Source organism: Phascolarctos cinereus, unplaced genomic scaffold, assembly GCF_003287225.1.
Source record: "Phascolarctos cinereus isolate Bilbo 61053 unplaced genomic scaffold, phaCin_HiC Scaffold_5;HRSCAF=322, whole genome shotgun sequence".
Lineage (NCBI taxonomy): Eukaryota > Metazoa > Chordata > Mammalia > Diprotodontia > Phascolarctidae > Phascolarctos > Phascolarctos cinereus.
In genome coordinates, this window is record NW_027555958.1 from 12,934,657 (window position 1) to 13,005,405 (window position 70,749).

General features: G+C 48.9%; 1 protein-coding gene and 1 long non-coding RNA gene across 3 annotated transcripts; one reads left to right on the forward strand and one right to left on the reverse strand.

Moving 5' to 3' along the window:
• Positions 1–4,312: 4,312 nt before the first annotated feature.
• On the forward strand, positions 4,313–7,856 carry LOC144457887 (uncharacterized). Its single transcript, XR_013487481.1, has 3 exons — positions 4,313–4,500; positions 5,905–5,980; positions 7,253–7,856. It is a non-coding gene; the product is annotated as an uncharacterized LOC144457887 (long non-coding RNA).
• An 11,304-nt stretch (positions 7,857–19,160) lies between these two features.
• ECEL1 (endothelin converting enzyme like 1) lies at positions 19,161–33,950 on the reverse strand. Of its 2 annotated transcripts, none has more exons than XM_021005759.1 (17): positions 33,162–33,950; positions 31,011–31,079; positions 30,724–30,834; positions 29,841–29,933; positions 28,048–28,172; positions 26,573–26,795; positions 25,610–25,708; positions 25,185–25,259; positions 24,574–24,671; positions 23,226–23,284; positions 22,856–22,907; positions 22,298–22,365; positions 21,872–21,996; positions 21,380–21,445; positions 21,036–21,131; positions 20,306–20,382; positions 19,161–19,548 (listed from the first exon to the last, which is right to left on the reverse strand). In XM_021005759.1, the coding sequence occupies exons 1-17, from the start codon at positions 33,948–33,950 to the stop codon at positions 19,449–19,451; spliced, it is 2,325 nt and encodes a 774-aa protein (XP_020861418.1). In that variant the 3' UTR covers positions 19,161–19,448. The 2 variants fall into 2 exon arrangements, with proteins under 2 accessions (XP_020861418.1, XP_020861417.1); XM_021005758.1 differs by having other exon boundaries at positions 24,568–24,671.
• Between the last annotated feature and the right edge of the window lie 36,799 nt (positions 33,951–70,749).

Here is a 70,749-nt window from a genome sequence, read left to right on the forward strand (position 1 = left end):
ATGGAAGTGATCAACTAGGACTCAGCAGGCCTCCCATGGATAAAGGGAATGAGGAGAAGCTCCGGGCAGTCTCAGCCCAAAGATTCTCCTGTGGGGAGAACATGTGGGGAAAAGGGACCAGTCTGAATCAGATCCAGACCCTCCTCAGGGCACCTACCTGCTAACTCACAGCTCTACAGCATTGGACAGCTTGCAAAGAACAAGCCCATGAAGTGCATGCATGGTCAACCCCATTTTACAGATGAGGGAAATGAGGCCCAGAGAAACCGAGGGACTTGCCCAAAGTCACAGTTTCAATAAGTAGAACTAACAAGGATCTGATCCTAGGTCCTCTTATCCTCCCCCAATCCAGGCTCCCAATCTTTCCACTGCCCCATCTAATCTGCTGAGACTCTTGTTGGTGCAGAAGCAGGAAATGTTCCATGATTTTGCCTGAGTAACCTCGTAACCTGCTGGGCAGGACTGGGCAGGTGACTAGACAGCAGCTTAGAGGTCTCAATTTCTATTCTTGGCTCTTTCTCTTTTAGAAGCTACCCCTCCCCCATCCCCTACTCCCTCAGTTAGGGGAGCATGGACTTAAAGCCCCCTACCTGAGCTCAGTTTAATTTCTTTTCTCATTTGCCCAAAATTCGGTTTTAACAATCCCCTCCAGGCCTGAGGGCTCAGTGCCATCAACCTTCTCTGGGCTGATGGCTTGGCTAATCAGGTTAGCAGGCTTCCCCTGGTGTGTGGAGCTGGGGAAGATGGGAAAGATGTGCGCCTCCTCCATGTACCCCCTGCTCCCCGCCCCTACCTCTTTTGCTGAGAGAGCATTTGGAGAGCGACCAATTCCTAAAATATGAGAGCTATAGAACCTTACTCACACCCTTCACTGTACAGATGAAGACATGGAGTCACAGGGATAGTGACTTATTCATGGTCACACAGCCAGTAAGTGACAGAGTTGAGATTCAAACCACACACACACACACACACACACACACACACACACACACACACACCATCTCCAGATATAGTGCCCATTTCTGAGTATATGCTGATCAGGTTCAATCTTACAGTCTTTTCGTAAGTCCCTTTCTCAGGCTTGCACTCTAACCAAAGTTACCTTAGGAAAATCAGAATTTAGTCCATGTTGGGGTAAAAGGGCATTGACCCCCATGAAAGTGCTTGGGCTAATAAAGCGTCAGCCCAGACTTCTCACTCAAAACCAGACCCACCTCTCCAACTACCTGCTGGATATCTTTCCTTAGATAACTCCCCCACATCTCAAGCTCCACATGTAACTTGTCATTTCCTTCCTCCAAGCCTGCTCCTCTTTCCAACTTCCTTCTCTCTATCAATGGTGCCACTATCGTCTCAGGCCAAAAGCTCTCAGAGTTGAGTGATGTTCTTCCCCATGTTTCTTCTGTGATTGCAGCAATAAATTACCAAGTCCAATCGATTCTACCTCTGCAAGATGACTTGCATCTGTCTATTCCCTAGTTTACATTCCCAATACCACCATTCTATTTCAGACATTCATTTCCTTTCCCTGAAATTAGCCTCCCATCAAATCTCTTTGCCTCCAGCCTCACCCTTCTCCAATCCTCCACTGCCAGATGAATTTGCCTAATGCACAGATCTGCCCACATTAATCCTAGCTTCTGTGGCTCCCTATCACCTGCTATGGAGTCAAATTTCTTAACGTGGCGTTCTATGCTTTACTCAATCAAGCTCAAACCTATCATCTCAGTCTTGTCTATATTCTAATTATACTTTTTAAAGCTTTTTTGCATAAATGAATGTAGTAGGCTTTTTCTGTATCTGTTGATTTAATCATGTGGTTTGGGATATTTTGTTTTTAATATCATTAATGATGTTAATTGTTTTCCTAGCTGGAACGATCCTTGCACGTCTCTGGCTAAATCCAATTTAGTAATTTTAAAAAATATATCTCTGTAGTCTTTTTTGCTAGGATTAATTCTAAAATTTTGCACTGAAGTTCATTAGTGACATTGTTCTATGATTCTCTTTTTTTGCCTTATCCTTTCCTAGTTTAGGCATTAGGACCACATTTGTCTCAGAAAAGGAGCTTGGTACAGTTTTCTCTCTAAGCATTCAGGAACAATTTGTGTAGCATAATATTAATTCATTTTAGAACGTCTCACAGAACTGACCATGTGGACCATGGCTTTTGTTTCTTTTTTATCCCTCCTCCTTTTTTTGGTTTTGTTTTGTTTTGTTTTATTTTATCCTGCATTGGTATAGGCAATTCCCAGTGAGGAAATCCTTCGATAATGCGGATAGGGGCAAGTCTTCAGATACTTAGAATCTTCCAAAGTGGCTTGGGGCACTTAGTGATTAAGTGACTTGTCCAGGATCATTCAGCCAGTAAGAGTCACAGGCAAGTTGGGAGCCCAGGTCTTAGTGACTGTTTGAACAGTTCTTTGTCCTATCTGCTCTTCTGCATCTCTTGTTCTGATCATTTGGTTTAAAAAAAGTATTCATGCTGTTAACTATGAAAAGTAACTAGCTCTCTTCTGGCTTGTTTAATTGTATTTTCTATGTTGGGTTGCTTACGATCTCTCTTCCATGTTTTGCTAATTTGAGTATCTCATATTTTCATGTGCTGTACTTGGAATCAAGAAAGGGTTTAGTCTTACCTCAGCATCGTCACTTTGTACTTTGCCCAAGTCTTTGCTTTCTCATTGGTAAAATATGTTAAATGCTTTGTTATCTTTAAAGCCACATAAGAATAGGAGTTATTATAATGATAATGTCTTTATTTAGTAATAAGAACAACTCATCATCCATCTGAACTCGACCAACACTAGGATGACAAAGAAGTGAGCAAACTTCTTGGCTTATGGATTTGTTTACTCGAAGGGAGAGTTTTATGACAGCAATTCACGACCCAGTCCTCGCCTGGGAAAATTACCCTTAAGGAGGCAGGACTTAAGGATTGTCTGCTTGCCAGGATTTGTTGGTTGATGCAGATTATTCAAGGGAATGGTAGAAGCTCCTGCCCATCATGACAGGTTGCTAAAATGTAGTCCTCCCTGAATGCCCAAGAAGACAATCCAGACTTATGAGCCAGAAGCTCACGGTCTTCCATCCCCGACCACATAACAAATCTCCTTACTACCAAAAAACAGACCCCAAAGCATCTTTGAGAATTCAACACATAAATTATAGTAGAACCAGAGCCTTCTCAAGGGCAGAACTCTTTCCTACAATTCACTGGATATAACATTGAGCCATAAAAATTCAAGAATAATGGTTTAATAGATGTGGCACCATATCAAAAACTCATAATCTCAAAACTACTCGAAGTCAACAAGCATTTATTAAGTGCTTACTGTGTGCCAAGCTCTGTGCTAAGCCACATCCCCTGGGAGCCTTTAAAATGCAAGATACAATCTCTAAGAAGTCAGCTGTATTGGGAGACAGCTCTGAGCTCTACCTACTTGAGCAGCGGGGCGGGGGGGGGGATTTCTCTCTCCTTCCTCCCCTGACTCTGGGAATACAAATACAGGCTGGAAGCCAGATCCCTGCCCTCAAAGAGCTTCTATTCTAATGAGAGAAGACAACATATGAAAATAAGCTGAAAGGAAGGTAGGGGAAGGTACCCAGGAGGCATGGGAGAGAAAGTTTGGAGAGCCAGGTGTGCAGCCTGTTGCAGAATAAAGTCATGATTGGCCTGGACATCCTCATTCAAATAGTGGCTCTTGGAGGAACCAAGCAGTGGGAGAGGGTATTTCCAATGTGAGAAGTAGTCCTGGGATGGAGGAAGCTTCCAGGGTGAGGAGGTTTCTATAGCATGTTAGAGAATGTCCAACAGAGAGTCTAACAGAGAGCAGCTCAGAGAGGAAGGAAGACATGGCTGGCCTGGACCTTCTCCTTAAGATGGAATGAGAAGCTTTCACAACATAATCCTAGAGAGGAAACAGGATGAAGTATCATCATCCCTGTCATCCTGTCAGCTCCTGGAGTTGTTCCAGAGATGCTTTCAATGGACCTACTGAGGATGAACTTACAACCCCATACTTTTATTCAATTACAAAAAACAGTCACTTTATCCTCCTGAGCAAGAGTCAGCATGATAGCAATTTGTCCTGGGGCCATTTGTTTCAATCTGAACGTTATCAAAAAATAGGAGATAATAATAATAATAATTGCAGTGTGTGTGTGTGTGTGTGTGTGTGTGTGTGTGTGTGTGTGGTGGGGACATTGATCAAGGGACCTCTGCTCAGCTGAGCTCAGCTCACTTGATGAAATTACAGGTTGTAACAGAGGTAGGTAACAGAGACAGGCACCCAGGTCTTAAATGAAGTATAAGGAAGCCTTAACACTGTATTTCTCTTTTAGTAGGAATGAAGATGTTCTTCAATCAGCTTCCTAAGGGAATTACAGCATCTAGCCGTTACCGAGCTAAAGGATCAGCCATGTCTTTAGGAGCCTTTAAAAAGCGAGACACTCTCTCTAAGGAGTCAGCTGTGCTGGGAGACAGCTCTGAGCAATGTGAGTTTGAGCAGTGGAGAAGGGGGGAAGGGATTTCTCTCCCTTCCTCTTCTCCTCTCCTCTCCCCCTATCCTATCCAACCATGGCATCTTGTGGTCGAATAACTTGCTTAGAGAGAGATATCGTACCCAACACAGAACAGGCCCAGACAGTCTAGCAGTAGAGTCAAGAAAGTTGGCTCTGGCTGTTGGGAGTTGAGGTGTGGAGAAGAAAGAAAAGGAGAAGGGAATAAGCTGTTAAATAGTGCCTACTACATGTCAGACACTATGCTAAGCACTTTACAAATATCTTCTTTGATCTTCACAACAACCCTACTGCATGGGTGCTATTATTATCCCCATATTATTGTTGAGAAAACTGAGGCAGGTAGAGGTTAAGTGACTTGCCCAGGGTCAGACAGTATATGTCTGAGGCTAGATTTGAACTCAGGTCTTCTTGATCCTAAGGCCACCATTCTATCCACTTAGCTAAGTTAACAAGGAGGAGTCCCAGACAGTCTAATTTAGTGACCTACCTAGCAAAGACACTGCACTCAGTGAAGAGAAGGGAGCATGAGGACACTCTGGGAAGAGAAGGGACATCAGGACCTTACAGCTTGGTTTGTGCATTGCATTGGCTGTATGTCTTCCCCAAGTGGGCGACTCTCAACTGTTGGTCTACTCTTCTCACTGTTATCGTGTGCATTTATGTAAGATTGTGCCACAGGTTTGTGGGAGGGACGTTTTGTTACTTCTCTCTATGGCCTGCTCTCTCAGTTGGCTATTCTCAAGAGTTGGCTACCTCAAGCTCAAGGTAGTCTTTGGATAATCACTAAAACCATAGGTCATGAGCCCCCATCAGTCGATTTTTTCCTTCAACAGTAAGTCGGGTGATACTGTCAGCTCAAAACAATGGCGTTTATTGAAATGACACAGTATGGATGGTGAAATGGTCTTAGGTGGTGTTCACGGCCTGGCAGAAATGGGAACACAGAATAAAATGAGAGAAGAGCTTTCTTTGGTCACTACCATGGCAAAAGAGACACCCTCTGCCCAACTAGAGGAGCACCTTTTGAATCAGACCTCCAGAGGTCGTAGGGGAGTTAATCCACTCCACTCTGGAACTTCATCCAGGTATTGAGCTGTCCTGATAGATGAGTGAATGAAAATTCAATTAACCAGCCAGGTCTAGACCACTGATTCACCTCAATCAATCAACAAGCACTTATGAAGAACCTACTATGTGTCAGGCACTGTACTAAGCCCTGTGAATAAAAATACAATGAATGAAATAATCCTTACTCATACGGAATTCACATTCTAATGGGAAAGACAACAAGGACATATTTAAGTATAAGAAAGGTGAGTGTAAGATACATTCACATGTGTAGACAGATACTTTCTGACGTCTGGCCTCCCTCTGCAGAGAGAACAAAAGCCAAGGGCAGCGTCCATACTTGACTGCAAGATAGCTTGAGGATTGGGGGAAGTGATGGTGAAGGGTGAGTAGACCTTGGGAACATCACAAGGCTGGGCACTCTTTTCTCTGGGCTGTAAGAAGCATATTGAGTTAGAATGTTATCTACCTGTCCCTTCAAATATTGTTTAGGGTTTCAGAAAGAAGGACACTTTCCTGGTCTCTCTTAAGGAGCAAAGCCTGTATCTTCACCAGCTTAGCTCCTTCTCATCAAACACTGATGACACAAAAGACCATTATTTCTAGTGAATAGCTAGAAAAACCTTTTATCCAAGCAAAACACCAAATAGAAATTAGAGAAGCTCTAAAAATGAGAATATATCAGAAAATACACAGGAATGAATGAGCTCTTCATTTGAGAGCAAGACAATATAATTATATCAAGAATAAATACAAATAGATAGAAGCAGTTAAATGTTTGAAAGGGAGGCCACTGCCAATTGATGGTATTAGGAAAGATTTCAGGTAGAACAGAGTTCTGCTACCTTTTTTGTGCCATGGACCTCTTTGGTGGGCTGGTGAAGCCGAGGACCCTTTTCTGAGAATGCTGTTTCTAAAAAACTGAAGGAAATGTTACGTTTCTCTTAGAGGTTAAGAAAAATGAAGGTGTCGCTTATTTCTCACATACATTCCTGAATTCCCTGAAATCTAAGAGCCCCTGATGTAGGAGATGGTGCTTCAAATGACTTTTGAAGGAAGAGATGCATCCTGTGAGGTGGGGGTGAGAAAGGAGAGGTTTCCAGCATAGGGAATAATTAGTACCAGTGGGGGATTGTTCTATTGTGTGGAAGCAACTGAGAATTCACCTATCCACCTGGCCACATTGCCATTCCCCCTGTCACTGCACAAGCCCCTCCATCTCCCCACCCACCCCACTAGCTTCCTAATCAAACGAATACTTAATAATTGTTTCTGGAAAAGCCAGGACAGTTGACTGCCTTATGGCTCCACTCACTGGCTCTGCTTCCCAAGACCCCAAACTCTTGCTCTTGCTACCCATTTGTATTGTCTCTGCCTCTCCAAATTTAAGCTCCTTGAGGGCAGGGACCACCTCAATTTTGTACTTGTATCCCCCATGTCTGGCGCCATGTAGGTGCTTAACAAATGTTTTTTTGTTCATCCAGGCAAAGTACAATGGATCTATTTATTGTGACAAGATAGGAGTAGCCTCTTACCACCTTATGACTTTGGGCAAGTCACTTCAGTTGTCTCATCCTCAGTTTCCTCATTCCTAACATAACCTCTGACATCCTTCCCACCTCTAAATCTGTGATACAATTGTTGTCCCTCCCTCAAGCTTCCAAGGACTAATGAGAAAGCTCCAGGAAGAAGGGGGTCATCTAGCATGGCATGAGTTTGCATCAAGAGGAGATGAGATCTGGGGTTGCACAGATTTTGAGACACTGAGCGACGGGCAGATCAGACACCGGAGAGTTTGAAGGAGACAAGATTGCACTGCCTGCAGATGGACACCAGAGGACAGCACTTTGAACAAACGACAAGCCAGTGGTAATGGACTTTTCCTTCCTTCCTTCCTTCATTGAGCAGGATAGTGGTTGAAGGCAACTTCTCCACTCCAGTCTACTGCAGCCACTATAGTAGAACCACCCCTCCCTCCCACAGGGCATTTTCTCTTAATTCCTGGAAGCTTTTGGGAGAGTACGCACTATGAACCTCTGATCCTATGAAACCTCTTATGGAACTGAAGACTTGAAATAGTTCAATAATTTAATAGTTCCAAGATCCATGAGTTCATTAGTGTCTCTCCACTAATACAACCTGCATCCCTTCTATAACTTGGCAGATGGTCTCAGATTGTATCTTCCCTCCTGAAACTCCAAGTTCCCTAAAGTCAGGTGCTGTCCCACTAATAATTGGATCCCCAAGCACTTAGCACAATGCTGGACATATATTAAGTATTTAATAAATACTCTTTTTACTCATTTATTCATTCCCAGGCTCATTAAAGTCTTTCTAGCTTGGTAAGACCTGAAAAGCTTGGACCCCGCTGGTCTGACCTGTCAGAAACTAAAATCACCTTCACAATATTATGGGACATCAGGAGAAGAGGTCAGTGGAATACCACTGGGACAGAACCCAACAAATTAAGGGCATGGTATCAGCCATTGACTCCAGGGCAGGTGGCAATCTAAGGTTGGGCAAGAGATGCTAAAGTAGAGAGCAGTATTGCCTATCACTGGAGCAAAGTAATACACTGGGACACAAGGATGATGGTAGGGTGGGCTCAAGGAAAGTGATTTCCAATAACTCAGAGTCTGGCAAGAGGGTAACCCCGTACTCTATTTGCAGAACAGGGTGAATACGAATGAAAGGTGGAGGTGAAAAGTGATGGGGATGGGGAGGTGATCAAATTATCCATACCTTTTGAGCCTGTGATCCTGCTACCAAGAGATCATTCAACAAGCCTTTTTTAAGTACCTACTGTGTGCTGAATTCTGTGTTCCATACTGGAGATACAAAGGCAAAAATGAAAGAGTCCCTTCTCAAGAAGATTGCATTCCATAGGGACATATGCCTCAACGATGTCAAAGACAGAGACAAATATCTAGGAGGAATCCATATATTCATAGCATCCCTCTTTGTGGTAGCAAAGCCTAGAAGCAAAGTGGGTGCCAGTGATTGGTGAATAGGGAAATGAAATGTAGCCATATGAATGTAGGGCTCTGGGGCCCTGTGCTTTAACATCTCTCAGAAGAGAAAAGTCCCTGTACCAATGTAGGTCCATCACGCCCTCTGCAACTTAGTCTGAGAGAGCGGTGTGGGGTCCTAAGAGTGTAAGGACTTGCCATAGTCAGTAAGTGTCAGAGGTGGGACTTGAACCCAGATCTTCTGGGTTCCATAGCTGGCTCACTGTCCAATGTCCCCACACAGCCTTTCATATGAGTGATGTAGTGGAAGATTATTGTTCTTTCAGTAATGATAACCCTGAAGAATTCAGGAGAACATGGGAAGATTTAGATGAACTGATGTAAAGTGAAATGAGCAGAATGAAAGGAATCATACATATAATGACTGTGAAAAATTTAACTGAAAAGATCATTCGAAGGAAGTCAAACTCTGAGCAACTGGAAAACTAATAATGGCCCAAGAGGACAGATACAGAGCAGATACCAATGAGTGTGTCTTCTTCCTCATGGCAGTGAGGTGGGAAACTACTGGGCAAAATGTTGGACATACTACTCGATGTGGTCACTCTTTCAGGTGTCTTTGCTTAACTAGTTTTCTTTGTTACAAAGGAGGGTTCAATTTGGAGGAGAGGAGTACAAAAGGAGTAGTCCCAGAAATTGCTGTGATGTAAAAAACAAGGCATCGGTAAAATTTTAAAAAAGGGCCTTGGGGCAAAAACAGGTACTTGCAAAGGATCATAGATTTAAAACCAGAGAGGATCTTAGAGGCCATTGAGTTCAACCAGTCATTTTACAGATGAGGAAACTGAGGCCCATAGAAGCCAGAGGCCTGCCTCAGAAGAGGCTTTAGCTAAGCCTCCTCCCCCGCCAATGCTGGGAGGTGATGAAAATAGTTTCAAGTTCTGGTACTGCCCACCAAAGGCTCCATTTCATTCAGAGGATGTCCAACGGCCTCAGAATTTCTCTGTAGTTCACTTCAACAGGGACTCAGAGACAGATATTAGACTGTTCCGGACAGGTAGACCAATGGGGCCGCTGAGGCTCTCAGGCCTATGTGATGCAGCCAGATCCTTATGGTCTCTGACCTCTCCGTGCAAGGACAATGTGTGCCTATGCTGATAAGCGCCCATCTTCTGCACGCACATCTGGAAGGATATCGGGATCCAACCTACCTCTGGTTGTGAAAACTGTGCCTCAGAGGTTCAAAGTATCTTGTGGAGAGAAGGATGGGGCTCAAGTGGTTGCCATGGTGATAGAATGCTTTTTCTTTCCCCCTTCGGAATGGAATAGATGTTTCCAAGATTAATTGGTTCTGCCTTTTCATTCCCTGGAATTCCCAGTGTGACAACAGAGTCACGGTGATATGAAAAGATAGAAACCTAAAGGACCAGAAGAAGGGAGACTGGGTCATGGTTGTGTGCTCAATTAACACCTGTTCTTCTAACAAAGACGACCAGTCAAAAGTGGAATGGTCCCTGCCCCAAGAGGAGAAAAGGTTAAGAAAAATGTGTCCTCCTCCTTGTTACACTAGCATGGGGACTCAAAGCCTAGCACTTGCCACGGGGCTGGGTATTCAGAACAATGACAAGAATTCAGATGAAAAGATTGAGGTGAAGAGCAGGTTTGATACAAGCTCCCTGAGGGCATTGGTTCCTTGCCTTTCCCCTTTCTTTGTGGTTGTACAGGCTGAAAGACAGTGACCCACGGAGAGCCCACAACTCCTATGGGGCTTCTTGGCTGAGCAGCACCCTCCCTCAGTGCATTTGGAGCCACAAAGATGTTCTAACCCTAAGTCAGACTGAAGCTTGGGACAGAAACCATGTCCCTGGTGAGCAGGAAAGAGGAGGTTCAATGACCAACTTAAGGCCCATGATGTGCTATTTAACAGGCTGGATGTCTTGTGTTTGAAAAGAGCTCGGCTTCTCTGAGGCAAAAGCAAACCACAGTGAAGGCTCTGAAACCCAACAGACGAGGGATTTACATGGCTAAAACTTGGTGTAGAAGGGGGCTGCCTCCCTGCAAGAGCTCAGGCTTAAGGCTCTGGGCTCCAAGATAAAAGAGAGGTGGCAGACCCCACTCTTCCTCTCATGGAGCAAAAGTAGCACTATGGCTGAAGACCGCAGCTGAAGCCCCAAGCTGAAAATAGAAAGAAGCCTCATCACATGAAAGACCTCAAATCATCAGACCAATGACAACAGACCCAGAGAGGGCAGTATGATGACATCACTGGGAGATGTTGGCAGCCAGGCATACTGACACCTCATGCCTTCTAAGTGCAGTGGGCCATGGGTGATGGCCTGTTAAGTGAATTATTGTTGATGGATATTGGATACTGCATCAATGGGTAAAGACAGCTTTTCTTGCCCCAAAACACTTTCCACCTTCCTCCTTCCCTCTTATTTACCTTCATTTATCTATCTATCTATCTATCTATCTATCTATCTATCTATCTATCTATTCTTTACCTTTATTTATTTGCTGTCTAAGTAGAGCTATGCACATGACATGATGTTGCCCCCTTGCCAGCCTGAGGTTCCCTCCCCACCCCCACCCCCACCCCTAACCAGTATCATAGATTTAGAGCTAAAAGAGACTCAGATATCATCTAGTTCAACTCCTTTATGTGGTCTGGTCATACATGTTCCCTATGTATAGAGCCCTCCCAGGAGTATCCAATTTTCCTACTGGTGATGTGTATATTTCATGACAGTGTGCCCCAGGTTTATTGGCAAAATGTTCTATTGCTACTTTTCTCAGTGTGGTGTTTTGTTAAATGTTTTTACTTTGAATTAATTATGTCCTCTGCCTAACTAGTAAAATAATCACATTGGTGATTATTTCCCCACAGAGAATGTAGACATGCCAATTGGTTCCTTGTTAAGAGAGCAAAGAAGATTTCCTGAAGGAGTATTTCTATGACTAAGGCTAACCCCAACTGCTTGGCTCAGATTCTCAGAGGAAGACCTAAGGGCTGTAGGGGGTGTTCAGGAAGGACCAGCACCTCTGGTGTGAAGGTTTGCTGAGCCCTCTTCAGGGCTGCTCATCTGCCTTTGGTGTCCACCTCTCACCTGTGGCTCCAAGAAGTCATAACATTCACGGTGGCCACACCCCAGTAAAACTGTCTCAGCAGACAGGCTAAACCAGGTTGAGGGTACCTGACAATGCCTCAAACCTGCAGATGAGTTGGGGGGGTATCTACTCCAAGCATGTGAAGGCTTCTCACAAAAGAATGAGTGGATAAGAGCAGTTTGCCCTCATAGCCATTAAGGCAGTGGAAGCGAGTGCTATGGAGCACTTGGAGTTTGGTCAGACATCAAAGTTGCCAAGGTCATCCGCTGCATCCCAAGTGATCACCAGTCATCTTGACTTTTCTCTTGCCACTGGACTTCCATGACTCTTCGAGCCATTCTGCCTCACTTAAATTCAATTTATGCTCAACATCACCCATAGCATTTTGCCATTTTTACCTACCTCAAAGTCCTGTAACCACAGTCAAGTGATGAAGTAGCAGGTATGAATACACTGGGGACTGTAACCACAACCCTGCACATGGATGACCCAGGGCATACGGTCGTCTTCTCACTGGCCTAAAGCAGCAATGGGATTCGACAGCCCCCCGGTTGTCTAAGCAGCTTTTTTAAGTACCACGCTGCTCACCTCCTGTCATGAGGAAGGGGCTGGAAAAGGGGCCCTAAAAATTGTCTGCTTCACCCAATCCTGGCCTGCTTACCATGGCTGGCAGGGATCCCACCTCTTGGTTGAAACACAAAAAAATGTACAAAAATTTTTCAAAGATGATCCTACTCACCATTGGCGCATGGGATGCACACAAGCTCATGGACAACATGAAACCCAGCAGACCCGAAAGACGAACCATTCTTAATGTGAGAGAACTTGGCAGGAACCGCATTCAAATAATAGCTCTGAGTGAAACTAGGCTGGCAAATGAAGGCCAGCTTACTGAAGTCAGAACTGAACAGGTGTTTTTCAGGAGTGGCCGCAGTGACGGGGAAGGCTGTGAAGCTGGCATAAATTTTGCAATCAAAATTTATCTAGTCAACAAGCTTGTATTGCCTCCCCAAAGGAGTGGAAGACAGGCTCATGACAATGTGATTGCCACTTGCAGGAAAACACTATGCCACCATCTTCATTTGCATATGCTCCCACCACGATGAGCCCTGATGAGGTCAAAGAAAAATTTTATGACGACCTGGAGACCCTCATCATTAATGTGCTGAAAGAGGACAAGCTTGTTATTCTGGGTGATTTTAATGCCAGAGTAGGCAGAGACCATCAGACATGGCAGCAATAGTCAGAAACAGCAACAGTCATTTGCTACTGAAGACTTGTGCATCTCATCAACTTATCGTCACCAACACAGTCTTTCATTTACCTAAATGCAGCAAAATGTCATAGATGCACCCTCACAGCACATATTGGCATTTAACAGTCTAAGCCATTGTAAGAAGAGCCAGGTAGGATGTGAGAATGAAGAAGATGATGTGTGGCACAAAATACTAGACCAATCATAGACTTATCTTCTCCAAGCTAAACATTCTCATTCAACAAAAGCAGTGGCCCCAAGACAAGACCAGAAGACCTCATGTCAACAGATTAGAGGGCTTCTCCAAGCTGACCTCAAGGGAAAGCTGGGTCAGCACACAGTTGGCAACAGTGGAATAGAAAAGGAGGACAGCTTCCAGAGATTTGGTGTGCAGCACCAATTTGCTCATCTGAACAAGAACACTTGCAAACATCAAGATTGGTTTGACAAGAGTGATGGGAAAATTCAGAAACTGCTAGATGAAAAAGGAGAACTCCACAGGGTTTACCAGTAGGACAGTTCATCTGTCTCTAAGAAAGCTACATTTAACTCTATCAAAAATGAGGTGCAAATTAAGCTCAGAGGCATTCAGGATCCTTGGCTTAGTAAGAAGGCAGATGAGATTCCATTTTATGCTGGTGGCAACAATCCAAAGTGCTTTTACAATGCCCTAAAGATGCCTTGCATCTTGACTACTCAGTGCTGATGGAGCCACACTGATCAGTGGTAAGGGTGTGATCCTGGAGAGACAGCCTGAACATTTCCGCAGCGTTCTCAACTGAAGCCGCTGACTGCTTACCTCAGGTTGAAGTCAGTCCCTCTCTAGACAAACTTCCAGCTGAAGAAGAAGCTTTGAATGCCATTAGTCTCCTCTGTGTGGCAAAGTGCCTGGTACTAATCCCATCCAAGCTGAGATCTACAAGGCAGAGGGCCTACTGCTCATATCAAAGCTGGCTGAAATCATCCGGGTTATATGGCAAGGGGGTGTTATCCCCCAGGAGATCAAGGATGCCTTCACTGTCCATCTTTATAAAGGAAAGAGACAGGTAGTCCATGACAATCACAAGGGGATCTTTCTCTTAGTTGGTTTCTGGCAAGATTTTTGCCAGAGTCCTCCTTAATAAGTGGATCCTTCACCTGGAAGATGGATGTCTACCCAAGATCCAGTGCTGAGGAATGGCAGACATCAATGTTTGCTAACTGACAATTCCAGGAGAAATGCCAGGAGCAAAACAGCAGTCTGCACACAACATTTGCCCATCTGACCAAGGGCTTTAATACTGTCAGTTGTAAGGAATTGTGGAAGTTCATGGTGAAATTTGGTTGCCCAAAAAAGTTCATCAGGGTCTTATGCCAGTTTCATGATGGCATGCTTGCACAGGTTTTGGATAAAAGACAATGCTCTCACTCTTTTCCAGTCATCAATGGAATGAAACAGGGCTTGTATGCTTGCTCCCATGCTTTTTAGCATTATGTTTTCTGTGATGTTGTCAGGTGCCTTCAATGAGGATGAAAGCAGCATCAAGGTCAGCTACCACACTGATGGTAAACTAACTTGAAAAGGCTACAAGCCAAGACTAAAATGGAGGGACAGTTGGTGTGTGATTTTCTTTTGTTCTCAGATGATTGTGCACTCAACTCAGCCTCTGAAGCTGAGATGTAACAAAGTATGTATCAGTTCTCTGCCACTTGTGCTAATTTTGGCCCAACAATCAACACCAACAGAACAGGTTCTCCACCAGCCAGCATGGCACCATCCATATGTGGAACCATTGACTACAGCAAACGGAGGAATTTTGAATGCTGCAGATAAGGTCACTTACCTTGGCAGTATGCTTTCCAGGGATGTCCACATAGATGATGAGGCGACACACACATTGCCAGAGCTAGCTCAGAATTTGGGAAGCTCCAAAGGAAAGTGTGGGAGAGAAGAGGGATTAGACTGATTACTAAACTGAAGGTCTACAGAGCCGTTGTCCTGACCTCATCGTCGTATGCCTGTGAAACCTGGACAGTGTACCAGTGCCATACCAGGAGACTCAATCATTTCCATTTGAATTGTCTTGGAAAGATTCTGAAGATCACCTGGCAAGATAAGGTACTAGGCACTGAAGTCCTTTCTCAAGCTGAACTGCCAAGCATTCAAACTCTACTGCAGAGAGCACAGCTCTAATGGGCTGGCCACCTTGTTTGAATACCAAATGTATGTTTACCTAAAAGACTATCTTATGGAAAACTCACATAAGGCAAGCATACAAGGACACTCAAGGTCTGAAGAACTTTGGTATCCATTGTGGGACATGGGAGACATTGACACAGGACCGCTTAGCACGGCATGCCTGAATCAAAGAAGACACTGTGCTCTATGAGCAAAGCAGAATTGCAGTTGCTCAAAACAAAACCAAAAACAAACAAAATGTGAGATGTGCAAATCTAGAGCCATTTCCACTTCCAATGTTCAAATGGACTATTTGCACCCAACCTGTGGTAGAGCCTTTTGAGTTCGTATTGGTCTGATCAGCCACGGCTCAATACACTATGCCTCGACCCCGACGTGGCAAGGCTATTATCTAGTACTAGATAACCAGCTGTGAGCCAGTCAAACTGCCCTTTCTGCTGCCATTTTCTGTCCATAAGAGCGTGGCCTCCCGTTGCTACGCATCCTCTTAGGCTCTTCCCCATGTCTGGAATGCACTCCCTCATCACCTGAGCTAGAAATCTCTGGTTTCCTTCAGGTGCAGGTCTGACCTGTCCCTCCCCTACACAATTAACTCCTATGACTCCCTATTCCTTTCAGGAAAAAATGGAAACCTGTGAAATATAAATAAAAATATATTTAACTATATTATATACTAATATATGATATATTTCACATAGTTTCATATATGAAATATGTTTTTAAATATAAAATAGAAATTCTTGTTTGATTTGACAAGTCTTTCATAGCCAGGACCCCACCTATCTTTCCAGCCTCATTGGACATGACTTCCCCCCCTGTGATAGAGGCAGACTGGTCCCTCTTTTGCATACGTAACACTTCGCTCTCCCATCTCTGTGCTTTTGCATTGTCTGTCCCCCAACCCTGGGATGCACCCCCTCCTCACCACCACCTCAAGCACCCCTTCCCCACGAGCCCTTCCTGATCCTCTCTGTGGCTGGTGCCCTCCTTCTGTCCCAACCAATCTTGTATTTTGCTACTATGTAAATATCTGTATTTCCTCACTGGATGTATGACATCCTTACTGTCTTCCCCATTCAAATGTAAACTCTCCGTGGGTAGGGAATGTTTCATTGTATTAGTGTTCCCAGCTCTTAGCACCCACAGTAGCCAGTGCAGAATGCTTGTGGACTGACTGAAAATTGCTCAGCTGTCACTTCTGCTTCAGATGGGTCCAACACCCCCAGTGCACCTGAACCAGATTCAAATGTAAACATTTAACCAAATAAACAAAAAGACAATAAAACATGGATAACATTTTGCTTTAAAACTAAGTCCATCTACAGCCCATGGAGCCACCCAGTGCAGTTGCCCCATTTCTGTTTGAGTTTGACATCACCGTTCTATAGGAAGCTATTCCTCCTCCCATCCCACTGCCATATTTACCTTGCGGTTGTTCAATATCCATGTTATACATGGTTACATATGTATCTGTTAGACTCACACAGGTTGCCTCTGCCAACAGAACAGAAGGTTCTTGGGGTGAGAACCATCTCCTCTTTCTGTTTATCCTTGGCACTTAGCACAATGCTTGCCACACAGTAGGTGCTTAATAAATGTTCATTGCCTGATTGACTTGCTCATAGTCTCATAGGTAGCAAGTGTATTAAAGGGAATTTCAACCCAGATTTTCTCGATTCCAAGTCCAACTCGTGAAGAGATGACAGAGTTACTGCCCTCTAGGAAATTATAACTTAATGGGCATGGGTAGGGGTGGGGGGTCGGGGTTCCAAACCAATGCACTGCAATATTATTTATAGAATCAGAGACAGGGACGGAAAGAACCTTAGAAACTGTCTAGTTACACCCGTACAAAAAAAAACCTGAAGAACCTTGCCTCAGCCGCTTCATAGCTGTGGACACAGGAAAAGTAACTTAAATCTCTCTGGGCCTCAGTTTCCCCATCTGTAAAATGAGAAAGTTGGAGTTGATGTCCTCTAAACTCCCTTCTGGGACAGCTAGGTGACACCATAGTGCATAGAGAGCTGGGCCTGAAGTCAGGAAAGCTCATCTTCCTGAGTTCAAATCTGGCCTCAGACACTTACTAGCTGTGGGACCCTGGGCAAGTCCCTTAACCCTGTTTGCCTCAGTTTCTCCATCTATCAAATGAGCCAGAGAAGGAAATGGTGAACCACTCCAAGACAATCCCAAATGGAGTCACGGAGAGTTGGACATGACTGAAAAGTGACTTAACTTAAAATTTCCCTTCCAAATCTGAATCTATGTGCTGATTCTTTTAGCTTTCTCAGAGTTGCACAGCTAGTAATGTCAGAGGCAAATGCAGAATTTGAACACAGATCTCCCTGACTCCCAGTCCAGCATTCTATTCTATATATCTATATCTATATCTCATGATCCCTCCCTCTTTATGAAGAGGGAGACCTTTTGGTCAAGTCCTCTGTCTTCAGGCAGGTAAAATGTGGTGTTCTTTATGTGATAGGTGAGGCCATTGAGGGTCAAAGAGGTGGTTGTGGGTCAAATCCCTGAGTCATCACGGCTGTGAATTAGCGCTGATAGTGGCCAGCCACCAACGTCTTGGAACAGAGCTCCAAAATGCATCAGCCTAAGAAGAAACAAGCAGACTGTGCAGCATGAGTTATGTCCCCCAACGTGCTGTCCTGAGCCAACCTTGGATGGGAGCCAGCTGGATCCCAAGCTTCCATTACCTAGAGCTTGGATGCCAGCCACCTTTGTCCAAAAGCTGTACTAACAGGAAGAGGAGCCTTGGGAAATCCCTGAGCCCCTTACTCAGGCTGCATCTGGTACAGAACATGGCTCATGGACCCCACTCATGATCAGGAGTGTAAGCTCCCAAGGAAAGCTGAGTGGTGCCCCTGCTAGAAGGACAGGGTATATCTAGCTGCCAGCAGCTGCCTAGAAACATTTGCCCTTTAAAGTAAATCCTTCACCCCATTTTAAACTGCTATATCCCAAAACTTAGCCATCAGTGAGGTTATAAGGCATGGCCAAGGTCACACAGCTAGTAAGTGTTGGGACTAGAAACCTGGTCTTCTACTCCTGGCCTGGAAGACCAGGATTCAAATCCTGCCTCTGACAATTCCTAGTTGTGGACACTGGGAAAATCACTCTCTCCAGACCTCAGTTTCCTCATCTGTAAAATGAAAGGGTTGGAACTGAGGTCTTTTCTAGCCCCAAATCTATGCTCCAACTTTTTAAAATAGTAACATTAAGGGCAGCTAGGTGGTGCAGTGGATAGAGCACTGGCCCTGAAGTCAGGAGGACCTGAGTTCAAATCCAGCCTCAGACCAAACACTTGACACTTAGTAGCTGTGTGACGCTAGGCAAGTCACTTAACCCCAATTGCCTAAAAAATTTAAAAATAGTAATATTAGCTTGAGAGAGGTTTGGGGAGGTGTAGAAGGTTCCTCTATCCATGCAGATCAAGACTCATGGAGAGTTGCTTGGGGGTGCTGAGAAGTTCCAAAATTGGTATGTGTCAGGGGTGGAACCCACCCTGACTGAGGCCAGCTTTTATCCACTACCAGCCCCAAAGAGTGCTGGAGGTTAGTGATGTCTGTTCACCTGGGAGTCCATCCCCAGCCCTGTACTTCCTATGGGCAGGGTGGCTTCCCCTAATCCTCCCCTCACCCACCCCCTACACACACACACACACACAAATATATACACAAACATACACACACACACACATCTTGTTGAGGTAGAAGGAGCTGAGTAATGGAAGCTGACAGTCACATAGCTTTATTGACCAGATTTAGCAGCAAGAATATGGCGACAAGCTGAACCCTGCTGGTATCCCAGATCCCCTCCCCACCCTCTCTCTGCCCACCCCAGTGCCAGGACCCAGGGTCCTCCATCTTCTTGGTCCTTGCTAAGACCCTGCCCCCAAGAAATGGATTCCCCCAGCCCCTTTCTGGTTTGGGGAGATCAGGCAATGAAACTCACACCTAATTCTCCCCACCCCTCCCCCCAACCCAGTTTGAACATCTCACATGAAGCACATGCCTTTTCCTGGCTCCAGGCTCCCTAACTCATGGACACCCCATCCCCACCTCAGGAGTCCTTCAGACCAGCAACCAGAATGATATGGAAACTACCTTGTGGTCCCCAAACTTACTTCCTTCTCCTGAGTGAGAAGCTTAGGGAGAGGAAGGACCCTCTCTTCCTCCTATAGCCCAGACACAGCCCCTGAGGCCCCTGAGAACCAGAGTCCTTCTTTGCCCCTCGGGGAAAGGACAGTTGGCCCATCAGCAGTGGGTCAGTAAAATTGCTAAGGTCAGGGGAAGTGGGTGGCAGGCAGGGAAGGGGATTAGGCACCTGGGCCTCACCACACAGAGCACTTGTGAGCTGGGTTCATGGGAGAGTTCTTGGGGCAGTGGAAGGCCCGGCCAAACTCCTCAAATTGGGACACACTGCCCAGCACCCTGCAGGGAGAACAAAGTCAAAAGATGCAGCTGAAGAACCTGGGTTCAAATCCAGGCCCATCTATAAATGATTCAGCTTGACCAGTCCCAAGACTGCTTTCTCAATGCTGTCCCAGGGGATAGCTTCCCTGCCCAGTTAGCCTCAGTTTCCTGACCTGTAAAATGGGGCTACCTACCTCAAAGGATGATTATAAGCATGACCTCATAAGCTAATAAATGTAAATCACTTTGCACACCTTTAAATGCTATAAAGTTAGCTATTGTGATTTAGAATCAAGACAAGGCCTAGATCTGCGATTTCCCCTGGCAGGTCAGCCGCTTCTCTGAAATATGTTGAGGGCTTCTCAGGAGGCTGAGAAGCTAAGTGACCTTCCCAGGATCCCACGTCCTGTCTGTATCAGACTAAGCTTCAGTCCACCCTGCTGGCTTGCCAGCCCCTCTACCCCAAGGATTCTCCTGACTAAAACAGATGTTCACAAATAGACCTTACTTCAAGGTCTGCAAAGCCCTTTCCTTTGAGTGGAGTCGAAACACTGTTATGCCTGTTTCACAGATGAGGAAGCTAAGCTTTCAGAGTGGCCAAGTGGTCCTGTCCATGGTACCTACCAGTAAGAGTCAGAGCTGAGATTCGCACCCAGATGAGCAGCTTCCAAACAGAGCATTGGGTCCCCTCTGCTCCTCTGTCCTCCCCCTCCCAGAACTCTGGCCTTCTCCCACAAGAGCAGCAGAGGCAGGCGTGGGACCCGAAGGCCAGTACCTGTAGTGCTCCGGGGCATGCTTGTCGGTCAGCACCTGCAGGTAGATGGACTGCGACCGCCTCTTGATGCACCAGTTCTAAGCCAAAATGGAGGTGTAAGGAGCCTCAGAGACCACTCAGTCTGACACTCTCATTTTACACAGGAGGAAACCAAGGCTCAGAGAGTCAAGTGATTAGCCCCAGGTCACACAGCAACTGTCTGAGACAGGATTGGAATCCACATTTTCCTGGCTTCACATTCAACCACAGTAGGGTAATGACTAGCCATGGAACAGAAAGGAAACTGAGGCAGTGAAATGAGAAGGATTTCATCCCCTGTCCCTTGAAAATCCCAGTTTTCTGTCAGTTAGAGGCTTAGAACAGTTACAGACAGCTAAGAGGCACAATGGATAGAGTGCTGCCTGGAGTCAGAAAGACCAGAGTTCAAATCCTGCCTCAGACACTGTGTGATCTTGGACAAGTCACTTAACTGCTGTCTGCCTCAGTTTCCTCATCTGTAAAATGGGGAGAATAACAGCACCTACCTCTAGGGACTGTTGTGAGGATTAACTGAGATACTATTTGTAAAATGCTTAGCACCATGCCTGCCACACAGTAGGCTCTAGATGAATAAAATACATAAGTCCATTCCCCTCCCTCTCCCTTTCCTACACAGAGGCCCCAGGTAAGGCAGCTCTGTGAATAGTAAATGTAGGTGGGAGGAAGCCCAAGACAGGCTCCTGGCTCATACCTGAGCAAAGGCGATAAAGAAGAGCTGGTCGTGAGTGTACTTGAGTCGGTAGAGGGGATGCTCGGGGCCATGTTCCCGCACCCACTTCTGATAAGCCTGAGAGGGGACATGGAACTTTTATGGGCTGGTGGCTGCATTAAGCCCAGTGCACCCTGGGCCCTTCCTCCGCTTGTGTCTCCCCTCCAGGTTTTCCCATTTTCTGGACAATTCTGTATAGGGGAGGGGGGAGGGGAGCCTGGGGGCTTGGGAATGACAAAGCTTGGTTCCAGATCTCAGGACCCTCCTCCCCACCACGGCCACCATGAAAGATGGTGGAGGGAGGGAAGAAGGCCAACTGCACTTACATAGTAGGCGAGTTTGAGGCCCCCCATGTCCGCGATGTTCTCCCCCAACGTGTGCTTCCCACTGACCTGCAGAGTGGTTATTCTGATGAGAGTTCCTTCCCTCCTCACCCAACCACATGAGTCTTTGGTGTGGCCAGTGCTGAGGCTCTTGGCCAGCCCCAGTTACTAGGTCCTGGGACCCTAGACCTACAGCTGGAAGGCTGGAGTCTTCTAGCTCTAGGGGCCACTGGTCCAACCCCCTCATCTTACAGGAGAAGATACTAAGGCCTTAAAGGAAGATCAGGGGAGGATTTGAACCCAGATCCTTGGGTTCCTTTCCCCTATCCCATGCTGCCTCCTAAGTCACTGCTCTTCATGGTCCCATAATGATTGGGATGTTCTTGTCTTTGGGAGTTCCATACTTTCTTCCTCCGAGGACTTGGGCAGGGCTCTTTGGCCACAGGGATGTGACAAGGACAGCGCTGTCCTGTCTGGGAACAGGGGGAAGCTTACCCGCTGGTTGTAGACCGTGAAGTTGTCATAGAGGCTGACTATGCATTCTGCCTTTCGGAGGAACTGGCTGTAGGAGGCCTCTGTCCACCAGTGCATCAGGTTCCCTGAACGGTCATACTGGCCACCTGTGGGGGACCACAGTCCCTAAGCCCCCAGGACTCCTGCTTGCTGTCCTGTGTTCAGCCCAGGCCCCTGCCCCAACCCTGAGCTTTCAGTCAAGAGATTCAGTCATAGGAGGGACTTGGGGACTGGTGTTCTCCTACAACCATTCACATACTTAGGCCAGCTGGAACCAGGCATCATGAACCCTGGGGCTCCCCAGAGTGGAAGGGGGATGGTGGTAGAGAAAATACAGCCATGGATCCAAGGCTGAGACCCTTGGATGGGCAGCTAAAAGGAACAGTGGGCACCCAGGGTTTTACTTACCCCAGTCATCATAGCCATGGGTCAGCTCATGCCCAATGATAGTGCCAATGCCCCCATAGTTCAGAGATCTGTGGGCACCAGACAACACCAGGTCAGGAGTTGGGATGACTCCTCTGCCCTCTTTCCAAAAAAATCTGAACCAGAAACTGAAGAACAGACAACTACGTTGCTTTTTCATGACTGGGTTCATTGGGTGGCAGATGAAGCCACTGAGCTGGAGTTAAGAAGACTGGGTTCAAATCCCTTCTCAGATGCTTCCTAGGTCTGTGTCCCAGGATATGGCACTCAGACCTCTCTAAGCTTCAGTTTCCTTATCTGTAAAATGAAGGTGATGGACTATTTGGCCTCTAAGGATCCTTGAAGCTCTAAATTTGTGGTTCCATGATCCCTGCTGTACCTATGGGAGCCACAGGCCTGCCACAAGCTGAAGCTAATCTCTCCCCAGTGCCCAGTGGTTCTCAGACCCAAGGCAGTGTGGAGGCTGGGGTCTGCTCTCACAAAGATTCCCCATGGGCAAGGGCTGGAGTTTCCAGGAGGCCAAGCCCCAGAGGTACTCACTGTGGGAAGTCAGGGTCATAGAGGGTAGGTTGCAGGATGCCAGCAGGGAACACTGCACAGAAAAGTACTCGGATCAGAATGGAGCTGCCACCTCCAGAAAGGACCGTGTGTGCAGTGGATCTCCCCAAACCCTAGCCATTAGCCAGCACTGCCTGTGGTGCATCAAGTGAGAGAGGGATAACTCCTGCCCCACCCCTCCCCCAAGGCAGCTTGATTGGACTCCCCAGGCCCACTGCTCTCTGAGACCCAGCTCTTCCGTGTCTCCAGATCTGGCCCATGTTGGTGGCAGCTCTTTCACCAGAGAGAAGAAGGGCTCCTAAAGCTCGGGGAGGCATCGAGCTTCCCCAAAACCCTCTGATCTCCTACTTACCCATTTGGTTCTTGTTGGGAAGGTAATACGCATTCAGAGCTTGTGGGGGGAGCAGCCACCTACAAAAAGATTGGCCTTCATAAAGAGTCATTCAGCCACAGAAGCCCAACCTGGGGTCCAGCATTCTGAGACCTGCCCAATCTGCCCCTTCCCTGATACTCTGCTTCCCTGGCATACATCCCCCCTATACTCAGCAGCAAGGGGCTGTCCCCTGGAACATCACACAATGGAAAGAGCCCTTGTGTGATCTTGGGCAAATCACTTAACTTCCCTGAACCTCAGTTTCTTCAAATGTAAAATGAGGGGGTTGGACTCTGAGGGGGTCTCTGAGATCCCATCCAGCCCTATGATTCTTTGTCCTCAAAGCCTTCTCCAGAGAAACCTCACTGATCTTCCTTGTCAATTCCCTCCCTCCTCTAAGCTACCTGTATCTTCTGTATCACTCCTATCCCTCTCTTTGCCTTGCTTTCAGGTATGTTTGTATATGTTTCATTTCTCTCATAAACTCCTTAGCCCAGGCCTCATGAACACCCACAGCGTCCTTGCATTTGCCTATAATCAGATGCAGTACAAGCTAGTAAATATTTCTACGAAAAAGATCTGAAGGTTTAAGTGGACCTCAAGCTAGAGATCAGCCATGGTAGCCACCAAAGTTTGTATTATGGTAGGCTTCATTAAGAACAGTATAGTTCCCAAGACTAGGGAGGTGATTGTCCTGCTGTCATCTGCCTTCAGACAACAGCTTGAGCAGTAGGGATCAGTTCTGGACGTTACATTTTAGGAAGGATAATTGCTAATCTGTAGAGCAGCCAGGGAAGGCAAACAGGATAAGGAGGGATTTGGAACATCTCTCATATAAGGATGGGTTGAAGGGACCAGGATGTTTAGCTTTAGGGGGAGAAATCAGAGGTGACATGATAGTAGTCTTCAAACATGTGAAGGGCTGTTCCAGCCCTGGAGGGCAGACCCAGAAGCACTGAGTGGAACAAAAGGAGGGTAGGCTCGTTCTGTTTGCTCCAAGAGGACAGAACCAGGAACAACGGGTGAAAGTTACAGACACGTTGATTGTGGATTAGTGTAGAAACTCTCTCCCATAAGAAGGGGCCGTGAAGGGGCAGTGGCTCCACCTCCTGGAGGCCTCCTAGCAGAAGCCCTTCATGGTCACAGTTTTGGAAATGGGACTGCCACTGAATTATGGGTGGCTTAGAAGGTCCCTGGGGTCCTTCTCAAAGAGGAGACCCCGCTCTCTGGGTTTGGAAGCCCCCAGCTACAGCCGGGCCAGCCTGACTACTGTCTCTGGCTCCCAAGCTGCTGATCCCAGCTCACTGCTGGTGGTACCCACGCGGACTTATCCACCTCCTGCCGAATCTTCTTGACGGATAACTGGATGCTGAACCGGATGCTGTTCAGAATGTTCTTAAAATACGTCTTCTCGTGGACTTCGAACTGCAGGAGGAAGAGATGGAAGAAGAAGATAAACAGGAGGGAGGAGGAGGAAGAGCAGGGGGAGAGGAGGAGGAGGAAGAAGAGCAAGGGAAGAGGAAGAGGAAGAAGAACAGGGGAGAGGAAAGGAAGAGAAGGAGGAAGAGGAGAGGAAGAGGAAGAAGAGCAGGGGGGAAAGAGGAGGAAGAAGAGCAGGGGGGAGAGGAGGAGGAAGATAAGGAGGGAGAGGAGAGGAAAAAGAGCAGGGGGGGAAAGAGGAGGAAGAAGAGCAGGGGGGAGAGGAGGAGGAAGATAAGGAGGGAGAGGAGAGGAAGAGGAAGAAGAGCAGGGGGAAGAGGAGAGGAAGAGGAGGAAGAAGAGCAGGGGGGAGAGGAGGAGGAAGATAAGGAGGGAGAGGAGAGGAAGAGGAAGAAGAGCAGGGGGAAGAGGAGGAAGAAGACAAAATCTTCCCTGGGTCTCCCATAACACAGGGAGCCTGGGGGCATTCCGGCTGGCAGAGGGCTGAAGAGTCCATACCTCATACTCCTTATCAATTGCTTCCGGCTTGAGCAGGAAGTCAGGGTACCCGACCATCACCATCATGTACTGCAGCTGAGGACACAAGGGGGAAGCTGAGTGTCCTCAGCAAGTTTCTACAGGATGTGAGCGCACCATGCTGAAAGGGCTCTGAGGCCTCATCCCCTGAGGCTGATGGAGGGCAGGGTAAAAGGCCTGGAGAGAAAGGGGCAGTAGCTCCCAGACAGTATTCAGGCCAGGCTGCCCCAGCTTTGGGGCACCAATCTAGCACCAGAAAGGCAGTGGGGGAGGGGAGGCATCCCATTCCCTGCCTGTAAAGGTGATCCAGGGTGAGGAGGAGATTGGGGAGCAAGGGCAGTTGTCCCCTCCCCTTAGCAGCCCTGCAGATGTGGCCCCCACCACAAACCCGCTCCTTGGCATGGTACCTTGGCCCTGGCGGCTGCCTTGGTTTCTTTGTCCATCCAGTCTAGTTCATCCAGGCGTTGGCCCAGAATGTGTTTGATGTCCTCCACCAGCTGCTGCACCTGCCAGGGTTGGGGTAGGCATCAGGAGTCGGAGGGGTCACCACTATAAGGCCAGGGTCCCCAGATTGGAGTCACCCTGGACTTTGACCTCCCAGGCAGCTCCTTCTGGCTGCTTCAGCAAGACGTGACTCACCTCACCCCCAATGAACTGTGCCCCTGCCATCCCTAACTGGCCTCTGCCATTCATGGCCAACATCTTTGATTTAACACTTTTGAGCCTCAGTTTCCACATTTATAAAATAGAAGGGTCTTTCGAGCCCATCCAGGACCAGAAATGAAGAGCTGGAAGGAGTCTTAGAGGCCATTTATCCCAACTGCTTCATTTCTCAGATGAGATAACTGAGTCCTGCAGAGGTGAAATGACTCCCAGAGTCACACAAATAGGAAGCTTCTGCGATTTGTCCTTGAATCCCCTGCCTCTGCAGCCCCATGCTTGGGTCTTCAGTGTGATCCCTGTTGAGTCTCCTGGAGTTCAGAGAGCTTCTGTCTACTGGTTTAGAGTGTCCGATTTTAGTTTCACTTCAGTTCAACTAGAACTTGTTAAGGGATGTATTAGGTGCTGGGGACACAAAGGAGAAAAAGGGCCCCTGTCCTCAAGGAGCTTACTATCTACTAAACTGTACACACAAGTGTATGGAGTGGAAAGGTAGGGCAGGAGCTGCACTATGATAGGCAGACTGAGTCCCTGAGAGGCTAAATGACATCCCAGGGTGTTATCATGCCCATTTTGCAGACTAGGAAGTCTTGGACAGTAACCCTCTGACAACTGGCACCCCAGAGGTGAAGGGAGCCTAGGAGGAGAGTGATCCCCAGGGCCCTGGGCCAGGACTCTCTCTGTCCCACCCCATTGGCTTCAGGTCTGACCTTGGCTTTGCTGGCAGCGGAGAAATGCTCGTGTACGAAGAGGGCCCCCAGGGCCATGCCAAAGTGTCGGTTGGCCTGGCCTAGGCAGACCCTGGCCAGCTCTTGGGGCTTGTCACTGCCCTCCATCTCTCGGGACAGATCGTGCAGTGCTGATCGGAAGGGCTGGGACAGATGCTCGCTCAGCACCACTACTACCCGCCACACCAGGTAATTGTGAAGGATCCTGGGAGTAGGGAGAGGTGGAGGGGGCTGATGAAGCCGGGCTGCTCTGGGCTCAGCCCCTCAGACCTGGGGCATTCAGGCAGGGAGGGAAGCTGGCCAGAGCCCCCAGCCTCACATCTCCACAGCAAAGCAGAGAAGGCAAGAATGCCCCTAATCTGTAACGCTCTCAGCTTTTCCAAGGCCTTTCAGGAAAGCCATTTCCTTTAATCCTCACATCCCCAATAAGGCTTTTGGTCAGACCTGTGATTTCATCAGTTTTCATCAGCTGGGGTAAATAAACTGTCCATGCACATTGGAATCTTCTTTACAAATACTGCATTAGAATTGCCTGGCTATGGGGCAGCTAGGTGGTGCAGTGGATAGAGCACTGGCCCTGGAGTCAGGAGGACCTGAGTTCAAATGTGACCCTGGGCAAGTCACTTAACCCCAGTGCCTAGCCTCCCCCCCAAAAAAATAGAGTTGCCTGGGGCCACTGAGAGGTTAAGGGACTTTTCCAGGGTCACACAGCCAGCCTATGTCAGAGGCAAGATTTGAATTCAGCTCTTTCTGATGCCAAAGCCGTCTTCTATCTATTACACACGGAAGCCTCTCATTAGTAGTGATAATAATAATAAAGGAGGAGGAGAATGAAGGTTGATGGCAATGATGATGACAACGAGGAGGAGGATAATTGAGTTTTGTAGAGCAGTTCAAGGTTTCCAGAGCGCCTCTTTGTCTTATCTCACAGCCAACAGCTACTAGCACTCTTCCCTTTTAACATATTAGGAAGTAGGGCACAGGGAAAGGGTCACACAACTAGTAAGGCAAGATCTGAACCCAGGTCCGTCCTGGGTGCTCTGGGTAGCCTGGAGCTATGGAGACTGGGTGCAATCCCAGTTCAGGCAGCCTGTGAGGAAGGCAGAGCAGTTATTACAGCTGTGGAAGTAAGGTCTCATGAGCTGTTAGCCAAGCTGGGACTAGAACCCAAGTCCCCTGACTCCCATGCTGGCCCCAAGATGCTTCCTAGAGTAGGGACAGAGGAGTCTCCCAGCACTTCCATTGTACAGAGTTGAGAGCCAGAAACCAAGTGCCTGATGTAGGAAGCCCTGGCGGAATTTTTGGTCCAAAGAGAGCTGGCCATATGGGGATGTGTGTTCAGGGGACATAGGGACATGGAGAGTCAGCCTCGGCTCCCTGGAGGTGGAGGGTCACTAAGGGCTGCCATGCACCATGCAACTGTCTCAGGGGTGAGCATCCCTCCCCCAGGCAGCTACCTCCGGGGTGTGGAGCGGATGAGCTGGGACACTTGCTGCATGTACTCTGTGGCCAGGAGCACCACCTCTTCATCTTCTGAAAAGTCTTCCTGGAAGATCTGATCTAGCAGCCACTTCCATCGGAGCTGTGGGGAGGCACAGACCAGCAAAGGCAAGATGGGATAACGAGAGCACAAAATTCACAGAGCACTTCCTTCCCAAGAACCCTGAAGAGCAAGTTGTTTGAGCTGTATCAGTCCCATTTCTCAGGTAAGGAAACTGAGTCTCAGTAAGAGGAGGTGACTCAGCCTCTGAGTCAGGATTCAAACCAGTTCTTTTCTGGTTCTGCGGTCCAGCAGGAGAAGTGCTGAATGTTGAGTCGGAAAAGACTAGCTTAGACCCCATCCTCCATCACTGGCACCTGAGTGTCTCTGGACAACTCAGCTAGCCTCTCTGAGCTGGAATTCAATTTCCTCAACTATAAAAGGAGGGCTGGACCTGAGGATCTCCAAGGCACCTTTGACCTTCAGATCTATGATCCGAAGACATTGAAGTCTGTCTAGGCCTCAGATCATCATCATCATCATCTTTACATAGCCCCAGGCGCTGTACTAAGCACTTTACACATATCTCATTTGATCCTCACGACAACCCTGGGAGGCAGGGCTTATCGTGATCCCATTTTATGGATGAGGAAATTGAGGAAAACAGGACTAAGTGACCTGCCCAGGGTCACACAGCTAGTAAGTGTCTGAGGCTAGATTTGAACTCAGGTCTTCCTGACTCTAGGCCTGGCTTTCTATCCACTGTGGCACTTCCTCACGTATAAAATTAAGGCCTTGGACCAGACGACCTTTGAGGTCCCTTTTACTTGTGTCTATAATCTGATGATGCCAAGCTAGCCACTCTTCTCATTATGCTACCTAACAAAGATCACAGATGTAGAGATGAAAGGGCCCTTAGAGATCTTGAAGTCCATGTCCCTCATTTTTACAGATGAGGAAACTGATCCCCAGGGAAGGTAAGTAATTTGCCCAAGGTCACTCAGGAAGAAAGCTTCAGAGGCATGATGTTGACTGAGGTCCTGACTCAGAACCAGGATTCTTTCCACCATCCCAACTTCCTTTTCTCTTTCTAGGGGAAGATCAGGATGGGAGGACACAGTAAAGAATAGGAAGGAGAGGCATCAGAAGCCAGCAGGGGGCTTAGACCTAGGAGGCTCATTAGGGATCATCGAGTTCAACAACCTCATGTCACGAAGGAGACAACTGAGCATCAGAGAGGAAAGTGACTTGTTCAAGGTCACACAAGTAATTAAGGACCGAGGAAAGATTCAAACCCAGATCCTTTGATTCCAAACCCAGAGTTCTCACTAACCTTGACCTGGTAGTTCCTCCCCCTTCCAAGTTTCTATGAATCCCTTGACCCATAATCCTGAGCTGAATCAGCTACTCCTAGGGACTCCACTAAAATCTTGTATAGGAATTTTCCAAGGTCCCATTCCCTTAACCTTGTTACCCAGCAAACTCTCTCTCTCTCTCCTTCCTCTCTGTCTGTTCACACATTCACACTCTCTCTGTCTGTCTCTCTGTTTCTCTGTCTCTGTCTGTCCGTCTCTCTCTCTCTCTCTCTCTCTCTCTCTCTCTCTCTCTCTCTCTCTCTCTCTCTCACACACACACACACACACACACACACACACATACACACACACACACACTTTTCCCTTGTCTCCTGTGAAAGAGCAGATTCCCTGAGACCTCCTCCACTTCCTCCCCACAAGGTGCTATCCCTTCCCACGGAGGGGCTCTACTCACGTGAGGGGTGATCTGTTGAAGTTGTCCCAGGGTCACCTTGTTGTACATGGAGCTGATGTCTCGACGTAGGTCATCATATTCAGACACAGTGATCTGATGGGGTAAATGGGGCATCCCTGGACCTGCACCCCTTCTCCAACCTAACATCTTGCCCACAACCCCCTTCTCCATAGCACAGCCACAGGACTCCTGGTGTCCCACAACCCACTCTTAAGACCATAAAACTCATGCTATCATAGAGACTGAGGGATGAGAAAATTCACCTCCATCTTCCCTTGCAAAGATGGGGGCCTATAGGTGTGAATCAGGTGTGATTATCAGACATGGTTTTATACGTCAGTTACTTTTCTTCCTCTTTAAAAAAATATCTTTATTACAAGGAATGGCATCCTGGGTTGGGGGTGGGGGGAAGGGCCATGTTCAGAGATTATGGACATATTAAGACAAAAGATTGGTATTTATATGAGTATATGTTGTCCCTCCCATCAGAATGTAATCACTGAGAGCAGAGTGCCACTTGATTTTCTGTCCTTGTACCTCCACAATGGCCCCGAACATCTTGGGTAATTAATCAATGCTCCTTGACTGGCTGAATAATAGAAATTTTTAAAAGAGACCTTACAGTCTAACAGGTCTCTGCTGACTGAAAACCTCTCTAGGAGGCCCCCAGGTTCCCAGTCAGCTGGTGAGAATGACTGAACAACCCCATGCTCTCCCCCACCATTTGTGGTTCCAGGGACCTTTGTGATAAAAAGCCCAATACTAAAGGCACAAAGGTAAGGACCAGGAATGAGAGGAGAGCCAGGAGCCCCGGGCTGTGAGCTGCGGACTCAGGACTCTGAGGAGGAAGGGGTGGGTCTGGGCAACCTCTGGGGATACTCACATTGGCCAGCCTCTGCTCCAGCTGCAGAATCTCCAAGGCCTTCTGCTCCACTGCTTCTGCCCCTAGCAGGCTCAGCAGCCGCTCCATAAACACCCGATAGGCAGCCAGGATCTGGGGGGCCCAGCCCACATAGGCAGGTCAGCTCAGTCTTGGTGGAAAATAGCTGAACTACCATGCAAAGGCATCCTCAAACCTATAGTGCTGAAACCATGCCTGTCTCACCGCCTCTGGTTCTGAGACCAAAGCCACTGTTTCCCCTTCTGCCCTTCCTACACCACCCACCTTACCTTCTCACTCTCTTCATCTTGGGCCAAATAGAGTGTTCTCTCAGGAAGCGTCAGCCCATCCTGGTCAATCTGGGAGAATAAAGAGAAAGTAGGACACACCTCAGGCAGGGTAGGGCTGAGAAGCCAGGGTGTCAGTTTGGACTCTGTTTTTCCCCCTTCCCCTACACCCCTGGGGTGACCTGGGAAGACTGGGCTCTGGAGTCAGAGACCCTGGGTTCAAATCCAGCTCTGACACTTATGATCTCAAGAGAGGATAACCTCTTAAAGGTTGTCTAGTCCAATCCCTTTCATCAAACCAGGGTCTGGAGAGGTGACACGACTCACCTAAGGTCACACAGCCAAGAAGAGCTAGGATTGAACTCACGTACTCTGACTGGAGGGTCCAGCCCTTTGCTCCCCACTTCCCACCTGGGTGACTCTGGGCCATTCCCTTAACCTCCTGGGCCTCTGGTTTTTCATTCCTAAAATGAAAGGTTTGAACCCTCTGCCCTCTAAGGTCATTTCCACTTCAAATCCTGTCTCTTCTAGGCCTCAGTTTCCGAGGCTGTAACCTGAGGACAGAAATTTTTGTTTTTTGAAGGGGGAATGCATATATGGGGAAAGAGCACAAAAAAGATAGTCCCAATTATCCCGCTATGCACGCACATGCCATAGACACAAACACATTTAGTTGCTCACACATACGAATTCACTCCTTCCACCTTGGAACGAACATCAGCCGGGGCCCCCCTAACCGCACCCAACACAGAATTAGTGAAGAAATCCCCAGACACCCTCCTTGGGCCTCAGTTTCCCCGTGTGTAAAATGCCTGGGCTTATGTAGACCACCTCTAAATTCCCTTGCAGCTCTGATGCTGGGGTTTCCAGGTTGCTCACTGCCTGAATGCCAGGGACATATCCAGCAGGAGGGCTGGAGCCCCACACCTCCAGCTCCGTTGGGCTGGCTGCCAGCACACACACACACATACACACACACACACACACACACAGCTGACGACTATGCCTCGCTGCCACTCTGAACCCACTCCCGCTCAGCTGCCATCGCCCTCCAGCCCGCCTGCCTGTGGCCTGGGAAATTGCGGCTCCCCGCTGCTCCGCTAAACACCGCAATTACTCCGGGGGAAATTACCTCCTCACCTCCCGCTTCATTCCTTCCCCTCCCTCCCCTCCCCCTCTCTCCGCTGACTCCTTCCCTTCCCCTTCTCCCCTTCCTTCCTCCTCTCTGGCACTGAAAGCCAGTGATGGCTCTGGAGGAAGAGCCCACCCTGGTCCGGCTCAGGCCCCTTAAACACACTTTAAGCTCCTCCCTGCCCCCACAGTCTCTACTTGGCCCCTTTCTTTCTCCAGAGGCATCTGAGCATCCATCTGGACCGTTTCCCTGGGTACGAATCCTGCCTTTGGCGCTGTGTGACCCTGAGTAAATCACTTGACGTCTCTGAGCCTAGGCTTCCTCATCTATGAAATGGGGATAGATCATGCCTTAAGTACCAGTCTCCCAGGCTGGCACGAGACGCTTAGAAGGCAGTCCGAGTGTAAGTGGGGGTGGCTGTCCCGGTCTTTCTGGGCCTTCACCTTTTCGATCTCACAGGAACCTACATCCAGAACTGGAAGGGCCCTTAGAGGCCATCTAATAGAGGTGAGGACATGCTCAGCTCACACACTGGAGGCCCCCGGGGCAGAGGTCCGCGTGGGACTCGAACGTTCCGAGTCACAGGAGCTGACTCCGGAACCATATGGCAGCGACGCGGGGATGCATGTGGAGGTAAGAGCATGGTAAATGGCCTGTTAACCATTAAAGATGCTATCTAACTGTCAGCTAGTGTTTTACAGGTGAGGAAACCGAGGCCCAGGCAACAAATGTGACTCGTCCAGGGTGACACTGGCTCGGTGGGATTGCAAAGGCATCCCTGTTTCCACTACGTCCAGGGTGCGCTGCCCAGGATGAGGGTCCTCAGCCCCTACGCCTCGAAGCAACCTGGAGGAAGCCGGCTGGCAGCGTGTGCGCGTATGTGTGCGAGCGTGAGTGTGTGTGTACGCGTGTGTCCATGCGTGTGTGCGCGCCGCCAGCCCAGCCCAGCCCAAGGCGTGACGACCCGCCGGGAGCCCGACCACCTCGCCTCACCAGCCACGCCGCGCCCGCCGGCCACTCACGCGGATGACGTAGCGCGAGGAGTTCTTGTCGTCCAGGCTGACCGTGAGCGAGAAGAGCGCGGCGGCGCTGTAGACGCCCTGCGCCTTGTACAGCAGCCGGTTGAGGTCCCAGCGCTGGGCCCCGCCGCCGCTCAGGTCCCAGCCCCCGCAGTCCTCGATCACCTCGAGCATGGGCCTCGGCCCCAGCCGCTCGATCTCAGCCATGTCGAGGCACGAGCGAAAGAAGGCGCGCACCTTGCGCTGGGCCGAGCCCCCGGGCCCGCCGCTGGGCCGCGCCAGCAGCCGCCTCAGGCGTTCTTCATTCTGCTCGCCGATGGCGGCGATCGTGCCGTAGGTGAGCTTGTCCTCGGGGATGCCGTGGCGCCGCAGCCAGCCGCCGCACGCGAACGAGTAGAAGTCCTGGCACGGGTCGATGCTGACGTCCAGATTGGCCGCCAGGAAGCGCGCGGCGCGGGCAAAGGCCTTGCGCTCGGGGCAGCCCTCGGGGCACGCGGAGCCCGCGCTCCCGCCGCCGGTGCCGGGCCCCAGGTATTTGAGGACCAGCATGGCCCCGAGGATGGCGCAGAGGCCGGCTGCGAACACCAGCCCCGACAGCAGGCACACCTCGCGCCGGTTCCAGCGGCTCAAGCCGGCCCCGGAGGCGCCGCGGCCAGAGCTGGCGGTGGCCCTCGGGAGGGGGAAGCCGTGAGGCAGAGAGCCGCCCCCGGAGCTGCCGGGGCCGCACTTGCTCATGTATTTCACCTCCTGAAACTCATCGTAGTGCGCTGTCAGCGAGTAAGTGGGCTGCATGGCGCCAGCGGCCCTCGCTGGGCCGCCCCTTCCCTGACCCCGGCGCCAGCTACGGGAGATGCCTCGGCTCTGTCCCCGACGCCGCCTTCACCAGCTGCGGCTGCCTGCTCATGGTCCAGGCTGCAGCCTGCGGGAAAGAAGGGAAGGGGGCGAAGAGGGTCCAGGGCTCAGGGAGGCAATGTCTCCATCGCCACTGTCTTCGGAGGCTCTCCCCTGAGTGCTCAAACCACAGTCTTCCCTCCCCTCCCTTCGGACCCTGCAGAACCCTCGAAACTTGGAGGTGGGGGTGCTCCTCTCCACCCCCGATGTCCAGGATGGGGCCCTCCGAATCTTCTCTCCCCCCCCCCATGGATCTAGACTTCCTTCAGTCTCCCTAGTCCCAGCTCTTCCTCTCTCCCTCGGGGATAAATGAAGGCAAGTGGGATGGCAGAAATGGAAGGAGAAAGAGGGGCAAGGCAAGTTAGGAGAGAGGAGGGGGTCAAATGGAGTCTAGAACGAGATAGAAAGAAGAGGCCAGATGGAGTGAGAAAGAAGGGGGAAAGAGATACCCTGAGCTCTGATCCTTAGATTCAGCTACCCTCACTAACGGGGGATGCAGCGAAGGCATTGAATTGGGTGGGCTAGGGAGTCGAGATGACCTTTGCCTCAGTTGTGGGATAATGTCTATTCCCAAGCAAGTTGTACCCGGACACCCCGCTCCCGGGGCTGGACCGAGAAAGGAATAAGGGAACAGAGAAGGGAGGCTGGAGGAAGGATATATCTCCTAGGAGCGGAGGGTCCTTTGGTCCCCCAAAGCCATCCCTTTCCAACTGCCTTTCCACACTCAGAGCAGAGCCATTCTCCCCCGAAAGCAATGGGAAAAGCAAACTTTCTCCCCTCGGAGCTCCAGGTCGGTCGGCTTCCCTCCCTCCACCCATCTTTTCCTCCTCCCCCTTCCTCCACAGCCTGGCCCTCATTGCTGCCCCCGGGGAGCTGTCCGAGGTTCTGGAGATCCCCGCCTTACTACGCTTTACTGTCTCGACTTCGCTCCTTCCCAGGAACCTTGGCCAAGCCTGCGAAACTGTCCGAGGTTCTGGGGACTTGGGTTTCTGCCTCAGCCAGACGAGGGAGCAGCCTGAGGAATCGGGACCGGGGTGCCCAGCGGGCAGCGCCCGGCTTCAACAGGTACTCCCCTGGCAACCAAAACTTGAGGAAACTTTGTCTCTCCCGAGGCCCAGCCTCTCCCCCCAGACCTAACCCCAGCCCCACCTGGGCAACCACAAACTGTCCCCTCCCGGCAGAAGGAGACCCGAGTAGAGAGGGAGCCAGAGACAGGAAGAGATAAGAGAGACAAAGAGACAGCAAAGAGAACGGTGCTCAGATATGAGGACTAGGCGCACACGCAGGCAGATAGGACAGACTTACCCAGGCCAAGATGCAGGACAGAGAACCTCCGCTGAGGAGGGGCTGGGGCCGGGGCCGGCCCGGGGCTGGGACTGGCCCTGGGCCGGGAGCCGAGTCGGAGTCGCTCTCCCAGACACAGCGTAGGACTCTGCCGAGCTGCCAGTCCCGGTAGAGGGGGCAGCGCTGGCGGCTCCACCCTCTTCCCTACCCAATCCCTCCCCCCCCGCCCCTACCTGTCAGCGCGTGTGTGTGATCGGGGGAGCAGGGACCGCAGCGGTCTGGGAGGGGCAGGGGGGGGCGGGGACAGCCAAGGCCGAGGGTGGGGGCCGCGGGAGCACTAAGCAGATTGTTATGCAAATAGGCTAGGGCCACTAGGAAGTCTGACCTCATTGTCCGATTGGGGGAAGCTGGAAGCAAAAAAGGAGAAGGCAGAGAGAAAAGGAGGGGGGAATGAGAGGGAGAGAGAAGGGGGGAGAGAGAGAGAGAGAGAGAGAGAGAGAGAGAGAGAGAGAGAGAGAGAGAGAGAGAGAGAAGTGAAAGGAGAGGGAGAAAGGAAGAGATGGGGAAAACATGGGATGAAAAGGGGACACCGCCAACCCCGCAAGCCATGCCTGGGTAGAGGAGGAGGGGGAAATGAAGGCAGCTGAAATGCCTAGAGATTTTCCATTTTATTATTTTTATTAAGAATGATAGTAATAAATTCCAGGCTCTCCCTTGACAGCTCAAAGGTAAGGCAGGGAAAATGAGGAGGCTGCCTAAGGAGCAGAGAAACAGCCCATTCAATAACAGGGAGAAGATGAAGGATGTTGACCTTTGACCTCCCCAAGGGGTTGATGAAGCTTTTAATTCTACTTTCCAAAAAGGCCCACACCAGCCACTTCTACCTAAGAAGCTCTGAAATTTCATCCTTCCTTAGTTCTAGTGGTCTCAGGTAAAGCCTATGACTGAAGATAAGTCTACCAGTCCCTCATACTTGCCCTTCATGGGCATGAATGTTATGCTTGTACCCAGGAATGAAGTCACCCTGCCCTTGCTTTGATGGAAGTTGGACACTGGGTCTTGAGATTGTTGTGACCCATTTTATTTGGACCGGGGATTTTGGATTGACCATTACCATTGAGGTTAGGGGAAAGGCGAATACTGGAGTTAAGGGTCAAAATACTCAAGTGTACCTAAGGAGGTGGGTAGAGTTCATAGTCTGAGCTCAGAAAGGATGTGAGTATGACCTTAAGTCTTTATGGGTTTACCCATTATCTCATTTCTATTAATAAGCCAGAGGGGTCTGGAATAGTCAAGGGTCCAGCAATGATGCCAGTTTTAATATTTTGTTTCATAGATTTATGACTGGAAGGGTCATTAGAGACCTCATTTTACAGATGAGGAGATTGAGGCCCAGAAAAGTTAAGTGACCTGTTCAAAGCCACACAAGTAGTAATGGCAGCAGTGGAATTTGAAACTAGTTCACAGGGCCATAGGTAGGACCATAAATTTATTCAGTCAGCCAATAAGCATTTATTAGGCACCTTATGTGCCAAACACCCTACAAAGCAATGAGGATATAAGAAAGGTCAAAAGACAGACCTTGCCCTCAAGGAGCTCACAATCTGATGGAAACAACAAACAAGCTATATACAGGAAAAATTGGAAATAATTAAAATAGGGAAAGGCTTCCTGTAGAAGATAAGATTTTAGTTGGGTCTTGAAGGAAGGCAGTAGGTGGAGAAGAGAAGAGAAAGCATTCCAGGCCTGGAGAGACAGGCAGAGAAGAACATGCCCAGAGTGGAGAGACAGAATGTCTTGTTCAAGAAACAGCATTTAGAGCTGGAAGGGACCTTTGTGGACAACTAATCTGACCCTTACTTTACAGATGAGGAAACTGAGGCCCAGAGAGAGTAACTAGCCAAGATTCAAAGCCAGGTCATCTGACACTAGGTCTGGTGATCTTTCCTAAGGCCATAATGATACTTGTTTTAGGATAATTGCTTCAGGGAGAACCAGAGAATCACAGGGTTACAACATCGCAAAGGTGATTCTCGAGAAGCCGGTCGTCTAACCTGGACCCAATCAGTCACCCCATCTCCAGTCTTCCTGACTGGGACTCATCCAACCTCTACTTGAATCCCTCCTCTGATGGGTTTTCCATTACCTCCTGAAGCTGCCCATTCCACTTTAGGACAGCACTAATTATGAGGAAGTTATTTTTACATCATCTCAAACTGCTTGTCTTCAGTTGTCCCCATTGTTTCCAGGTCTGCCCTCTGGGGCCAAGCAGAATCAGCCTAATCCTTCTCCCAGAAATAGCCCTCCCCTGTGGTGTAATTGGAAGAGCCTTCCAGAGGAACTTTCAAATCCCCCTTTACTACTGCCTGTGTGTCTTTGGCTATGGCCTCATCATTCAAATGAGGGAGTTGCACTAGGGGACTTCTAAGGTTCCTTCCACCTCTAGATCTATGCTTCTAGGATGGTGATCTCCTTAGCTCCCAGGGATTTAATGACCCCCTGTATGGCAGTGATTCTCAGATCTACCCAACTGGCCCCAACTCTCTGCTGACTTCCAATCTCGAATCTCCAGCTGCCTTTCAGACATCTTAAACTCGAAGTGTCTAAACAGAATTTGTTATCTTTCCCCTAAACCCTCCCCACTTCTTATCTTCCTTGTTAATGGAGATGGTAACAACTGTCCTCCCCATTACCCAGGCTCACAACCTGGATGTCATCCTCAACTCCTCACTGTCCTCATCACCTCACCCCTGGATTATTGCAATAGCTTCTGGGGGGCAGGTCTGCCTGCCTCAACTCTCTTTTCACTCAGATTCATTTTCTGTTCATCCACTTAAGTGATTTTCCTCATGTCACCACCGCCTCCCCCAACTCAGTGAACTTCAGTGGCTCCCTATTGCCTCCAGGATCAAATACAAAATGCTCTATTTGGTATTCAAAGCCCTTCATAACCTGCTCCTACCTACTTTTCCAATCTCCTTACACTTTACTCCCTGACACATACTTTTCGATTCAATGACACCAGCCTCCAGGCTGTTCCACCCATAAGACTCTCCATCTTTCAGCACTGGGCATTCTCTCTGACTGTCCCCGTGTCTAGAATGCTCTCCCCTTTCAACTCTACTTAGTGACTTCTTTGGCTTCCTTAATCACAGCTAAAATGCCACCTCCTGCAGGAAGCCTTTCTAACCTCTCTTAATTCCAATGCCTTCCCTCTGCTCATTATTCCCTATGTATGCTTGCTTCAGATCTCTGTTTGCATGTTGTCTCCCTCATTAGACTGTGAGCTCCTTGAGGGCAGGGGTTGTCTTTAGTCTCTTTTTTGTCTCTTCAGCACTTAACATAGTGCCTAGCATAGAGTAGGTCCTTACTAAATGTTGGTTGCTTGATTGATTTGATCCTTAGGCTCTTAACCTTTCTGAATCTCATTTTAACATCTTTAAAGGGTTTAAATTGGATGATCTCTAAAGTTTCTTCTGGATCTAAACTTTATGACCTTAAACACTTAAAGAGTGCTATAATAATAATGATTGATTTTACGTAGTGTGATAAACTTTGCGAGCCGCTTTCCATGTATAATCAAATTTAATCCTCACAACAATAGAATTATTATTAACCCCATTGACAAATGAGAAACCTGAGGCCCAAATGAGTTAAGTGACTTGTCCAGGGTGACACAGCTAATACGTATCAGAGATAGGATTTAAGCACAGGTCTTGCCCAGTTCCAGTTTAGAACTCTTTCACTACGTGACATTGATCTCTTATATCCCCTCCTAATTTCTTCTTCTTTAGCCAAAACACAGTTCTTTCAGCTGATCTTAATAATGTGGATTTTCCAATCGTCTTGCCAAATTGGCCGTATTCCAGTTTATCAATGTCCTTCCTAAACTATGGCCCCGGAATGGGACTCAATGTCCCACATGTGATCTGACCAGCTGAGGTACAGCAGGACCATCACTTCTCTTTGATTAATGCAGCCTATGACTTCATTCGTTCGTTGGCAGCCATGACACACTGTTGCCTCATATTAACTTGCAGTCCAGCAAAGCCTCCACCCAGATACTTTTCAGAGGAACTGTTGTCTAGACATGTCTCCTCTCTTCTGTACCTGTGCAGTTGATTATTTGAACCCAAGTGTTTGAATTTTTACATTTAGCCTTATTAGTCTGAAATTTGTTAGATGTGAACCATTGTTTTTAGCCTTTGAGATCTTTTAGGATCCCAATTCTAATCAGCTGATGTGTTACCTATCCCTCCTAGCTTTGTATCATGTACAAGATTGAGAAGAATTCCACTATGTCTTCACTCAAATTGTTAATGGAAATATCAAACAGAAGACAGGCAAGGACAGAAACCTGTAGCACCCCACTCAAGACCTCCATGTTTACACTGAGCCATTAGTCACTGTGGATGGGTCCAGTGCTTCAACAAGCCCTGAATCCATTTTACTGGACCGTGGTCCAGGCCACGTCTCTCCCTGTCCACCAGGACACTGGAGGTACTTGGCTCCACCCAAACAAAGATGTTGTGAGGTACTTGGTCTCACATGTGCTCCATGTACACGTGTGCTGCGCATTTTGACCGGCATTCTCCTTGCTGTTGATGGAAATCACATTCTGTCAACATCATGTTTTTAGCTGAGAATGCTACATTTACAGCATCCCCCTGATTCCAGCACTACCCATCAATCTAATAACCTCGTGAAAGAGGAAATGAGGTGAGGGCATGACTTGAAGCTGGGAGAGCCAGTTAACACAGTGAAAGACAAAGTCAGGATCCAAAAGGATTGCAAAAGTCCAGACAGAATTGGACCAAATCTGACAAGATGGAATTTGGATAAATGCAAAGCCTGGCATTGTGGTACAAAAAATCAACTTTACAAATAAAAGATGGTGGAGGGACAGCTGGGTAGCAGCTGTCCTCTCTGTTATTTATCTCATTTGTTCTTTTTTTATTGCCTACATTTCCTTATAAATCCCTCCTACTTCCCCCTCTCAGAGAGCCATCCCTCGGTAACAAAGAAGCAAAAGACTGTTTGGTAAAACTAACCAATTCAAGGGAAATGCCTGACATTCTATACACACTATATAGGATCCATATCTATAGCCTCTGCAAAGAATGGAAGGAGGTGCCTTTTTATGTCTCTTCTTACGTGATTTACTCTTGGAGGGATTCTAGAGCCAGATCCTATGGGCTCAAGAGAGTGAATTTTTCAATTGTGAGCATTTTTACACCTAGAAAATCAGCAAACACTACAAATTAGGGTTTGACTTGTTTTGTTGATTGTGTAGACTTAAGAAAGTGATGGAAAAAAACATAATTATGCAAATTAAATGTGAAAGTGTTTCCTGTATAACCCCTCCCAGAGAGCCGGTTGTTAAACATTTCCAAGCACACCCCTTTACTCTTGGTAAGCCCATGCTGGCTCAGTAACTGCTGTTTCTCTTTCAGGGTGCTCATAAACCATCCTTTAATAATATGTACTTGAGTTTTGCCAGGAACTGAGGTTCAGCTCACCAGGTTATAGTGTGAGGAAGGTCTCACACTGTCCTTTAGAGTCCAGTGGGATGGGACAGACTGGGAAGCCGACACAGGATGACCTGAGCAGCCTTATCTGTTACTAAGGATTCTGCTAAGGCTGCTGGCCTAGAGATAGAGAAAGGTCAGAGCAAGAATAGGAAAGGGAGAGATGGGGTTAACAGAAGACTTTTCCCTCTGCCTTCATAGCCTGACAGTTCTATGAGTCTGGACTAATTATATTTTATTTTCCCTTTCCCACTAATTCTTCAGTAAAGCTTTTTAATGCCAACTGTCCTTACTGAATTCAAAGAAGAGGGCTTTGCTTATGGTCTGCCCAAAGAAGTAGGGGCAGCAGTCACATTTTTTTCCTAGGGCTGAGGGTAAGTTAAAGAAAGGAAAAAGAAATCTTCTGGGGAGTGGGCTTAGGGACTTAGCCTACAGAAGCCTCTTATGGGGTATCATTTCATAGGCCCTACAGTGGTGATAGTCAAGTATGCCTTCTACCCCAACTCTAGGGTATTGTGCTATCCAGGCTCTGCCAGAGAGCTAGCACCCTGGATTATGCTCTGCTGCTGTCCCTCACCCATCTAAGAGTCCCTATTAGGCGTGGCATGCACACACACATTGGTATATATACACCATCTCCCTCTATAGAGTGTAAACTCTTAAAAGATGGACCAGTTTGTCTTTGTATGGCCAACATCTAGCAATGTTCCTGGCCACAGTCGGTGATTAATAAATGAATGCACAGGATTTATGCATTTGTTTCCCCCAGTTGAATGGAAACTCCTTGAGCGTAGAAGTGGCTTCATTTTTTGCCTAGCACCTAAGTACCCAGCACCCAGAAAAGTCCACAGTTAACAAGAGGCACTTAATAAGTGCTTGATTGATGTATTAGATACCTACTGTTGCCCACCCTGGGTCAGAATAAGTGTTGCAGAAATGAAAACATGGATTCCCAAGGAAATGGAGGCATCATGAGGAAGGAAGAGCTCAGATCATCCTGGGATATTAAGGATGGATTGTAGGGTGCATGCCAAGTGTGGAGATGTCTAGGGCCAACAGCATCTGGATTCATAGGGTCAGGTTTAGAACTAGAAGGGACCCCTTAGAAGTCCATCTATGAAGTAAATACATCTGAGGAAGGACAGGGTCAAAAGAAAAAATAGAATAAATGGGAGGGCAGGATAGGATTAAGGGAAATAGAGTTAGTCTTTAACAACATGTCTACTATGGAAGCGTTTTGCATATCGGCACGGGTATAACCTACATTGAGTTGCTTGCCTTTTCAATGAGGGTGGGTGGGGAGGGAGGAAAAGAGAAAATTTGAAACCTAAAGTTTTAAAAACATATGCTTAAAAAAATGTTTTCACATGCTACTGGGAAATAAGAAATACAGGTAATGGGGTACAGAAGTCTATCCTGCCCTACAGGAAAATAGAAGGTGAAGGGGATAAGAGAAGGGGGGAGAGACAGAAGAGAGGACAGACTAGGGGAAAGGATATTCAGAATGCATGCCATCTTGGGGTGAGGGGAGGGGTGAGATGGGGAGAAAATTTGGAACTCAAAAACTTGTGGAAGTGAATGTTGAAAACTAAAAATAAATAAATTTATATTTTAAAAAAAGTCCATCTATGGCACCTCCCTCATTTTACAGATTAAGAAATGGAGGCCCAAATTCACACAGGTTGGATATGGGAAAAGTGGGCTTACTGAATTTGTCACTGTCCACTGCACTGTGCTACTGATATTGAAAAAACTAAGAGCCTGGAGGGAGCTCAGTAGAGATCTTCTTGGCATCCAGGCACCTCAAGCAAGATGGTGTAGTGGAAATCAAACTGGACTTGGGTTCAAATCTGCCACTGGTATCCAACCATGGACAAGACACTTTATCCCTCTCTGAACCACAATGTCCTTATCTCTACAATGGGAGATAGTGGTTTTAAAGCTCTTTGCAAACACTGAATTTAAGTCAGTTGCTATTGTATTTGACTACTCTGTCTTGTCTTGGTCTTTCAAGTACCTTCTACAATATATGCAACTGAAAAGGTAAAGGATCATAGGCTCGTAGCTAAAGAGCTGGAAGAGACCTCAGAGGTCTAGACCATGTTCCTCATTTTAGTGATGGGGAGACAGGGAAACTGAGGCACAGAGAGGTCCTGGGATTATAGAATGATAGAGCCAAAACTGACCTTGCCTATCTAATGCAATCTCATTTTAGAAATGGGGAAACTGAGGTCAGAGAGGTCATGGGATCATAGGATGTTAGAAATGGAGAGAACCCAATTCCCTTGTTTTATAGAAAAGAAAACTGAGGCCCCAGCTGCAAAGATCAGTTGATGGTTCAATATTGAGGTAGCTGGAGGTCGCCAGTGGAGTACCTGAGGGATCTGTGTGTGGCTCTGGGCTATTTAGTATTTTTATCAGTGGCTTGGAAAAAAGCATAGATGGCCTCCTTATCAAATTTGCAGCTGACATAAAGCTGGGAAGAATAGCTACCATCACAATAGTGATGACAGAGCAGCTCCCCAAAGATCTTGACTGGCTGGAGCACTGGGCCACTTGTAAAGAGGTGAAATCCAATAGGGACAAATGGGAAATTCTGTACTTGGGTACAAAAAGTCAACTTCACAAGTTAAGATGATAGAAGAGTGGATAGTCAATAAGCATTTATTAAGTGCCTACTGTGTGCAAGACATTGTGCTAAGTACTAGGGATAGAAAAAGACAGTTCCTGCCCTGAGGAGCTCACAGTCTAATAGGGGAGACAACATGTGAACAACGATATACAACCATGCCATTGACAGTGTGAATTGGCAATAACCAGTAGAGGGAAGGCAGTGACCTTAATGGAGATCTGGAAAGGCTGCTTGGAGAAGGCGGGACTTTGGCTGAGACTTGAGGGAAGCCAAGAGGTGAGAGATGAGGAAAGAGAGAACTCCAGGCACAGGGGACAGCCAGAGAAAATGCCCAGTATTGAGATTTGTAAGGTGCTGTTCAAGGTCAGGGTCACTGGTTGCAAAGTACATGAGGTGAGTAAAGTAGAGCTATTCTGGAAAAGATCTTGGGGTTTTAGTGGACCCCTAGCTCCATGTGAGTGTGGTGTGGTGTGGTAGCCAGAAAAGCTCCTGGGACCTTGGGCTACATTAGGAGAGGCTGAGCTGCCAGGAGAAGGGAGGTGATCATGCCAATGCCTGCCTCAGATCTCATCTGCAGGACAGTGTTCATTTGACCATTCAGGGAGGGTGCTGGTTAGCTGGAGAACCAGAGAGAAGTGACCAGAATGGTGAGGGAACTGCAGACCACAAGCAGCTAGGATCCATTGAAATAGGGGCATTGAGCTTGGAGAAGAGAAGACCTGAGTGGTGTGTGAACTGTTTTCAAGCAATTGAAGGCGTCTTCCATAGAGGAGACTTGCTTGCTTTGGTTCTGAAGGAGCTGTGGGAAGAGGGGGCAGAGAAGTTACCAAGAGGCAAATCTGGCAGGATATGGGGGAAATTTTCCCAACAATGAGAGTCCCCCAATAGGGATACGGGCTGCCTTGGCAGGTGGCGGGCTCCCCATCACTGGAGGCCTGTAAGCAAAGGCTGGATGACAGATTCCTTTCCAGGTCCCTTTCACTTCTCAGATTCTTGATCCCATAATTCTGTGACTTTGGGTCAGAGACTCATGGCTCCCTAGAGCTGAAAGGGCCCTCAAAGGCCACTGAGTCCGAGCCTCCCATCTTGCAGAGAAAAGAGATGAGTGGTCACTTCCAGGAGAAGGTGCCTCTGTCTGTGGGCTCCTCTTTAGGGGATCTCATGCCCAGTCCCCATCAGACCCATCTCCAAAGCTCCAGGGAGTCATTTCCTGTTCACAGAGAACATTGATCCCAAAGGGTGTAGGGGAAGAGACCTTCCTTTTATGTTCAGTGGGACTCCTTCCTCCAGCCAGGTCCAATGGGAAGTCCGCCTAAGGTCCAATACTGAAGGAGAGCATGTTCGTGATTGGTAAATGCAAGGGAAGAGCAGAAGTCCTAACCTTGTCCTGGCCCTGGCAGAGACAGACTGACCTTGCTATTATTGAGGGAGGGATGGGGAGGTGAAAAGTTCTGCCCCGTATTCTCCCTACCACTCAGCTGCTTCCCTGACATTGGTCCTCTGACTCCAGAAGGGTGCAGCTTCCTCCACCAGGGTGAGCTCCTCCCAGGGCTCCAGCTGCCCAGGCAAGGAAGGAGAGAGTTTACAGCAAGTCCGATGGGCTACAAGAAATGAGAACACCCAATACTTAGCTGACCAATAGGACTACCTAGCTCTAGTTTTCCTGATCTAAAGTCATTTTAGCCCAAATCACATCCATGATGGTTTGGGCCCTCCCCAGAGAAGCTGGCCCATGATGGCGTTGCATTGGTGTGCTGGACTGGGTCTAAGAAAGACCTCGGTGGGGCCATCCCTTCTGACATTGCCTAGCTGTGTGACCTTGGGCAAGGCACAATACTTCTGAAGACTCAATAACTCATTTGTAAAATGGGCATAATAACCCCTGTGGTACCACATTCCCACGATGGTCATGAAGCTCAGGAGAGAATGTCAGAAAAGGGCTTTTTGCAAACTTTAAAGCACTATGCAAATGTCTGCTGGTATTATGAATATTGTGACTCTGCCCAGGAAGAGAGAGGGTATTCTTGTTCAAAGAAGGACTTGGGAAGGGCAACCAGACATATGGGCAGGCAGGAAGACAGATGGACAGGCAAACACAAGCAGGTAGGCAGGTAGACAGAAGCAGACAGGCAGACAGACAGGCAGGCAGGCAGATAGGCAGACAGAGAGACAGACAAATCTGCAGACAAGCAGGTAGGCTGACAGAGAAGCAGACAGGCAGATAAGCAGACATACAAGCAGGCAAGCAGGCAGGCAGGTAAACAGAAGCAGACAGACAAGGAGGCAGGTAGACAGAGACAAATCCTCAGACAGACAGACAGACAGACAAACAGGTAGGCAGACAGAGAAGCAGACAGGCAGGCAGACAGACAGGCAGATACTGAGAGCCAGACTCCAGCCTGCAGGACTCTGGATGAGGCAGGAACACAATATCTGAAGGAGGGGTTGAGAAGCAACCCTACCTAGCACTGGACTGCCAGACCCACAAGCCCAGGACAGAGAAAGGGGAACCCTTCCTCCCCGACCAGTGAACATTGTTACTGGGATAATCAAAGGCAGACCAGCAGACCTTTAGCTCCAGAGATGGCCAACTAGAGGTTACCCCTCCCCCCTTGCCAGGGGTTCCCAGCTAAGTGAGCCAACTAGACTCTGTGTGGGCTCAGCATGGCTCCCAGCTCCCGCTTCCTAGACCAGGCTCCTTGCTCATCCCTCCTCGTTCTGTAGCCACTCTACCCACCCCACCCCCCCGAAGGTGGTCACAACAGTGATAGGATGCTAGATCTGTAACTGCAAGGAACTTTAGAGGCAGCTTCCTTCACCCCCGCCCTCTCCTCATTTTACAGATTTACAGAAACTGAGGCCCGTGGAGAAGTGACTGGCTCAAAGTCACACTAGTAATCTATGGCAGAGAAAAGATTGGAACCCAAGTCCCACTTAAGCCTTATTGAGACCATAGATCACTTACTAAACAGCTGCTCATGCTCAAAGATTTACTTTATATTTATTTGGTCTGCGTCTAGATAGGAACATATTGTCTCCCCCCAACAGATTGTAAACTCCCTGAGGGCAGGGGCTATGTCACTTTTGATTTTTGTATGGCTAGTATTAGTCAGGCAATTAATAAATGCCTGTTGATTGATGACGGTGATAATTGTAATTATGTGTATTTTCCTACATCATCTGGCTTATTTTAGCTGGGTCTGGAGGGACCCTAGGATCACAGATTTCAAACTGAAAGGAGCCTCAAAGGTCATCCAATCTCTCCATTTTGCAGGTTGGGACACTGAGGCCCAGAGAAGGGAAGGGATTTGGCCGAGGTCAGACAGGTAACTGTCTAATGCAACCCTTCATTTTTACATTTTAATCCAGGTGAGGAAACTGAGATCTCAAAAGAGTAGAGGACTCTCCCTCAGACACACAGATGGAAACATGGGGGTGGGTTCTGAACCCAGGTGCCCAGACTCTGGAGCCGTGGAATGCTCTGAGCCCTCTCCAGGCTGACCAGAATTGAAATCCCAGCTCTCCCCTTTCTTCTCTGGAGGACTCTGGTGGCTTGTGACTTCACCCCTCTGGGACTCAGTTTCCTTCTCTGTGACATGAGACTGGATTCCTCCAGGGCCCTGCCAGCTCCAAATCTATACCCTGAAGATATCTTTTAATCTTTTGCCAGCAGGCTTTGCTTCCATCTCTAGGCATCTCTCTCTGTCCTTCCCTCCCTCCTCTTGGGTGAAATTAATTCCAACTGGGAGCTGTGGAATTATGTAAAACGCGGTGATTCCGCAAAGGGGGTGGGGGTGGGCAGGGCGATGGCAAAGTGTCTCTTTGTGCTTTTAATCTGCATTTTTCCCCCCCAATGTTCTGTCTCTGGGAGGATAATTTCCCAGCCTTTTCAGGCCCGATTGGTATCATTTCTCTGGCAATGACAGCTTTTATTTTCTCCGAAATGAATGCCGTGAAATTTCCAAGAAATATAAAAATGGATATCGTCTGGGGAGACAGTGCTCTCCTAGTAAAAGGAACCTAGACAAACATCTCCTCCCCCAGGGACCCGCCTGTCCCCGCCCCCTGCAGCCCCCAGCCTCAGTTCCTTCTCCATTCTCCTCCCTCATTGCCCATCGACCCATCAGTGGTTCTCCAGTTCTGAGCCCCCCTGCCTGCTCTCCTCAGCCCCCCACTTCCCACCTCCACCCATCCATCTCCCTATCTGCCATTGATCTATTATCTGACTCTCAATCCAGCAGCCACAATATCCCTGGCTTGCTCCTGCCTTTTCTTTATCTACACCCCACCCTACATCATGGCTCTCTTTTTTGTCAACCTATGCCTTCAGCCCCTGCCAGATAACCCCATCCTGGGGTGTCAAGGTACTTATTTGTCAAGAGTGGTAGTGGTGGGGAAACTGAGACTCTAAGCTATTCTAGGGGTCTTGGGCTATCATCCCTATCCCCCCATTCCTGACATTTGTCCAGAACTTTCTTATTCCTTTGTCTTGATGTGGAAACTGAAGCCCTGAGTTGCTCCTTGGCTCTGAAACTGCCAGCTTCCCCCAAAAACCCTTTGCTGACACTTGTGTGCAGACCTCATTCCTTCGTCCAGATTAGGAAACTGAGGTTCAGGCTGTAGGTACAGGGAGAACCATTTCCAGATCCATGCCCTGGCTCCTGACACTCCCTTCTCTACCCTACCCCTCAAGAAAGATTGGCAAGGTGACCCCTGGAATTATGAGCAAGCAAGTGACACAGAGTGGTGGTTCCCAGAGCCAAGCAGCTAGCAGGCAGCAGCTGCTGGAGGGAGAGACACAAGATGGGGAAGCTGAGGTAGAGCTGATAGGAGCAGGAGAGGGAGGTAGCCAAGGAAAGCAGGCCCCATGTCACAGAGGGAAAACTCACCTGAGAAGCAGGGATAGGCGTGAACATCCCTGCATTCTCGGGCAGAGAGCATTTTGTGGCATGGAGAGGAGATTACTTTTGCCCACCCTCACTGGAGAAAGGGGAGGGGTAGACAGCCCCCCCCCAGGAGCAAGTATACCCAGAAGTTCATCAGAGCATGGCTCTGAACTCTTAAAGCAAGAAGGGTCTGGAGAAATCTGCTCAGTCAGAAGGCTGAGAGTGGGGGGTGGGAGGAGGGCTCTAGCCCCAGTGGTCCAACACAGACATACTAGTCCTAGCTGGGTGAAATTCCTCCTCTCCTCTCTCCACCCTGGGACACCCCAGTCCATCATAACTCAAGGGCCCAGCTGCCTGCCTCCCTCCAAGCACTTGTCCCATCTATTATTCAGAACAGCAGAATGGATTTTTAATTTGAGAAATGAAATGACTCTCCCCAGTGGCTTATGGGGAAGGGAGGTGGGAAGTGGAGGGGAGGCGGGGCAGAGCAGGGGGATGTTTCAGGGAGTTAACTGGGTGCCAGGGGGGATGCAGCACTGATTCGGCTTGAAGACTGGTGGCCCCTCTTCCATCTGAAAAGGAAAGGGACCCTCCCTACCCCTGCTCCCCCTACTAAAGCCAGAGACAAGGCCAAGTGAGGTGTGTGTTTGTGTATGTTTGGAGGGGGGTAAGAACAGCAGTTGGGCCCTGGGAAGAAGAAGTGATGGGAATGGGAATAGAAATGTCAATATACCGTTGTCACTCCTGTTCCCACCCCCACTCCCAGCCCCTTCCTGTGAAGGGAGGACTGCACCAGCAGATTCTGCTGCCCTGTGGCTGTAGCTGAGGGTCATATGCCTCTGCTTCTCCTGCTCTGAACTGGGGACTTCCAGCAGCCAGGTCCATCTGCCCAGTGCTGGGAGTGACCCAAGTCTTCCAGGCCTCTTGAACAGCTCCCTTCACCCTCTGTTTTCCCTGGGCTCCAAACCCAGGAAGGTGGTTTCTGCAGATCAAGGACAGGGAGGAGCAGCAGAAGCTTGGCAAGCTCTCATCCCTGTACCTTCACCCCACCCCAGGTTAGGCTGACCCAGCCACCCACACAAGAAAAGCAAAAGGAGGAAATCTGCCCCCTTTTCCCTTGTTCATGGTGCTGGCTAAATCTAGGAGGGGAAGGTGGGAGGGAGAGAAGGGGAAAGAGAGAGAGAGAGAGAGAGAGAGAGAGAGAGAGAGAGAGAGAGAGAGAGAGAGAGAGAGAGAGAGAGAGAGAGAGAAAGGAAGGAAGGAAGGAGGGGGCAAGAACCTGAGAGACTGTCAAGAGGCAAGGAGAGGGATGAGAGGGAGTGGGAGGGAGTTGACAGCAGCTTCAGAGCCAGCTGGGTCAGCATACCCTGCATTCTCTTCTCCAGTGTCAGACATGGGAGCACATAACCCAGTTCCCAGTCTAAAGGTAGTCAAGGAAGGCTGGAGGGTAGGAGTCCCCTTCCATTGAATCCTGGAAAGGAGGTTTCCCCATTTTCCTAACTGTAGTTGAGAGGTCTGCCTGGGCTGGGCCACAGACACAGACGTGACCTTGGTAAATCACTTAAGTTCCCCATGCCTCAGTTTCCTCATGTGTAAAATTAGAGAGATTGGCCCAGATGACCTCTGAGGTCCCTTCCAGATCTCAATCTATGACTCTAAGGCAGTCAGCCCCAACAACATCACTGTCATTCCTCACCTCTCACCCAACTCCCCAGACCTGCAAGGTTGTTCTCAGATCACAGTGAGCATCTGTTCTCTGATGTAGGTGAGGTAGAATCAGAGTATTTAGGTCTGGGAAAGACCTTAGAAATTACCCTCTCCTTTTACAAAGAAGAAAACTGAGGTCCAGAGAGAAGGAATCTGCCCCAGGTCACAGATGTAGAAAATGGCCTTACTGGGGCTTGTTCTCCACCCCCAGCACCCTACTCCCATAAAGCTCAGAGAAGAGACAGGCAGAGGATGGCTACTGCTAAGAGAAAAGGAAGGCTTAGCCTGGAAAGTTGGCATCATCTGTCTGCCTCCTCCAGACACTGTCCAGGAATGGATCGCCTAACCAGGGCCATCAGCTTCGACTACTAGGCCAGGGTCTGGAATGCCAGTGCACTGATGGGACTGACTCAGCAACCATTCCCACTCTCCTCCATGCTGCAGACACATGAGATCCTTGCCCCAACTCCAAAGTTCAGGAGGAGGTTCAGGAGGGCTCCATGACAGCCTTCCCCAGCTCCCTAAGGGCAGGGACTGATTTTTATCTTTTTGTCCCTAGCACTTAGAATAGTGCCCGGCACATAGCAAATCAACACTATTAATTGCTTCTTCAGGACCTAGCACAGTCTTCTGCTATTAGTCACCACCTTTCAGAACCCCTTGTGCCTTCAAGGAGCTTCTCTTCTTTCTGGGAGGATGTGACACATACAAGGTAGGTTATGCTGGGTGCCAAAGACAGACCCATAGTGCTCTAGGATTCAATGACATGCCACCAGCATTTATTCAGCACCTATACTGTGCAAGGCACTGAGTATGTAAGACAAAGAAGGAGACAGTGCTTGCTTTCCTGGAGCCACATCGGTAGAGTGATGCCTGGAGTCAAAGATTCATCCACCTGTGTTTGAATCCAGCCTCAGACACCTATTCACCATGTGACTCTGGGTAAGTCACTTCACTCTCTTTGCCTCAGTTTCCTGATCTGTCAAATGAGCTGGAGAAGGAAATAGCAAGCCACTCTAGTACTTTGCCAAGAAAACCCCAAATGGGTCATGAAGAGTCAGACACAACTCAGCAACAGCACAATGTATATAAAGTATATAGAGAAAATAAAGAGAAGCTGATTTTGGTGGGAAGATACTGCAGCTGGGGGTCAAAAAAGGCCGCAAATGGAAGGGAGTGCTTGAGCAGTCTTGAAAGACACAAGGGATTCTGAAAGGTGGTGACGAAGAAGCAGGGAATGCTAGCCCTGGGTGACAGCCAGTACTCGGGCACAGAGGGAGGGCGGGGTGGATGGACGTTGTGTGTGAGCATGAGAAGGAGGGCCGGTGTGCCTGCACTGTTGTCTGCACGGAGGGGAGCAGTGTGCAGCAGGCAGGAAGACTAGGCTGGGGCCAGTTGGGAAGGGTTTTAAATACCAAGATAAAAGACTTCATGTTTGATACTAGAGTTAATAGGGGAGGAAGGGCTACTGGAATTTATTAGGCAGGAGAGTGACATGGTTATTTCTCCGCTTTAGGAAAATCACTGTGGCAGCTGTGTGAAGGGTAGGGAAGAGACTTGAGGCAGGAAGACCAATTAGGAGGCAAGTGTGATTGTCCAGTTAGGGAAGATGAAGGCCTGAACTAGAGTGATGTAGTAGAAAGAAGAGGATACATGAGAGAGAGAAGAAGAAGAAGAAGAAGAAGAAGAAGAAGAAGAAGGAGGAGGAGGAGGAGGAGGAGGAGGAGGAGGAGGAGGAGGAGGGGAGAGGAGGAGGAGGAGGAGGAGGAGGAGAAAGAAAGGAAACAAGCATTTATTAAGTACCTACTATATACTTGGCACTGTGCTAAGCCCTTTATGAACATTTTTACAAATAATTATGCTATTATTACCCCCATTTTATACTCGAAGAAACTGAGGCAGATGGAGGTTGAGATTTGCCCAGGGTCACATGGCTAGTAAGTGTCAAGGGTCACATTTGAACTCAAGTCTTCCTGACTCCACATCTAGCACTGTGTCATTTAGTTGCCTTTAGAGGAAAAAGAAAAACAAAATATGACAACTGATTCGATATCGGGGTTAGAGGGAGTGAGGGAGAAGGATGAGTTGAGGATGACACAGAGATTGCAAACCTGGGTGACTGGAAAGCTGGCACTATTCTTGACCGAAACAGAATGAGTGAGGCTCTGGATGACAGGAGAAGGGCAAATGTCCCAGTGTTCCAAGAAACTACAAAGAGGGAGTCTGAGAGCCATAGTTCCATGAGCTCCAGAAATGAGACAGCATGGCTAGAATGCTGGACTTCTAGATAGCCCTGGATTCAAAGCCCATCTCCAATCAAGAACTGTGGGACACTGGGTCAGTCACTTAACTTTATTTGGCCTCAGTTTCTTCATTTGTAAAAAAAAAATTTTAAAGAATGATAATAATAGCACTTACCTCACAGAGTTCTGATGCGTCTCAGACAGATAATCTACCTAAAACATTTTGAGTGCTTTAAAGCAATAGATAAATGTGAACCATTATTATCTTTGATGAAGTCACACCAAGCTGCTAGGAGCCAAGCCAGTGGATGGCTAGCTCCCAGAGGCAAGGCTCAAGCTGCTGGACAGCTCCTGGTGTGGAGCCACTCCTCCTAGGGAGAGACAGCATTAACTGCAAGGGTAACAAGCATGAGCAGGGTCCCATTTGCCTTGTGAGACAGCCTCTTCTGATGTGGGACAGTTCTCACATTAAGGAAATGCATCAGGCTGAGCTCTGTCATCCTGGAATCTCTAAGTTATGCCTACTGGGGTAACCAGTCTGGTCACCCTTTCCTGGATACATTTCTGCCTCATCAGTGTCTTCACTTGTCAGTGTCTAACACCCAGTTTGTTGATCTCAGATAGAAGGTAAGTTCCTTGAAGGCAGGAATAGTTTTATTTTTCATCTAGTACCAAGCGCAGTAGCTGGCTCATCAACAGTAGTTACTCCATGTTAGAATCATAAATGAGCATAGAGCTAGAGCTAGCAGGGCCCTTGGAGACCATCTTTTCCAGTTCTCTCCTTTTACAGAGGAGGAAATGGAGGCCCTGAGAATTGAGTGACCAGTCTGTGGCCACACAGGTAGTAAGTGGAAGGGCAAGAATTAGAACTCATGTTCTTTGTTCCAAAATCTAGCCCTCTGGCTACCCCCTCAGGCTGCCTCCTGCTTTGGGCCTTAATGATGAATGGGTCATCAGAACAGGGCAAGATGGCCAGGACTCCTCGCCCCTACCCCAATAAGGCATCCTGGTAGAGATGTCACCTGGGCAGCTCTGGGGGAGGGGAGAGAGTGAGGGTCACATTGGCAGTTCCAAGGATCACTCATGTCTACTTTCCTGGATTTGTCCCCATTTTATTGCACTGATGTCCCCCTCCAAGGCCGTACTGCAGTGTAGAGGTGACCTTGGCCACTGGCAGACAGTGCCAGCAGAGGGCAAGCTCGGAGAAGTCCTGCCAAGCTGGACAGCTTTCAAGTCTGGGCTTGGCAGCAGACAGTGTGTCTGTCCTCCCCAGGGTGAGCCTGGCAAATCTCAGAGAGATTCATCTCCAGCCATGGGCAGGAGGAGGCCTGGGGATGAATTTGGGGGCCACAGCAGTGCACTGAAGTATCTATAGGGTGCACCAGCAAAGGGAGGGGGAAGAAGCAGCACCAAAAAATCAGAGACCCTTGAACTCAGGGGACTTGGGTTCAAATTCAATCCTTACTACTGTGTGACCTTGGACAAGTCACTTGGCCTCAGTTTCCTCATAAAATGGAGTTGGCGGGGATGGTCTGTGAGGCCCCTTCCAGCTCAAGTGATGGCAGCCTCCTGAAATATAAGGCTCCTTCTGCATCTTCTCATCATTGCCTCTCCTGAGCATCTGGGGTGGGAGGTTAAGGAGAATATGTAGGACAGCATGAGGAGGCATCTGGCGCAGTGTTGGTCCAGGAAGGAGTCAGGATATCTCCAGTCAAGCTGTGTGACCTTGGGCCATCGGTTTCTCACCTCTCAGGATGGCCGCCAAATTTGACTTTTAGCTTTAGTGAGCTATGACGCTTCTTGGCCCCAGACTCTTGAGAAGACTGTCCGATTGGGGTCTTTCCTGACAGAGTTTCCCCTTTCCTGTCCCACCCCATGACAACTCAGCTCCTCTCTTCTCCTTTTTCTCTATCAATGCCCTAATCCTAACCCTAACCACCTGTGAAGGTGAGAGCCTTTGCGCCCGCAGGAAAAAGGACTGGAGCCTTCATTCATCCAGGTCAGGGCAGAGCCAAGTTAGTTAGGAGGTGGACCTGCTTTCCCCCTTCCAGGCAGAGTCCCCCCACGTTCTGCCCTAGGCCCAGGCAGTGCCCTCGGGAGTCTGTGAGGAAGCCACCGGGATAAGAAAGGGGCAGAATTGACTCCTGCCTCCCCTTCCCCCACTGCCTGTGGCTGGAAGGAAGGATGATGGAAGGAGCTGGGAGTGGGGAGTGGGGAGGAAGGATGCTCTCTTGGAAGGGCCTGGAAAATGCTGCAGTGACAGGGGCCTAGTAGTGGAGTGACGGAACAAAGGAGAGAGCTAAAGAAGAGGGAGGAAAGGCAGCTGGAGGAGCCCAACATTCAGGGAGAAGCAGGAGACGGTGATGGGGAGGGGCCTGCCAGGGAGGCCCTGGGGAGTTCCCCGCCCAGTGGGCAGCCAGAATGTGAGGATTTGGGGAGAGAGGAGCCCCCCTATCTGTGCAGGGCAGGGAGACCCTTAATAATAGGAGCCTTGAACCCCAAGATTCCCAGGGGAGTGGCTGGGTGCTATCCCAGGGCAAGGGAAATGGGGGAGTTTCCATCCCTCTCATTTGGAAACAGGGTGGCCATCATGGTGATGGGGGAAGGTGGAGACTCTAGCAAAGCAGAGAAGGGCTTGCCCCTCTCTACCTGGGCAGGCGGGGATGGGCCCTAAAGCCCTCTACTAGCATTTGAGCGTTGCATCTCTCCCCCTCGCAGAGCTCCATCACCAATCTCAGCTCAGATTGGAGCTGAAGGAGATTGTTAGCTAATTAAGGATGAGTCCACTAATTGTTCCTCCAGGAGGGAAAGACACTGCAGTGAAGGAGAGGAGGTCAGGATCAGCTTGGATGTGAGTGACCCCCCCATTCATACCTGTAGCACCCCTCCTAGTCCCAGCTTAACCCCACAGTGGCCACAGGATGAAAAAAGAGCTGTCATCCCCAGCCGTCTAGGTACCCTCAACCCTATCAACCAATTGATCTGTCAGCCTAGCAAGCATTTCTCAGGTACCTACTATGTGCAGGCACTGGACTAGGCACAGTGGCCACTGAGATAACAAAACCAAAACAGTCTCTGCCTTAATGAAGGGAATATCCAGTGGGGGGGTGGGAGAGGGGGGGGAATGTGTGCACATATAATTAACTGCAGAATGTAGACCAAGTAAATGTGAAGTTATTAGGAGAGGGGAGGAGAGGGGAGGCCTCAGAAATTTGGTGGGGTTAGGATGGGCTTCCTATAGGAGGTAGATCTGTAGGTAAGTGGTGAAGGAAGCTGGGGATACTCAGAGTTGGAGGTGAGCAGGAATTGCATTCCAGGTATACAAAGACAAAGAGGTGGGAGCTGAATGTCATGGAAAGTGACAGCAAGTCCACCAGCTTGGCTGAATTACAGTGGATGAAGGCGAGCGGGAATGTGTGGCAAGCTTGGTGAGGTAGACTGGAGCAACATTATGGCAAAAAGGAATTGGCACTCATCCTAGAGACAGGAGGGAGCCCCTGGAGTCGAGGAGAGTGACATGGTCAGGCTGGGGCTGCAGGCAGATCATCTTGGACTGAACAGGGGAGAGGCTAGAGACTGGAGGCTAGACAAGAGTTGAGAAGCAGGGCCCCGAAGCAGGGAGGTGCCCTCACCTTGGCCATGGAGGCAAAGTTGGGATGCTGAGTAATGAACACAACTCCAGGACCCAGGGTTCTGGTCCATTCCCAGCAGGCATCAGCTACCACACATCCTGGAGTCCTCAAAGATGCCCTGAATGACAAGAACCAGGTGTGTTCTTGATCACAGGGGGTGCCTTGCCTAGATGCCTCCTTTTGGAGAGGAGGAAACAGACCCAAGAGGGAAGGAGACTTGCCCAAGGCCCTACAGCTGTTAGGTAGAAGAGCCAGGTGCCTCGGGCCCAAGATTTCCCTGCAGCACCATGCTGCCTGGAGGAACAGTGCTGAGGCTGGGCTGCATCCCTGCTTCCAGCCTTTGGAGAGAAGGGACGCTGACCCTAGCCGGCATCAGCCAATAGAGTGGCTTGGATCATCAGACTGTAGCTCCCCCCCTCCCCCCGCCCCCCACCCCACCCGTCCCCCTGCGGGATGCCCCTGAAAGCTCTAATAATAGCCGATATTTCTATAGTACTTTAAGGTTTGCTCCAGCACTTTACATGCATTATCTCACTTGAGCCCTACAAAAACCTGGGAAGTATTATATGCAAAAAGTATCATGCCTATTTTACAGAGGAGGAAACGGAGGCCCAGAGAAAGGAAGTCACTTGCTCAAAGCCACAAAGTTCTAGCACTGGGGCAGCAGTGGATGGAGCACCTGCCCTGGAGTCAGGAGGACCCGAATTCAAATCCAGCCTCAGACACATAACACTCACTAGCTGTGTGACCCTGGGCAAGTCACTCAACCCCAACCGCCTCATGTAAAAAACCCCCAAAGTTCTAACACTACTCTTACTGATACATAATAGTGCTTGGGGGCCATTGGTGGAGAGCAAGGCAACGAAGACCACCACCCCTCCCCAGACCATCAGCCCAATAACTTTGCAGTAGCCAGGCCCATGACTCCTCTGTTAATTATTTCTATGTACCCTCTATATATCTTGTTTCACATGTCTGCATGTTCTCTCCCATGTTAGATTGTGAGTCCTTGAGGACAGGGACTGTCTTTTGCCTTTTTTTGTATCCCCAGAGCTTAGCACAGTGCCTGGCACATAGTATGCGCTTAATAAACGTTAATTGATCAATTTGTGGCCCATGCTATCTTAGTTCCTAGAGCAGGTAAGTGTTCATAGACACATAGATGTAGATCCAGTAAGGATGTCAGAGGTCATTTAGTCCAGCCCCCTTATTTTACACACAAGGAAACTGAGGCACAGAGGTTTGAAGTGACTTGCCCAAGATCATACAAGTAGTAAACAACATAGCTGGGATTTGAACCCAGAGCCTCTGCCATCAGGCTGCAAATCTCTTCCCCTTCTTACTGGGGAAAAGAATCTCATCCATCAGCTGAGTATATCAGCGGTCAGGCTGTGCCTTGGCTTGGAGCTGGGAAAACCGGAGTTCATGTCCTCCCTCTAAGAGGTGGGTACAGCAGGTGTGATTGTCTTCATTTTACAGATGAGGAAACTGAGGCTTAGCGAAGTGAATTAATGTACGCAGGATCCCACCTCTTGAGGGCCTGTGAGGCCAATGTTAAATCTTTTCTCATATAGATGTCGGTGCTATGGTCACTCGTCCTTCCCCTGTGACCAGCTCTGTGTCAGGATGGAGTCCGGTGTTTGAAGGAGATGGAGGTGGGAAGGTTGGGGGATGGGCAGCAGGGGAGGGGTGGGATCCTTGGTCCTCCGTGGATGAACCCAGGATGCCTGTGTGCTGGAGGAGAGTCGGGGGACGGCTACCTGGATAAAGCCCAGGGGGAGTGGCCAGATCGGCTTCCTGGAGAAAGCTGTCTATCAGCCCCTGGTGCGGGGTCCCCGCCCCACCCCCCTCCGCCCACCAGCTCCTGTGCTCGCCTCTGTAATGGGGCTTAATCATAACACGCATTAGGCAGGCTCCACCGCCTGCAATTATAGCCTCAATCAGCCTCCCCCTCCCCCAGAGCTAATGCCAGCCGCGGGAGGGAGGACGCAGAGCCAGCCCCTCGCCCCCACAGGCCCCCACGGGGGCTCCCTGGCCCTACAAGAGCCCCCCCCCCAGTCCCAGTCTCAGCCCCAGCCCCGAAGATTACCAGAAGGGATTATTAGGAAAACAGGAAAGAGTTTGAAGAGGACCTTGTGAGCCTGCCACCTGCCACCAGCTGAAGGGAGGGGGGAGAGCAGAGAGCCCCAGCACAGGGTCACAGACAATTATTTTAAAAGCTGGTGGAGGAGAAATGGACTCCTTTGCCGGAGATGCCCATTTATCACTGAGAGGGAGGCTGCTCTCCCCAGCATGGTAGGCACCTACACATGTGAACACACGTGAAGCACACACACATGCTGATGCAGCTGGCTACATACTTGTGCATCTCCAGATGAGCAGACCTGCAGAAGCACCCACACAACACACACAGGGGCTTGAAAAAAGGACATGTGTGCAGAGGGCTGCATAAGCACACAGGTGTGTGTGCCTTTGGAAACACAGACATGCACGATGACACACAAAAAGATGCAGGATTTTTCTCTGTCCCTTTGATCCTTGAGGCCAGACTTTTTGGCCACAGGAGTCCTAAGCCTGCCCCCAAGCTAAGGACCACATCTCTCCCATTGCCCAGAACTCTGCCTCTCCCACAGCAGAAGTCTCCAACAACCTGGCTAGCCCACCACCCACCCACCCCTACCCCACCTCCATCCTGAGTTCCCAGAAAGAGGGAAGCTGGACCTTTCCATCCTCCTAGCCCCTTGGCCTCCAATCCACCCCTCCCCAGCCAACTTGTCCCACAGGGTACCCAGCCATTGGGTCACCCAGTGATGGAGGGAGTGAGGTCGAGGATGCTTAAAGAACTAGAGGGAAACAGGGAGGGGGCTGGAGGTTTGCAAGGTCAGGACTCAGTGGGGGGCTGAGAACAGAGGCAGAGCTAGAGGGGCCTAAGCTTAGGGGGAAGCCGAAAAGGCCTGCGGGCGGGTGGGGGTGGAATGGGGGAGGGCCACTGTGATGTTGTGATTTTCCCTAATTGCTGTTTTGCAAAGAGGTAATTAAAATCCCTTTTTATTTCACACGTCAGAGCCCTTGCCAGTATTCAGAGTCGGCACAGGGGGAGGTGGGGTTGGGATGGAGGGGGGTGGAATGAGCAGAGCCCCGAGCCCAGAGAAAATGATCCAGCTGGGCAGGCTGATCCCCCATCCTCCCTGGAAGGGGTAATCTGCCTTGTGCTCTCCCAGAGCTTCCTAGATGGGAAAGTGCTTTGCCGACAGCAGCTTCCTAAAGCTACTGGTACAGGTACTGTTTCCATTGGGGGGGGGGGAGGGCAGAGGAGGCTGGATTTCCAACTGTAAAGGATCTTGGAGACCACTGACCCCCACCCTTCTAACTGAGGCTTGCTCAGGGTCACCCACTTGGTAAATGTCTGAGGTGGCATTTGAACCCAGAGCTTCCTGACTCTCAAAGCACATCCCTGTCTAAGGAAATATTGCAGGCAGACAGGAATTGCTCCCCTTCCCCTATACATACCTGAAATTTCTTCTCTTTTAAGAACTGACAGCCAAAAAGCCCATTCTGGCCCTGGAGTCTCACAATAGCCCTGGGGTCATCTAATCCAACCCACATCACTTTTTCAGAGGAGGAAACTGAGGCTCAGAGACCAGGAAGAGCTTAACTCGAGAGCAGTCTAAGCTGGTGACCAGGATCTTTTTCTCACCAGGCCCCCATCAGAAAAATAGCTGGGGGAGGCTCAATACTCCCTGGGAAATTTGGCCTCAGCCAAGAGAGAAATTCTGAAGGTAAGGCCTGGAGGGTGTGTTGGGAGGCCATGCTGAGAAGAGCTGGGTAGGACATAGCTCAGTAGTGCTTTCTTCTCTCTTAGGAGAAGTGGGTCTTCTTCCAGGAGCCCTGATCTAGGAACCCTTCTAAACCTTTTAGACAAACAGTGCTGGGTACCAAGAGAGACCATACACACACACACACACACACACACACAGACAGAGAGACAGAGAGAGACAGACAGACAGACAGAGACAGAGACAGAGAGAGACAGACAGACAGAGACAGAGACAGAGAGAGAGACAGAGAGAGACAGACAGAGACAGAGAGAGAGAGACAGAGAGAGACAGAGAGAGACAGACAGACAGAGACAGAGAGACAGAGAAACAGAGAGAGACAGAGAGAGACAGACAGACAGAGACAGAGACAGAGAGAGACAGACAGACAGACAGAGACAGACACAGAGAGAGACAGAGAGAGACAGACAGACAGACAGAGACAGAGAAAGACAGAGACAGAGAGAGACTGCCCTTCCTTCTCTCTGAGTCCGGCTAGTCAGAGTCCTGGCAGGTAGTGTGGTTCTGAGAAAGAGCTTGGGCTCAAAGCCTAGCTCTGCACTTACTACCTGTATGACTTCAGGCATTACTAAATCTCTGTGGGACTCATTCCCTCCCTCTTTAAAATGGGGGGAGAGGACCAAGATAGACTCTGAATGCCTCTGCAGACCATGATTCTAAGCCTTGAGTCAGGCTGATTCTGTGGATGTCGGGCTATTAACCACAGCTGATGCCAGACCACTAAATGATTGTGGATGAGTTGCAGACCCATGCTGTTTCCTTTCTCTCAAAAATAAAAATGCAGTGCATGGGCTCTCCCTGGGGCCCTTAAGGCCGACTGTACCCCCAGCAGAGACCATCCCTGCCCCTGATTTGGCCTGGCTTTCTGCCTCAAAGACCTCAAGGGATCCAGGATCTCATTAATTAGGGGTTCCCACCCATGACGCAGACCACAACCTACTCAAGCCTGTCCCCATCCTGTGTGTGCTACCCTCATCCATCTCCTCTAAAAGTCCTCTTGGGGTATTCCAGTCCTCCCCACATCTCCAGGTGCAGTGAAGCACCCATCCTCCCTTGCTCTTGCCATGGGACCAGATCATCTTCTCTTTCATCTGCACAAATCCTTGAAGACATACATGCCTTTCTCCTGTTCCTCTTTAGCATTCCTTGGGGGTTACAATGCCCCTTTCATTGTCCTCTGGGCCATCCCAATTTTTAATTCTTTGAAGGGAGTGATGTGCCAAGTCTTAACACCAGCAAATGTTGATATTGAAAAGATGGCCCTTTTGATGGGAAGTTTGGGGGTCCTAAATGGGCTTTGCAGTCTCCTGAAGGCAGTCCAGTCCCACTCTCCTCTTCCTTTCCTAGTTGGGGTTTAGCTCACTGTCTGTCTGCCCCAGCTGTATGCACCTCTAGACAAGGTCTATAGGGTGCCCAGTTAGTTGCATGTCAATAAACACCCTTCATCCATTTGGTCTTCTTTCCTGTGTGGATGGTCAGGGCTGGCTCTTTGAATAATTAGGGATCTCTTACAGGAATATCTGTAACGTCTTGGGGCTTGATGCAATCAAGCATAATGTTATCCTCAAACATGAACATCAGGAGGACCTCACCACCCACAGGCAATCCCTCCCCAGACTGGGCCTCTGCCTATCCCATGGCTGAAAGCTTCAGGACAGCAGACATCTCCCTGCTGGCCGTCTCACCTGGTGTTTATTTTCAGACGGTCATTGAATAGGGTCATTTCTGTTGTATTTCTGTTGGCTCTCTGCCTAGTCTGCCTTTATTTGGGTCTGGGAGGTGGACAGGGTGGAAGGAGGCCTGAGGTGTGGAGCAAGAGGAAGAGGAGAAGGAGGAAGAGGACAGACAGACCGAAGGGGTGCAGAGGGTACATGGGAAGCTCTGGATTTAGAGTCAGTCTGTTCCTTACTGGGTGTTTGACCATGGTCAAGCCATTCTTTGGGCCTCAGTTTCTTCATCTGTAAAATTAAGGGGTTGGACCAGCTGATGTTAAACGCCTCTCCCAGCTCTAAATCCTATGATACCAGGTCTCATTCCAGTTCTACTCTCAGGACTGGGAGTAATCCCATATCTATTTGGGTTAATTCTTGCCTAGAGATACCAATTACTATATATGAACCCTAGGAGAAGTTTATGACTTTGAGCACCTCTGATTTCCAATCTTCCCACCAAAGCTAGGCTAAATTCATCTTCTGGACTCTTCTGAACTTACAAAAGAAGGCTAGGAGAAATTACCTTCTGTGGAGGTGGAGCTGGAAGGGAGCTTGGATTGTGAACCCTGACCCTAACACTTGCCAATTGTTAGACCTTAGGCAAGTCACTTAACCTCCCCCAGCCTCAATTTACCCATCTGTAAAGTGAAGGAGATGACCCTTAAGGGTCCTTCCAGCTCTAAACATAGGATCTACTGATATCATGTCCAACCTTCTCTTTTAGATGAGAGGGGAAAGGTGAGGGAAACTGAGGCCCAGACTGGGGATCAGATTGCCCATGGGCACAGAACTAGAAAATGTTGACTTTGAGTTGGCTCCCAGGTGGTTCAGGTGCCTTGGACTGAGGCAATCAAGCCTCCTCCACACCCCCCTATCACCTCACCTTCCCAGTATGCTTATGGTAACTGAGGTTGGGAGATGCTGGGAGGCAGGGGAGCCCAAGCCTGCACTGTGGTGGGAGGGGGAGGGCTCAGTGAATCATCTCCACTCTATGACTGACAATCTCACCTCATAGTCGAGGGCTTAATTGCAGAAGCTGAGTGGGATCGTGCCTAGAGGCTTTAATGGACCCTTCCCCCTCATTCCCCCCACCCCAGCTCTCTTTTCTTTCCCCACCCCCAACCATGGAAATCTCTCAGCCATTTTGCCTTTGATTTATAATTCACTTAGCCGGGTGAAGAGGGCAGGATGTGCAGTTGGCAAGAATCCAGCCCCTGCCCCCACACACTGGATCCCAGCAGAGAGGATGGGGATGAGAGAGGTGGAGGGATGAAGAAGAGGGGTGGGAGGGAAGAGGATGGAGTAAGAACATGAAAGGGTGGGACTGCTAGAGGCCATAGGTGAGAAGGCAGATCAGAGGGGGCTGCCTGCTGGAAAGGAAGCCAGGGTTCCTCTAGAGGTAGATCCAGGTAGTGGCCTCATTCATTCATTCATTCAGTCAGTCAGTCAGTTGGTCAGTCAGTCTCCAGTCCTTGGCTGCTAGTCTGAATAAGTCATGATTTTCCTGGAAGAGAAGTTAAGCTCCCCAAACCCCATGAAGACTCTGACCCCTAGATCCATGGGTATACGATTCCATTCTATTAGATTTTATTAAACCCAATTCAATAAGCACTTACTAATCACTGACTATATGCCAGGCACTGTGCTGGGTACAGAGCATTCAAAGACAAAAACTGAAGCAGTCTCTGCCCTCAGGGAGTTACAATCTATCATGGAAAACACATGCACCTGAGTAAGAAAATACTTACTATAAAGGAAATAATATAAAGCTATAGGGGGATGGGGCAGGCAGGCAGATAGGCTGACAGAGAGAGAGAGAGAGAGAGAGAGAGAGAGAGAGAGAGAGAGAGAGAGGAGAGAGACAGAAAGAGACAGAGAGAGACAGAGAGAGAGAGACAGAGAGAGAGAGAGACAGAGAGAGATAGGCAGGTAGAGACAGAAAGACAGATGGGCAGAGAGAGAGAGAGACAGAGAGAGAGAGAGAGAGAGAGAGAGAGAGAAGAGAGAGAGAGAGAGAGAGAGAGAGAGAGAGAAGAGAACAGAAGAGAGAGAAGGGGTAAAGAGACAGAGACAGATAGGCAGACAGGCCTATGCAGGAAGAGACAGAGAGACTCAGAGAGAGAATGAGATAAAGAGAGACAGAGAGGCAGTGAAAGAGAAACATAAATTGAGAGAGGATAAAGAGGGGAGAGAGACAGAGAGACACAGAGAAAGAGAGTGTGAGAGACAGTTATACAGAGATGTAAATACAAAGATTATTGTGACCAGGACCAGGAAAAGCTTCCTGTAGGAGGTGGCAACTTAGCTAGGGATGCTGAGAGAGTATTCCAGGAACAAGAGAGAGCCAGTCCAAAGTCACAGAGACTAGAGATGGGAGTCATAGAGGAGGATCAGCAGTGAACTCAGCATGACTGGAGGATAGAATGTGTGAGCAGGAGGACCCATGTGCAGGCAGTCTGGAAAGGCAGCCTGTCATCACATTAGGCAGGACTTCCATGACATGCTCAGACCTGTGCTTGGGGAATAGCCCTTTGGCAGCTTCAGAGAAGCTGGACTGTAGAGGGGAATGACTGGAAGGGGGGAGACCAGCAAAGAGGCTTTTGCAATAGGCCAGGCAAGAGGTGATGGGGGCTTGAACTAAGGTGGTAGATGAGAGTGTTGAGAAGTGGGTGGGCACAAGAGGTGCTGTGGAGATGGAATGGACCACCCTTGGCAATTGAATGGATGTAGAGGGATTAGGGAGTGATCTGAGCTGAAGGAGCTGAGGGTGGCAAAGAGGCTGTGAACCTGGGTGACTAGAGCATGGAGGTGCCCCCAGCAAAAAATGGGGATGTTAAGAAGAGTGGTAGATTTTGGGGGAAAGAGAATGAGACTGCTGCCCTCTCTGGACATGGGGGTTTCCAGAAGCCCTCCAGATAACCACGGACCCTCCCTGACTGAATCATCTTTGACAGCACATTGGCATGGAGTCCATTGGCTCAGACACTCCAGCCATCTCTGTCACAAAGAGCTACCCTGGCTCCCTCGAGCCCCTCCTCCCTCCTCTCAGAGTCCAGCTGTTAATTAACCCGAGCTGCTTCTGAAGGTCAGGGTCACACCTCTAAACAGTTTCATGCTTTCTAAAGTGGCTTTCATTTCCTGCCCTGGTGGTGAGAGCTGGGAGAGCATCCCTGCCCCCCTTTCTTATGTTGACATAAGGTATGACTCCTGGAAACCAAAGCTGAGAGCAGACTGGACCCTCGGCTGCCTTCTCTTTCTCCCCTGTTAGTCTGACCTTCCTCCAAGCCCCTCCCTCCTGTTCAGGGACTGGTATGTGGTACTGAATAGACGTCCAAGGCTTCTCCTCACCCCATTCCAGTTCTGAGTCTCCCTTCTATATGCTATGCACCCTTTTTATGGCTACTGGTAATATACTTTACTATCAATAAGAATAATACTGAGAGTCAAAATGGGGTAGTGAAGGGATACCACGCATCATCAATTTACAGCTGGAAGAGATGTTAGAGATGATCAAGTCCAATCACTTCATTTTACATATGGGGAACCTGAGGCAGAGAAGGGTTAAGTGACTCAGGGTCCCAGAACTAGGTTATGTCAGAGGCAGGGTGTGAACTCAGCATTTAGGGCTCTGGACCAGGAGCCAAGAAGATATGAATTCAAATCCTGCCTCAGTCACTAGCTGGGTGATCTTGGGAAGTCACTTAAATTCTCAGTGCCCCTAAGCAACTCTCCAAGACTGTAAGTTGAAGAGAAATTGCCTCCCTGCATTAGGAGAAGTTCCTTGAATAAATTACAGTTCTAGTCCAAAAAAATAACACTTGCTCATTTTTCAATAAGGCTTTAAGGTTTACAAAGTTCTTTCCCTCACTATAACCCTGTGAGGTAGACAGTGCAAGTATTGTTATCATTACCATTCTGTAAATGAAGAAATTGAGGCTCAGAAAAAGACCTGTCCAGGGTCACTCAACTCTCATCAAAAGCAGGATTCCAACCCAGATGTCCTGACTGTAAGTCCAGCACTCACAGAATCTCCAAGCCTGAAGGAACCTCATAGGTCATAAAGTCCACACTTAAGTAAAAGTTCTTTATACAATGAACCAGGGAAGTGGCCATCTAGCCCTTGCTTGAAGAGAACCTTGGGCCTCCCAAGGCCACCTACTCTGCTGTTGGACAGCTCCAGTGGTCAAGAAGCCTAAATCAGCTTCTCTCCCTCCCACCCACCCATTGCTGCTGGCTCTGTCCTCTGGGCTCAGACAAAACCAGGCTGAGCTCTCTTGCAGGGGAACACCCCTTCAGATAGTTCAATGGGATTTATTAATCACTTTCTATGTACCAAGTCAGTGGACTACAAATAGAAAGGGGAGATGGTCCCTCCTCTCAAGAAACTCGAATTCTAAAAAATACATAAAGGAAGGCTCAGGTCCAGGACAGAGGGAAGAAGCCAGGATTTCAGAGGACAGCATCAGAGTAGGAGAAGGAAGCTCATTCCCTGGCCCTCTGGCAGATTCATCCATTACACTGGGAGGTCCCTGAAAGCAAGAACTGTCTTTTGCCTCGCTTTGTAGCCTCAGCACTTAGCCCAATGCCTGATACACAGTAGGCACTTCATAAATGTTTATTGACTGACTACTCTTGCTGGTCCCTCAGGCCAACAGACCAACATTGAAGTCACTGGTTGAAGCCAGCTACTGGGTCATCAGCTCTCACATCCCCCTTCCAGCCTTTTCCACCCACATCTTTTCTCCAGGCCAAACCACTCCTCACACAGTAAGGACTCAGGGCCTTTCACCATCCTGGTTCCTCTCCTCTGATTAATGCTGATTAATGTCCTACCTAAAATGTAGTGCCCCAGAATTAAACACAGTCCAGAGGTAGTCTGATTCAGGTGTCCCTCCATCCTCCAGAAATCCCAGCTCTTGGGTAGACCATGGAAGGACTAGGGGAAGTATGGGAGCATATTTCTGGAGAAAAGGCGATGTTCAGGAGTCTTACAGTTGGCATCGTTTCCAAGGCTAATAAGTCTTAGACCCACCTTTGTAAAGCTGGGGCAGCTGTATAAGGAATCTGTTCAATGGTTGGTGCTTTTCATTCAAAGGACCTCAGAGGTCATCTAGTCCAAACTCTCATCTTTACCAATGTGGAAACTGAGACCCAAGAAAGTTTAGTGACTTGCCCAAGATCACTCCTGAAGTGAAGCTTGAACCCAGATCCTCTGATTTCAAAGTTAGTGGCCTTACCCCTGTACCACACTGCCCCACTGGTGTCCCTGCCATAACACCATAGGTTTCCCCTGACCCATCTTCTCAACAACTCCCAGACACAGAGAAAGAAGTCTTGAGAAGGGATCCTTCTTCTCTCCCCTCCCTTCTTCTGCCTAATTGCCTCCTCTTCTGGGCTTCATTAATCACCCCCATTTGTCTAGCAGTCCAGCACCATTGATTCCCAATATGACAAAACTTCATTAGGAAAACTGGCCCTAGGGAAGCCAGCCAAGGCCCAGGCAGGACCTGCCCAGCTGGGTGAGCCTCAACCACCCCAGTTTGGGGCTGAGCCAGCTTGGAGGCAGGGATGCCTGGAGAGATAGCCAGCAGAGAAGGGGAATAGCTGACTGTTAGCTACAGCAGATGGGGCATGGAATAGAGTTAGGACAGAAAGAGAGGTTAGGACAGGGGGCCAGGAGTCCTGGAAAAGGAAGCTTTTAGAGGCCTTGAGAGACTGAATAGCATTCTGAAAGGAAGGAAGCAAATGGAAAACACTGGACTAGGTCCATGCAAGTCCCAGCTCTGCTTTTCACTGGGGGGTGACCTATCTTCTCTGAGCTTATTTCCTCATTCTTATAATAGCCTAAACCAGAGCCTCCAGTCCATGGCCCAGGCCACATGCCTCCTAAAACACTTCCAAGTGCAGTCCAGATCTGGTTAAAATGTAATTGGGAAATATTTAATAAAAATAAACAAAAAATACAACAAAACATATATGGTATTAATATGTGGTTTTCTCAGACAATATCCACTCACGGGGATCCTTCTCTATATATAGTTTAGTGGCCCCTATTTCTACTTGAATTTGATCCTTTTTTTTGGTAAGGCAATTGGGGTTAAGTGACTTGCCCAGGGTCACACAGCAAGTAAGTATCGAGTGTCTGGTCTGAGAGAGGATTTGAACTCAGGTCCTCCAGGGCCCATGCTCTATCCATTGCACCACCTAGCTTCCCCTTGAATTTGATTCTTTAGGTGACCTTTAAGGTCCTCCCTAGCTCATTGTATTTGAACATGTGAAGCCAGAAGTCTATTTGGTAACAGTGATGATGGTGGTGGTCAATCAGTTAATAGTAACCAGCTTCAAGGAATTTCTATCCTATAAGTGGGGGAAAGGAAGAACAGCATTTACACAGCTTGGTCTAGAAAAGATATGTATGAAGTGAATACACAGTAACCCCCAAAGAGAAGCCTCTATAGCAGTGCGGAGGGTGGGTTGGAAGCAGGAAAGTTCTCCAGTAGAAGATGGTGAGTCTTAAAGGAAGAAAGAGATTCTAAGAGGCAGAGATGAGGAGGGATAGAACTCCAGGCATGGGGAACAGCCAGTGAAAAGGCCTGGAGATGGGAAATGGAACATCATGTGTATGAGGAACAGAATATAGATAGCAGGGTCTGTTGAGGGGAGTGATGTATAAGAAAACTGGGGGACAAAAGGGGAGCAGCCAGGTTGTGAAGAGCTTGGAGTGCTAACTGAGGCATGATAGACATGAATGCTGAGCTTACAGGGAAGTGCTGGATGGTGTAAATATTTCTAATGATGGGGAGCTCACTGCCTCACAAAGCAGCCCATTGTATGGCTAGAAAACTCACAACACTAGGGTGAGCTGAACGTGCCTCACCACACCTTTCCTCCGTGGGTTTTAGTTCCGTCCTCCCTTCTTCCATGCAGGCATCCATTCAACAAGTAATTATTAAGTGCCTCCTGTGTGTTAGGCACTGGGATACAAAGACAAAAAGTGACAACCTCTGCCCTCAAGAAGCTCACATTCCATTGGAGTGGTAATGAAAGGAGCAGTTCCCTAAAATGTGGTGATTTTAGGTTTGCAAAGCATTATCTCATTGAGCCTTATAATAACTCTGTGAGCTATAACATTATTGTCACTTCCATTTTAGAGAAGAGGAAACTGAGGCCCAGAAAGGTGAAATGGGCTTCTCTAGGGCTCACAGAGCTGGTAAGATCCTGAGGTGACATTTGAACCCAGCTCTTCCTGCCCAGCTACCACCCCATGTAATCAGTGTAATCCTGGGCCCTAACATTCACAGGGAGCTGTCAAGAGCCGCAAGGGAGCACTGGCATTGGCTAGCCAGAACACTAGGCTCTCAGCAGCCCCATTCTCAGGGTTCCAGCAGCCAGCTGCAGCAATCCATAAGTATCCCCTGCTGGATTCCCTGCCCCTCCAGAGCCCAAGGGAGGTACAAGGAGGTGGGGGGGGGCGGTACTCAGCCCTCTCCCCACTGTAGCTTTTAATGCTCAGCTCCCCCATCCCAGAAGTACTAGAAGGACGGGCTCTGCCCTCCCTTTGTGCTGCTGATGCTCCCTGCTGGCTAATGGGCCAATTTTTTTAGCATTACAGAGATTTGGACAATTTGCTGGCCCTGAGAAAAGAGAGTAGGACGAGCTGAGCTGCAGCATGGTTGGGGGAGGGGTGGGAAAGAGGACAAAGAAGGGAGAGAGACAGTGCCGTTGTCCTGGAGGCCTGGGCCTGGCAGGAGCTTCCTGCCCAACTCTCGGGTTCAGCTTCCCCACGTACCCCACCAGTGCCCACAATCTGGCATCATTTTAAAGGTCAAGGAAGATGATTCCCCGCCCCCAGGTTCCAAGAAAGGGAGCTGGGGTGGGGGGGGGGGAAGCTGTTGCTTCATCTCTACTAGGCACAGAACCACCCACCAGGACACTGTTGAACTCCAGAGATGGCCTCCATTGCATGACTTGGCTGCACCAATAATTAGAAAAACAGAGACAGAGGGGGAAGAGAGGAGACAGACAGAGCCAAAGAGGAAGGAGTGGAAAACAGAGAGACCCAGAAGGAGGAAGGGAGAGAGACAGATACAGGCACCGTGCAGGAAGAGACAGAAGGAGGGAAAGAGACAGAGGCAGAAAAATATAGGCACAGAGAGAGGGAGGAAGATAGAGATAAAGGCAGAGAGATGAGAGAGAGAACAGAGAGGAAAGATGAAGAGAGACAAAGACAAGGAGGGAGGAAAGAGAGGCAAAGAGATGGGGAGGGAGAGACAGGAATAGGTAAAGACTGAGAGGAGGAGGGAAGGAGGGAAGGAGAGAGAGAGAGAGAGAGAGAGAGAGAGAGAGAGAGAGAGAGAGAGTGAGAGAGAGAGAGAGAGAGAGACAGAGAGACAGAGAAACAGAGAGACAGAGAGACAGAGTTGGAGTAACATACCCAGGTCTGCCTCCCACTCAGAGTCCTTGATCTTCATCCTCCTGCCTGCAACAAGACTTTGGTACCTCTGTATCCAGGGTCTGAATCCTGATCCAGCCAGGCACATTCTTCTTCTCAGGCTCTATCCTCTCCCCCTCCCTGACTATGGACACAAGTTTATTGACAGAGAGACAGAGAAAATGAGAGAAAGAGACAGAGACAGGAGAATCAGAGAGACAGAGACAGAGAGAGGCAGAGACAGTGGCAGAAGAAAACACACAGAGACAGAGAGAGTCAGTAGACTTTTGGAAAGAGCGACAGGCTGGATTGTCTCAAGGAGAGACTCATTGAGGCCAAAGGGATGGTGCCTGATTCATTTCACATAGTAGTAAAGGCAGCAGTAGCGAGCCATTCATGAGCCTTTATTAAGCATCTACTTACCGTTCCAGGTGTTGTTCTAGACACTGGGCCTACAAGCTGGTCTTCCAGGCTTACATTCTATTGACAGTAGTAATAATAGCTTACATTTAAGGATCTCAAAGCACTTTATGTACACTGTTTCATTGATTCTTCCAACAACTCTGTGAGGTAGGTGTTAATATTATACCCATTTTAGAGATGAGCAAACTAAAAGGGTTGGACCCAAAGGCCTGAGAGTTCCCTTCCCACTCTAAATCTAAGCTCCCCCAAACCCATCGCCTGGCAGACCAGAGGTGCCCTGACCTATACTGCTCTTTGCCATGATTGACATGTGCTGGCTGTGGCAGGATAGGGAGACTGAGCAAAAGTCAGCTGGTCCTTCTCCCTCTGAAGGAGCACATTCTTCC

Excerpts from the sequence above, each read along its gene's own strand:
- ECEL1 (XM_021005758.1), bottom strand. The coding sequence starts at position 33,950 with ATGCAGCCCACTTACTCGCTGACAGCGCACTACGATGAGTTTCAGGAG. Across the intron at positions 24,672-25,184 it reads CAATTGATAAGGAGTATGAG|TTCGAAGTCCACGAGAAGAC; the intron begins GTATGGACTCTT and ends TTCCTCCTGCAG. Across the intron at positions 20,383-21,035 it reads TCTTTATCGCCTTTGCTCAG|AACTGGTGCATCAAGAGGCG; the intron begins GTATGAGCCAGG and ends ATTTTGGCTTAG.